This window comes from Rhinoraja longicauda, chromosome 42 (assembly GCF_053455715.1).
Source record: "Rhinoraja longicauda isolate Sanriku21f chromosome 42, sRhiLon1.1, whole genome shotgun sequence".
Classification (NCBI taxonomy): Eukaryota; Metazoa; Chordata; class Chondrichthyes; order Rajiformes; family Arhynchobatidae; genus Rhinoraja; species Rhinoraja longicauda.
In genome coordinates this window covers 5399636-5471724 of record NC_135994.1, presented here as the reverse complement: position 1 = coordinate 5471724, position 72089 = coordinate 5399636, and the positions used below count along the sequence as shown (strand labels likewise).

The 72089-nt window shown below is 51.1% G+C and overlaps 1 protein-coding gene across 1 annotated transcript; it reads right to left on the bottom strand.

The window, feature by feature from the left end:
* Positions 1-32763: 32763 nt before the first annotated feature.
* On the bottom strand, positions 32764-71136 carry LOC144611999 (general receptor for phosphoinositides 1-associated scaffold protein-like). The gene is made up of 8 exons (XM_078431411.1): positions 70454-71136; positions 48243-48292; positions 45182-45236; positions 43631-43733; positions 41111-41204; positions 38771-38837; positions 35863-35929; positions 32764-33352 (listed from the first exon to the last, which is right to left on the bottom strand). The coding sequence occupies exons 1-8, from the start codon at positions 71078-71080 to the stop codon at positions 32949-32951; spliced, it is 1467 nt and encodes a 488-aa protein (XP_078287537.1). The 5' UTR covers positions 71081-71136; the 3' UTR covers positions 32764-32948.
* Between the last annotated feature and the right edge of the window lie 953 nt (positions 71137-72089).

Genomic DNA, 72089 nt, shown 5'->3' with positions numbered 1-72089 from the left:
AAAGGCGGGCTATTTCTGTACACGCGCGCCTTTCCTCTGTCACGTCAGCGATGAAACCACCGTAACCGCTGACCGTTGCCATGGTTCCGGCAGCAAAGCTGGGTAACCACGGCTGCACCTGGTTAGCTGAAGCTGCTTAGTTTAGTTTTAGTTTAGATTTAGAGATACAGCTCGGAAACAGGCCCTTCGGCCCACCGGGGTCCGCGCCGACCAGCGATCCCCGCGCACTAACACTATCCTACACACACTAGGGACAATTTAACCTTATACCAAGCCGATTAACCGACAAGCCTGCACGTCTTCGAAGTGTGGGAGGAAACCGGAGCACCCGGAGAAAACCCACGCGGTCACGGGGAGAACGTACAAACTCCATACCAAAGATACTAGAGGAACAAGATGGACCACTCCGTTGAAATCGCCTATACTGAAGTGTAGTACGCAAAGGAACGTAACGTCCGCCATTTTAGTAGGCAAAACCTGCCTCTCGCAGTGTAATCAGTGTTTTGGGGGAACAGTATGTGTGACGATACCATAAAAATGCAGAATAGATCTCATCTATCAACTCACAGATTTTTGTTATTGTTTTTAAATGTTTCTGCATGTTTCTGCCTACTAAAATGGCGCCGTGACGGCCTACGGTCTTTAGGGTCGAGTGGTCTATTGTCTTTGCCTTGGTATGAACTTCATTTGTGGACTTTTGCCCTGGGCAAAATGGCTGCCAAGTATTGTTGCCACGGCAACCATCAAAGCGAAGGAGACCGAGGGTAGGTCTTTGGAAGTGGCACGAAAATGCGAGCGCAAGGTTTATCTGCATGCTCTCATGTTTCAGACAGCAAATGCGACAGAAATGTGTGCAATTATTTTTGTTTCCACGAAAAGAGGGCGCCTCTTTAATTATTCATTTCCTGACTCCACGCAGAACAGATTGTACTCATTGTGGAGATTTGGCTTCATTGTTCCATTCTGTGAGCTCTTCTGGGAGTGGAGAGGCCCCTGTTTAAAGGAAAACACACAATCCCGAGCAATGAGCATTCCAGCCACTTCCTGTTTTCTATCCTGTGGGATCTTGCGAGGTTCCGTGAAAGGCGTTCCCAACTAGTGGGAATTCCTAATCTGGTGCTAATTCACAGGTAATGGAATTCACCAACAGTGTGCCTTATCTCCTTGGGACTGCCAGCTTTGGCAACAGGAGACAACTGTACACCAAATTTGCCCTTCGAAGGTACCGCAAAAAGCTGGAGTAACTCAGCGGGTTGGGCAGCATCCCGGGAGAGAAGGAATACAGGTCCTTCTGCAGTTGTACAGGGCCCTAGTGAGACCGCACCTGGAGTACTGTGTGCAGTTTTGGTCTCCAAATTTGAGGAAGGATATTCTTGCTATTGAGGGCGTGCAGCGCAGGTTTACTAGGTTAATTCCCGGAATGGCAGGACTGTCATATGTTGAAAGACTGGAGCGACTAGGTTTGTATACACTGGAATTTAGAAGGATGAGAGGGGATCTTATCGAAACGTATAAGATTATTAAGGGGTTGGACACGTTAGAGGCAGGAAACATGTTCCCGATGTTGGGGGAGTCCAGAACAAGGGGCCACAGTTTAAGAATAAGGGGTAGGCCATTTAGAACAGAGATGAGGAAAAACTTTTTTAGTCAGAGAGTTGTGAATCTGTGGAATTCTCTGCCTCAGAGGGCAGTGGAGGCCAATTCTCTGAATACATTCAAGACAGAGCTAGATAGAGCTCTTAAGGATAGCGGAGTCAGGGGGTATGGGGAGAAAGCGGGAATGGGGTACTGATTGAGAATGATCAGCCATGATCACATTGAATGGCGGTGCTGGCTCAAAGGGCCGAATGGCCTCCTCCTGCACCTATTGTCTATTGGAATGGGCGACGCTTCGGGTCGAGACCCTTCTTCAGACTTATTTACCAAATTTACCCTTCAGTTTAGTTTATCTTAGTTTTGTTTAGTTTCGAGATACGGCGCGGAGACAGGCCCTTCGGCCCACCAGGTCCGCGCCGACCGCCGACTGCCGATCCCTGCACACTGACATGACCCCTACACACACACCAGGGACAATTTTCTTTTACATCTACCAAGCCAAAGAACCGACAAACCTGCACGTCTTTGGAGCGTGGGAGGAAACCGGAGCGCCCGGAGGAAGCCCACGCTGTCGCGGGGAGAACGTACAAACTCCGCACAGACGGCACCTGTGGTCAGGATCGAACCTGGGTCTCTGGCGCTGTGAGGCGGCAACACTACCGCTGTGCCACTGTGTAAGATCATGTGCGGGCAGAAGAGATTAACTTGGCATTATGGTTTGGCATTGACATTGTGGGCACTGTGCTCTGGTATATGTTCCATGTTCCAAAACCTCTACCCCATTGTGGAGATTTGTAGGTTAATTGACTCTGGTCAGAATTGTCCTCAAGTGTGTATTGATCGCTGGTCGGCGCGGGCTCGGTGGGCCGAAGGTAGGGTTGCCAACTGTCCTGTATTAGCCGGGACATCCCGTATATTGGGCTCATTTGGTTTGGCCCGTACGGGACCTCCCTTGTCCCGTATTGTCCCCAACCCCCCCCCCCCCCCCAATGGAGGTTGCATAGCAACCCACCTCCCGGCTCCGGGCGGCCGCCATTGGTGGAGCGGGAGCACGTGGCCGCTGGCTGGGTGAGGTCAGGTGGGGCGCTGGGCGGTGACGTCACCTTTTTGTCCCATATTTGGGAGTGAGAAAGTTGGCAACCCTAGCTGACGGGCCTATTTCCGTGCAGTATCTGTATTTCTAATGTTTAAAGTCCAAATTTCACCATCGACACCACAAAGGTATTTATTCACAAAATGCTGGAGTAACTCAGCAGGTCGGGCAGCATCTCAGGAGAGAAGGAATGGGTGACATTTCGGGTCGAGACCCTTCTTCGGACTGATGTCAGGGGGGTGGGACAAAGGAAGGATACAGGTGGAGACAGGAAGTTAGAGGGAGAACTGGGAAGGGGGAGGGGAAGAGAGGGACAGAGGAACTATCTAAAGTTGGAGAAGTCAATGTTCATACCACTGGGCTGCACGCTGCCCAAGCAAAATATGAGGTGCTGTTCCTCCAATTTCCGGTGGGCCTCACTATGGCACTGGAGGAGGCCCAGGAGAGAAAGGTCAGACTGGGAGTGGGAGGGGGAGTTGAAGTGCTCAGCCACCGGGAGATCAGGTTGGTTAAGGCGGACTGAGTGAAGGTGTTGAGCGAAACGATCACCTAGCCTGCGTTTGGTGAGTTACTCCAGCATTTTGTGAATAAATACGTTTGATTTGTACCAGCATCAGCAGTTATTTTCTTATTCTCTCCTGAGATGCTGCCTGACCTGCTGAGTTACTCCAGCATTTTGTGAATAAATACCTTCGATTTGTACCAGCATCTGCAGTTATTTTCTTACACCATCGACACCACAATGATTTTCCTAACTATATCCATCATGCCCCGAGACCACACACCAATTTCCCCCGTGAATCAGGCACTTACCCCTGTAATGATTTCTTTTGCTGAGTTACACACCACAGAGAACTTGTCTCAAAGCCGGCCTAACTGTTCCATATGTGAAAACTAACCTCCCCTCGTCAACTGCAGGATGAATTCAACACAAAGCACTCCTCCTTGCATACTGTCCTTCATGTTAGGAGGCAGGACCTCAGGTATGGTGTGCAGTTTTGGTCTCCTGATTTGGGGAAGGACATCCTTGCTATTGAGGCAGTGCAGCGTCGATTCACCAGGTTAATCCCCGGGATGGCGGGAAGATTGGAAGGGCTGGGCTTGTACTCACTGGAATTTGACAAGGATAAAATTATAAGCTAGATGCAGGAAAAATGTTCCCAATGTTGGGGGAGTCCAGAACCAGGGGCCACACACAGTCTAAAGATGGGCATGATGGGCCTGTTTCCGTGCTGCAAGGCACCATGAGTCTATAAACACCAGCTGACGAGCACTTTGTTTCTGATGAAAACAGGCGATTCCACATTCTTGGCTTTCAGCCATCTCCAGCATTAATTCGGACAGCTAAGGGGCCTGTCCCACTTCGGCGTTACTGCCGGCGACTGCAACAGTCGTAGCAGGTCGTCGATAAACCGGCGTCTGGACCCTCCCCCCCCATGACAATGTCTACGACAAGCGACAACAACCTACCGCCTAGTGGACGTCAAGCTACGGCAAGCCACCGACACCCGGCGACCCGATCGTCGCGAGTAGGACGTCCACCTACGACCGCACCTACGACAACCTACCACCACAGAGGCGGCAACCTACGACAACCGAAGTCAACCTACGTCCACCCGCGACAAGCGACGACCGTGTCGGCGACAACTGAAGACAATCCACGCCATCTTGGCCTCCGGTTTTGACGCCGGTACCTGTCGCCGGTTGACGCGGGTAGTCGCCAATGGGATTCACCGAAGTCAGGACCGGCGACAACCTACGTCACCTGGCGACGGCCTACGACAGCGCCCCCGTCAGGAGACGTCAAGCTACGACCATTGGCGTCAAACCCACAGTCGGCGAAAATGTTTAAACATTTCGAAACCCAGCGACGACCAGAAAAACGCTACGACTGTGTGGAGAAGACTCACAACCGTACAGGCAACACTGTAGTCGCCTAAAACATCACCCGAGTGGGACAGGGGTTTAATCAGTGCAGGAGAAATGTTGGAGCCAAACATACTTTGCACTGAAGTGTTTACGTTCTTAAACTTTGTTGCTGTCTTTGGCTGCAGTTTGACCGAAACTCATGCATTGAACTCCAACAGCTGGGTGGGAACCTCATATTTCTGCTTGCATCAGGACTTTACATGGGGCCTGTTGTGCTTGGATCGGGAACTTTGTGCGAGTGGGCGGCATTGGGAAATGAGGAATGGTACCGGAATGCCGTGCTTGGATCCGGCAGGTGTTTTGCTTTAAGTGGTGGCTGCGCACACAGAGATCGCGTTTGCACGGACCTCACCGACGGCCGACGGTGAAACCCGCCGCGAGGAGGAAGCAGCCCGGCCCGGTGGCGCAGCGGGTAGGGCCGCTGCCTCACAGCGCCGGAGACCCGGGTTCCATCCCGACCACGGGCGCTTGTCTGTACGGATTTCGTACCTTTTCCCCGTGACCTGCGTGGGCTTTCTCCGGCTGCTCCAGGTTCACAAGTTCTAGGGGTAGAATTAGGCCATTCGGCCCATCGAGTCTACTCCGCCATTCAATCATGGCCGATCTCTGCCTCCTAATCCCATTTGTCCTGCCCTCTCCCCATAACCCCTGACACCCGCACTAATCAATAATTTGTCTATCTCTGCCTTAAAAATACCCACTGACTTGTGGCCTCCACAGCCGTCTGTGGCAGTGAGTTCCACAGATTAACGACCCTCTGGTTAAAGAAGTTCCTGTAAAAGAGCGCCCTTTAATTCTGAGGCTGTGCCCTCTGGTCCTAGACTCTCCCACCAGTGGAAACATCCTCAGTAGCCAGCGAGCCCCTTCATCCGAAATGGTCACCCTAGTCCCCAGGGTAACAGATAGGGGTGCCAACTATCTCACTCCCAAATAAGGGACAAAGAGTGACGTCACCGCCCCGCGCCCCACGTGACCTCACCCAGCCAGTGGCCATGTGCTCCTACTCCACCAATGGCGGCCGCCCTGGCCGGGAGGCGGGTGGCCAGGCAACATCCGTCTGGCGTTGCCCGGGCCAACACTGTCTGGGACTACAGTGTTCGGACCAACACTCTCCGGGCCTACACTGTCCGGGCCTACACTGTCCGGGCCTACACTGTCCGGGCCTACACTGTCCGGGCATACACTGTCCGGGCCTACACTGTCCGGACCTACAGCGTCCGGGCCTACACTGTCCGGATCTACACTGTCCGGACCTACAGCATCCGGGCCTACACTGTCCGGGCCTACACTGTCCGGACCTACACTGTCCGGGCCTACACTGTCCGGACCTACAGCGTCCGGGCCTACACTGTCCGGATCTACACTGTCCGGACCTACAGCATCCGGGCCTACACTGTCCGGGCATACACTGTCCGGGCCTACACTGTCCGGACTTACACTGTCCGGACCTACAGCGTCCGGGCCTACACTGTCCGGATCTACACTGTCTGGACCTACAGCATCCGGGCCTACACTGTCCGGACCTACACTGTCCAGGCCTACACTGTCCGGACCTACAGAGTCCGGGCCTACACTGTCCGGATCTACACTGTCCGGACCTACAGGGTCCGGGCCTACACTGTCTGGGCCTACACTGTCCGGGCCTACACTGTCCTTGGGTGGTAAAAATCCACGGTCAACACCGGCAACAATGAACCTCTCGACCTCAGTGAGGAAGTGCTGGGAAATGTGACTGTCAATGGGTCAACGTTTGCGCAGTGCATGAGAGAGGCCTCAGAGACCAGTGAGTGTGACCGTGTTATTTTTAATCCACAATTATGCGTGTATGAGGTTATGACTGCAACATATGTCTACTCTCTCCCTGGCTCGATTGCGGAAAAGGTCGAGCCCCCCACCCATCGCATGACTTCCTGCTGGATGTACGAAGGGCCTTTGACCTCCGCCCTCCGACCTCCTCCCCCAGCTCTGTGACCGTCCAGAGGAAGTCAAGTGCTATGATTAGCATCCTTCTGCTTCCTCCCATTTGCAACCATGCAACCCAGTGGGTCATGAGGCGTCATTCACCTCACATACCACTGCTAACTTCCTGACAACAATTCACTGAGTACAGGCCACAGAGTGAGCGGAGGGGGGGAGGGAGGGAGGCGTGGGGGTGTGGGTAGGTGGGAGGAGCCCATTCGGCCCATCGCAGCCGGCCTACCATAGAAACATACAAACATAGCAAATAGGTGCAGGAGGAGGCCATTCGGCCCACCGAGCCATTCAATACGATCATGGCTGATCATCCACAATCAGTACCCCGTTCCTGCTTTCTCCTCATATCCCTTGATTCCGTTAGCCCCAAGAGCTATATCTAACTCTCTCTTGAAAACATCCAGTGAATTGGCCTCCACTGCCCTCTGTGGCAGAGAATTCCACAGATTCACAACTCTCTGGGTGAAAAAGTTTTTCCTCATCTCAGTCCTAAATGGCCGACCCCTTATTCTTAAACTGTGACCCCCTGGCTCTGGACTCCCCCCAACATAGGTAACATTTTTCCTGCATCTAGCCTGTCCAATCCCTTAATAATCTTATATGTTTCTCTAAGATCCCCTCTCATCCTTCTAAATTCCGGTGAATACACGCCCAGTCGACCCATTCTTTCATCATATGTCATCATATGGTGGGGGGGGGAGTTGGGGGAAACTTTATTAAAATCTCTTACCTCGACGGAGATGCGATTTTTTTCCGTATCGTATCTCCGTCCGCATTGCGGCCTAACATCGTGGAGCTGGCGGCCTCTGCCGGGGACCGACTTCGGGAGCTCAAACCGCGGGAGCCTGCAGGACTTAACGTCGCGGAGCTGACGGTCCCTGACGGGGATCGACCTCCGAGCACCAACAGCGGGAGCCTGCGGACTTTCAACATCGTGGAGCTGGCGGTCCCTGGTTAGGCACCGACTTCGGGAGCTCCAAGCCACGGGAGCTTCGACCGCCCCGACGCGGGGGTTTCGGCCGCCGGCTGCGGGGGCTTCTATCCGCCGACTGCGGATGGTTCGACTGCCCCGACCGCGGGAGAATAAAGAAGATGGAGATTAGACTTCATTGCCTGCCATCACAGTGAGGAATGTGGGGAATCCACTGCGGTGGATGTTTATGTTAACTTTTATGAAGTTGTGCGTCTTGTTGCTTCTTAGTATGGCTGAGTGGTGATTGGAATTTCACTGTACCGTACCTTAATTGGTACACCTGGCAATGAAGGACCTTGAAACCTTGAAACCTTGGCACCTCTCTACATCCAGCTCGAACCGCAGAAGACTCACTTTCCAGGGTAGTTTCCAGATGTGAAGACATCTGCAGTCCCACGACATCTGTGGAAATTATTGGACATGACCTTCCAAATACAGACACCATAACTCACCCACACAAACGCTTCTCCATTCATCCAGTTTTTTTTCTGAATGAGCAGGACAAATGTGAAGCTGACTTATTTACAGACAGCAAAGTAGCTCGATGAACCAAGCTGCCTAAAGTGAGCTGCCTGTCCCCCACCATCATGGACAGGAGAGTAATCTCCTCCTCTATCCATTCAATAGCCAGTTAACAAGTTCAGGGCAGGAAGGACTGCTGGATTAAACCGAAGATAGACACAAAAAGCTGGAGTAACTCTGCGGGTCAGGCAGCATCTCCGGAGAGAAGGAACGGACGACGTTTCGGGTCTGGACCCTGCTTCAGACAATAGACAATAGACAATAGGTGCAGGAGGAGGCCATTCGGCCCTTCGAGCCAGCACCGCCATTCAATGTGATCATGGCTGATCATTCTCAATCAGTACCCCGTTCCTGCCTTTTCCCCGTACCCCCTGACTCCGCTATCCTTAAGAGCTCTATCTAGCTCTCTCTTGAATGCATTCAGACAATTGGCCTCCACTGCCTTCTGAGGCAGAGAATTACACAGATTCACAACTCTCTGACTGAGAAAGTTTTTCCTCATCTCTGACCTGCTGCCTCACAGCGCCAGAGACCCGGGTTTCGATCCTGACCACGACCTCCGTCCGAGCGTCTGTGCGGAGTTTGCACGTTCTCCCCGTGACCCGCGTGGGTTTTCCCCGGGTGCTCCGGTTTCCTCCCATACTCCAAAGACGTGCGGGTGTGCAGGTTAATTGGCTTGGCAGAAATGTAAATTGTCCCCAGTGCATGCGTAGGATAACGTTAGCGTGCGGGGATCGCTGGTGGGCGCGGACTCGGTGCGGCGAACAGTGCTGTCTCCGCGCTGTATCTCTAAACGAAACAAAACAAAACCTATTCTGAATGTTCCCTGCTGCCTGTTCTCACTGGTCTCTCCGATAGTCAAATAGCCTGGGTTCTTGATTCTTGGCTCTTGGTCCTCCAAAATATTCCAAATGGAATTTAAACTGGAGGTGGCGGAGTATGGACTTAAGCAAGAAGGGCTTCTTGGAGGAGAGCTGCCTTAAATGTAGTTGTGTCTGGTTGAGTAACTACAGTAGGGTGAAGACTATCCCATGCTTTAATTGGGCGAGGGAAGAATTAATTGCTATACGCATCTGTCTTGATAGCTGGTATCTCAAATTGAATCGAATGCCCTCGTCTATTCCTGGTAGGTTTGGGTTTGGTGTAGATGTGGTCATCTATGTCGAGCTGACCATTTAACATTTTGTAAAACAAGGTCAAACGGTGGGCTTTACGTCTGTCTTGGAGAGTGTTCCACCCCAATGAATTTAGAGGTTCATTCGGTAACACTCGCTTCCTGCCTGCCTTTGGACACGTTCGATGGAAGAGATGTTTTTAATTGCGTATGGGTCCCATGCTGCAACAGTGGTCAGACCAAATGTGGTCTGACAAGGGTGAAGTATAACTTCTCCTTGACAGAAGTTGAACAATGACGCGGCACGGTGGCGCAGCGGTAGAGTTGCTGCCCCTTACAGCGAATGCAGCGCCGGAGACTCAGGTTCGATCCCGACTACGGGCGCCGTCTGTACGGAGTTTGTACGTTCTCCCCGTGACCTGCGTGGGTTTTCTCCGAGATCTTCGGTTTCCTCCCACACTCCAAAGACGTGCAGGTTTGTAGGTTAATTGGCTGGGTAAATGTAAAAATTGTCCCTAGTGTGTGTAGGATAGTGTTATTCACAAAATGCTGGAGTAACTCAGCAGGTCAGGCAGCATCTCGGGAGAGAAGGAATGGGTAACGTTTCGGGTCGAGACCCTTCTTCAGACTGATGTCAGGGGGGCGGGACAAAGGAAGGATATAGGTGGAGACAGGAAGATAGAGGGAGAACTGGGAAGGGGGAGGGGAAGGGAGGGACAGAGGAACTATCTAAAGTAGGATAGTGTTAGTGTGGGCGGGGATCGCTGGGCGGCACGGACACGGTGGGCCGAAGGGCCTGTTTCCGCGCTGTATCTCTAAATCTAAATCTAAATCTAAAAAATGATAAAAGTTGCGTCTCAGAAAATTTAAGACACCTGCATGATGAGTCTGACCATTCCAACGTAGATCGTTCTGTAATTTGCAAAGACCAACCCAGTCAATGGCTAAGCAGCAGTGTGTACTCGACGATTGCTTTTCCATGTTCAGCTACAGTGCTTCTCTTTACTGCAGTGAATGCAGTCTGTAACTAAGGTTGCCATCTGTCCCGTATTAGCCGGGACATCCCGTATTTTGGGCTAGGTTGGTTTGTCCCGTACGGGGCCGCCCTTGTCCCGTGTTAGTAGGGTTGCCAACTCCCTCGCTCCCAAATAAGGGACAAAGGGTGACGTCGCCGCCCCCGCGCCCCACGTGACCTCACCCAGCCAGCGGCCACGCGTTCCCGCCCCACCAATGGCGGGACTAGTGTAGCTGGGACATTGTTGGCCGGTTTGGGCAAGATGGGCTGAAGGGCCTGTTTCCATGCTGTATCACTCTATGACTGGGGTGGTGGGCATCCCTGATGGAAGATGCCGCCTTCTTGGGGCAGCGCCCGGTGTCGATGCTCTCGATGGCGGGGAGGGCATTGCCCGCGATGGACCGGGCTGGGTCCAACACTCTCTGCAGCCTCTCACCTTCCTGTACCTACCCCACTGAAACCCGCACTAATCAAGAATCTATCTATCTCTACCGTAAAAATATCCATTGACTTGGATATTATATTATACTAGACCAAGTGGACCCGTTGGGCCCAAACCTCTCCTGCATTGGTGCAGCACCCTCCCCTCCCCCTCCCCTCTCCCCCCCTCCCCCCTTTCCCCCCTCCCCCTCTCCCCTCTCCCCTCCCCATCCCCATCCCCCCTCCCCTCTTCCCCCTCCCCTTCCCCTTCCCCCCTTCCCCCCTTTCCCTCCTCCCCCTCTCCCCTCTCCCTTCTCCCCTCTCCCCTCTCCCCATCCCCCCTCCCCTTCCCCTTCCCCCTCCCCCCCCTCCCCCTCCCTCCTCCCTCCCCCCCCCCCCCTCCCTCCCTCCCTCCCTCTCCCTCCCACCCTAGGAGATAGATTTAAACTTTAAAATGTGAATAACTTAAAAAATATTACACCGATTTCAATGAAACTTCTTCCGTTAGCACCAAAGGGACGACGGTGAGTAAGGTGGGCCTAACATTGTCGCGCTATCGTGTACCGTTTTGGTTGAAGCTCAGGAACAAACAAACAAACAAACAAACAAACAAACAAACAAGAGTTTTAGTATACACTGGAATTTAGAAGGATGAGAGGAGATCTTATCGAAACGTATAAGATTATTAAGTGGTTGGACATGTTAGAGGCAGGAAACATGTTCCCAATGTTGGGGGAGTCCAGAACCAGGGGCCACAGTTTAAGAATAAGGGGTAGGCCATTTAGAACGGAGATGAGGAAAAACTTTTTCAGTCAGAGAGTTGTGAATTTGTGGAATTCTCTGCCTCAGAAGGCAGTGGAGGCCAATTCTCTGAATGCATTCAAGAGAGAGCTGGATAGAGCTCTTAAGGATAGCGGAGTCAGGGGGTACGGGGAGAAGGCAGGAACGGGGTACTGATTGAGAATGATCAACCGTGATCACATTGAATGGCGGTGCTGTCTCGAAGGGCCGAATGGCCTCCTCCTGCACCTATTGTCTATTGTCTATTGTCTACATTATATTATATTATATTATATTATATTATATTATATTATATTATATTATATTATATTATATTATATTATATTATATTATATTATATTATATTATATTATATTATATTATATTATATTATATTAATTATATTATATTATATTATATTATATTATATTATATTATATTATATTATATTATATTATATTATATTATATTATATTATATTATATTAATTTTATTATATTATATTATATTATATTATATTATATTATATTATATTATATTAATTATATTATATTATATTATATTATATTATATTATATTATATTATATTATATTATATTATATTATATTAATTATATTATATTATATTATATTATATTATATTATATTATATTATATTATATTATATTATATTATATTATATTATATTATATTATATTATATTATAGACTTGATAATATTCATTATCCACAGCCGTCTGTGGCAATGAATTCCACAGATTCACCACCCTCTGACTAAAGAAACTCCTCCTCATCTCATTTGGAAAGGAACGTCCTTTAATTCTGAGGCTGTTCCGCACGGTCCCAGACTCTCCCACTGGTGGAAACATCCTCCCCACATCCGCTCTATCCAGGCCTTTCATATAAGGAGCTTATCTTTGTGAGATTCAATGCGATGAACTGAGTCGCTCTCTGAATGGATTATGGGAAGGGGCAGGGCTGGTTAATGAAATAATCATTTCCTATTGCATGCGTTCTCAAATTAAAAATACAACCACCCAGCCTGACCTCAAGCACCACTTCTGCAATGATCTAAACAAAGCTGGGTTTGCTGGTGACTCACATCACATTCTCCCATGCATATGCAGTGCATTTTCTTACATCTATAAACTAAAACTCTTGTTTGTTTGTTTGTTTGTTTGTTCCTGAACTACAGCCAAAACGGTACACGACAGCGCGACAATTTTCGGCCCACCTTACTCACCGTCGTCCCTTTGGTGCTAATGGAAGAAGTTTTATTGAAATCGGTGTTATATTTTTTAAGTTATTCACGTTTTAAAGTTTAAATCTATCTCATATCATATCATATCATATATATATACAGCCGGAAACAGGCCTTTTCGGCCCTCCAAGTCCGTGCCGCCCAGCGATCCCCGTACATTAACACTATCCTACACCCACTAGGGATAATTTTTACATTTACCCAGCCAATTAACCTACATACCTGTACGTCTAGGGAGGGAGGGGGGAGGGAGGGGAGGAGAGAGGGTAAGGGGTGTTGAGGGGGATGGAGTGGTGGGGAAGGAGAAGGGGGAGGGGGAGGGGAGGGAGGGAGGGGGAGGGGGGGAGGAGGGAGGATAAGTGGGGTTGAGGGGGATGGAGTGGGGGGGAGAAGAAAGGGAGGGGGAGGGGGGGAGGGAGGGTTGGAGGAGGGAGAGGGGAGGGGGGGGAGGGGAGGGTGCTGCACCAATGCAGGAGAGGTTTGGGCCCAACGGGTCCACTAGGTCTAGTTCTCTATAACATCCCATTTTTTCTTCGGAATGGCCTCAACTCTTTTCCCACTTCCACATGCACCAACAGATGCGCATTTCACCGGGATGCATCACAGTGCGGTTTGGAAACAGCTCCATCCAAGGCCGCAAGAAATCGCACAGACGGCACTGGGCCTGTACTCGCTGGAGTTTAGAAGGATGAGGGGGGGGGGGGGCACAGGAGGAGGCCATTTGGCCCTTCGAGCCTGTACGCACCGCCATTCATTGTGATCATGGCTGATCATCCACAATCAGTACCCCGTGCCTGCCTTCTCCCCATACCCCTTGATTCCACTGGCCCCTAGAGTTCTATCTAACTCTCTCTTAAATTCATCCAGTGAATTGGCCTCCACTGCCCTCTGTGGCAGAGAATTCCACAAATTCACAACTCTCTGGGTGAAAAAGTTCCTTCTCACCTCAGTTTTAAATGGCCTCCCCTTTATTCTAAGACTGTGTGTGTGGCCCCTGGTTCTGGATTCCCCCAACATTGGGAACATTTTTCCTGCCTTTTATAATTTTATACATCTCTATAAGATCCCCTCTCATCCTTCTAAACTCCAGTGAATACAAGCCTAGTCTTTTCAATCTTTCCTCATATGACAGTCCCGCCATCCCCAGTGATCAATCTGGTGAACCTACGCTGCACTGCCTCAATTACAAGGATGTCCTTCCTCAAATTAGGAGACCAAAACTGTACACAATACTCCAGATGTGGTCTCACCAGGGCCCTATACAACTGCAGAAGAACCTCTTTACTCCTGCACTGAAATCCTCAAGTCACGATTTAGACAACAGACAATAGACAATAGGTGCAGGAGGAGGCCATTCGGCCCTTCGAGCCAGCACCGCCATTCAATGTGATCATGGCTGATCATTCTCAATCAGTACCCCGTTCCTGCCTTCTCCCCTTACCCCCTGACTCCGCTATCCTTAAGAGCTCTATCTAGCTCTCTCTTGAATGCATTCAGAGAATTGGCTTCCATTGCCTTCTGAGGCAGTGAATTCCACAGATTTACAACTCTCTGACTGAAAAAGTTTTTCCTCATCTCCGTTCTAAATGGCCTACCCCTTATTCTTAAACTGTGGCCCCTGGTTCTGGACTCCCCCAACAATGGGAACATGTTTCCTGCCTCTAACGTGTCCAACCCCTTAATAATCTTATATGTTTCGATAAGATCCCCTCTCATCCTTCTAAACTCCAGTGAATACAAGCCTAGTCTTTTCAATCTTTCCTCATATGACAGTCCCGCCATCCCAGGGATCAATCTCGTGAACCTATGCTGCACTGCCTCGATTACAAGGATGTCCTTCCTCAAATTAGGAGACCAAAACTGTACACAATACTCCAGATGTGGTCTTACCAGGGCCCTATACAACTGCAGAAGGACCTCTTTACTCTTGTACTGAAATCCTCTCGTCACGATTTATTCCGAGCAGCTCCGTCACAGAGGACTCTGTAATCTACGGACTGTTCCCAGGGGCAGCAGCATTCAGAGACGGACATCGAGTGCTGCTGGAAGGTCATCAACTCGGTGAAAGACGCTCGTTGGTCTGCCCGAGCTTTGTTGACCTCCCAGCGGAGCGAGCTGTCCGTCGGGGGAATGTTGCTGACTGGGCCCGCTGCAGACTGCAGGAGTATGTGCTGAGGGACGCACTGAAGCTTGGTGCAGCCAACGCCAAGGCTCTGTGGGGGAGGACCACAGTCTAAGGTCCTTCTGCTGCTGGACATGGGGGGGGATCAGGGTGTGGTGGAGAGAGACGCCCCTCCAAATAAGGGAAGGGATTCCACGCCAGTGGGCCACACGAGTGGCAAGGGTGGGGGGTAATGTTGTGTCATTGGTGTATTGAATATCTGCATTGAACGTATGTATAGCCTCCGAGAATGGCGGATGGAGTTTTGGAAGGAACATGTTTTGTATATATTTATTTCTTGAACGGTGGCGCAGCGGTAGAGTTGCCGCCTTACAGCGAATGCAGCGCCGGAGACTCAGGTTCCATCCCGACTACGGGCGCCGTCTGTACGGAGTTTGCACGTTCTCCCCGTGACCTGCGTGGGTTTTCTCCGAGATCTTCGGTTTCCTCCCGCACTCCAAAGACGTACAGGTATGTAGGTTAATTGGCTGGGCAAATGTAAAAATTGTCCCTAGTGGGTGTAGGATAGTGTTAGTGTGCGTGGATCGTTGGGCGGCACGGACCCGGTGGGCCGAAGGGCCTGTTTCTGCGCTGTATCTCTAACTCTAAAAAAAATCTAAAATCTAAAAGTATTTTTTGATAATTTTTTTTAAAAGTGTACGTTCTCCCCGTGACCTGCGTGGGTTTTCACCAAGTCAAGTCAAGTCAAGTCAAGTTTATTTGTCACATACATATACAAGATGTGCAGTGAAATGAAAGTGGCAATGCCTGCGGATTGTGCTAAACTACAAAACAGAATAGAAAAGAATTTTTAACACAAAAAATAAATTAATACAGTAAATTAAATTAATCCCTGGTGATATGAGAGTTAACAGTCCTGATGGCCTGTGGGAAGAAACTCCGTCTCATCCTCTCTGTTTTCACAGCGTGACAGCGGAGGCGTTTGCCTGACCGTAGCATCTGGAACAGTCCGTTACTGGGGTGGTAGGGGTCCCCCATAATGTTGCTGGCTCTGGATCTGCACCTCCTGATGTATAGGTCCTGCAGGGGGGCGAGTGTAGTTCCCATGGTGCGTTCAGCCGAACGCACTACTCTCTGCAGGGCCTTCCTGTCCTGGGCAGAGCTGTTCCCAAACCAGATTGAGATGCTCCCGGACGGGATGCTCTCTACAGCCCCAGAGTAGAAGCACTGAAGGATCCTCAGAGAGACTCTGAATTTCCTCAACTGTCTGAGGTGGTAAAGGCGCTGCCTTGCCTTACCCACCAGTGCGGCAATGTGCGTTGTCCATGTCAGATCCTCTGTGGTGTTCCTGTTTCCCCCCCACACCCCCAAAACATACAGGTTTGTGGGTTAATTGTCTTGGTATAATTGTAAATTGTCCCTAGTGTGTGTAGGATAGTGTTAGTGTGCGGGGATCGCTGGTCGGTGCGGACTTGGTGGGCCGAAGGGCCTGTTTCCGCGCTATATCTCTAAATTAAACTGAACTAAAGACAGAGGTTCTGGGCACTGAGGAACATGAAATCTTACTCCTGGACAAGTAAGAAATACTCCTAGCCATTGTGACTGTCAAAGGGATAATTACAATACAATACAATACAATATAATACAATACAATACAATATATCTTTATTGTCATTGTACAGGGGTACAACGAGATTGGGAATGCGCCTCCCATACGATGCAATAATTTAATTAGCTAATCAGTATAAATTTAGACAACCTGGAGAAACAAAATTAGAACAGTTTTAAAACAGAATAAAGTGCAAGTAGATCTGTGCCGGTTCACTGTGCGATGTGACCATCCGGCTCAGCAGGACCGGTTCATGGCAGCTATGGCCCTGGGGATGAAGCTGTTCCTGAGTCTGGAGGTGTGGGCGTAGAAGGCCTTGTATCGTCTGCCCGATGGTAGAAGTCCGAACAGACTGTTGCAGGGGTGTGAAGAGTCTTTGTGGATGCTGGTGGCTTTTCTGAGGCATCGTGTGTTGTAGATGCCCTCCAAGGCTGGTAGCTGTGTTCCGATGGTCCTCTGAGCTCTATGGACTACCCGCTGGAGAGCTTTCCTCTCTGCCTCCGTGCAGACACAAAATGCTGGAGTAACTCAGCGGGTCAGGCAGCATCTGTGGAGAACATGGATAGGTGACGTTTCACAGAGTGCTGGAGTAACTCAGCGGGTCAGGCAGCATCTGTGGAGAACATGGACAGGTGACGTTTCACAGAGTGCTGGAGTAACTCAGCGGGTCAGGCAGCATCTCTGGAGAGAAGGAATGGGTGATGTTTCGGGTCGAGACCGTTCAACATCAGTCTATTTACAATGTACATTAATTACTTGGATGAAGGGACTTGCTGATGACACAAAGCTGGGTGGCAGTGTGAACTGTGAGGAAGATGCTATGGGCTTGTATAGTCTGGAATTTAGAAGGATGAGAGGGGATCTTATTGAAACATATAAGATTATTAAGATTGGACACGCTAGAGGCAGGAAACATGTTCCCAATGTTGGGGGTGTCCAGAACCAGGGGCCACAGTTTAAGAATAAGGGGTAGGCCATTTAGAACGGAGATGAGGAAGAATGTTTTCACTCAGAGAGTTGTGAATCTGTGGAATTCTCTGCCTCTGAAGGCAGTGGAGGCCAATTCCCTGGATGTTTTCAAGAGAGTTAGATAGAGCTCTTAATGATAGCGGAGTCGGGGGGTATGGGGAGAAGGCAGGAACGAGGTACTGATTGAGAATGATCAGCCATGATCACATTGAATGGCGGTGCTGGCTCGAAGGGCCGAATGGCCTCCTCCTGCACCTATTGTCTATTGTCGATTGTCTATTGAAAGGTCTCGACCCCAAACGTCACCTATTCCTTTCCTCCAGAGATGCCGCCTGACCCGCTGAGTTACTCCAGCAAAGATGGAGACAAAGAGCTCAGCGGGACAGTCGGCATCTCTGGAGCGAAGGAATGGGTGACGTTGTGGGACGAGACCCTTCTTCGGACGTTCTGCGTCTATCACGGGCGTCATTAGTGTTGGGTCGTTAATGACTAATTTGCAACTTTTCCTTGCTCCGTCTCTGCTCTTCCTGCAGTTGGCATGCGAGGGACTGGCCTAGTTTTCAAAAAGAAACAATGGCGGTTCTCAAAAAACCATCGTCTATGCAGTTCAGAGCTTACGTGAGGTTGTGGTGTTTAACAGCCTGATGGCCGTGGGGAAGAAGCTGTTCCTGAACCTGGACGTTGCAGTTTTCAGGCTCCTGTACCTTCTCCCCGATGGCAGGGGTGAGATGAGTGCGTGGCCAGGGTGGTGTGGGTCTCTGATGATGCTGGCTGCCATTTTGAGGCAGCGCCTCCTGTAGATCCCTTCGATGGTGGGGAGATCAGAGCTGCTGATGGACCGGGCAGTGTTCAACACTTTTTGCAGTCTTCTTCGGCTCTTGGGCGTTCGAGTTTCCGAACCAGGCCGTGATGGAACCGGTCAATATGCTCTCTGCGGTAATGGTGTTAAACCGCTGTGTTACTGACACGGAGTCGGCCGTGGAGCGGGCAACTCCGACAGCCGCCGCCTTCGCCCCGCCACAGCCGCCACCCCTCATACAACGCGGGCAGGGCCAGGACCAGGGCCAGGACGACCCTGCCTCATGGGGGCAGCACGGCCGGGTTGGAGGCGGCTGGAGGCCGGGTCTCCCGGGCTGGGACAGAAGCCCCTCGCCAGCGCCCCGGGGAGACTGGAGCCGGCGGCCTGGGGCCCGTACCCGGGGCCTGAGACGCAGCAGCTGGCGGACGGCGCTCCCCTCCCCGCCCGTGGGGCTGCGGACCACCGCCCGGAGAGAACCGCCCCGGTCTCCACCGTCCCCCCAAGCCATGGGATCAGCCGCAGGACTACCCCCACGATGTCTCCACTGTCTTGTGTGCATGCCACAAGTACAGTCGGCAAGTCGTTGGTTCCAGCGGCTTAGGGTTTGTCTGCCTAGCACGTGAAGCCTGGGCTTGGGCCTTGTCTGCCTAGCACGTGAAGCCTGGGTTTGGGCCTTGTCTGCCTCGCACGTGAAGCCTGGGTTTGGGCCCTGTCTGCCTAGCATGTGAAGCTTGGGTTTGGGCCTTGTCTGCCTTGCACGTGAAGCCTGGGTTTGGGCCTTGTCTGTCTAGCACGTGAAGCCTGGGTTTGGGCCTTGTCTGCCTAGCACGTGAAGCCTGGGCTTGGGCCTTGTCTGCATAGCACTTGAAGCCTGGGTTCGGCGGATTGCGCGGAGGAAACCACCAGAAGGTTCAACGGGCAGAAAGACGATTCCAGCAAAGCGTCGTGGAGCTCAAACAGGGCAGAGTGAGATACGTAGGGCACTTCTGACCATCCACTCCATCCTGACCTGTCCCCAGCCGTCCCGACTATGTCTTGCTGCTGGAGCCCGATAGGCCGGGACGAGAGAGTGAGGCCGACGATCTGTGCAACTCCCCCTCACTTAAATCCAAGTCAAGCGCAAGTCTTGACTTCAACCTCGGCCAGCGTACCGCGGCTGGCGGCGATCCCAATCAGCGGCCGAAATAATAAGACTGAAAGTGAAGTCACGGTCATCTTCAAACCCGAAGGACCAACAACAACAACAGCTGACATAATACGCGAACCTTCCCGTCAAATTTCCCGTCGATGTTTGAAGAACTGGCAACAGCAGTGACGTGAATTGCAACCGACCATTAATCTGCTGTGACAGCAGCGATAAGCCTGTGGTCATCTCGGTGTCTTCCCATTCCTCTTCTCGATGCAAGAAAGATGTTCGACTATTTCCCTTTCTGCTGAGCAGTAACCCGAGCTCGGAACCACATCCGCTTCCCCATCATTCCTCCGGTCCCCCCCCCTGACAGGAACCAAGTGCATCATTCTGCTTTTGTGTGGCCTGACATCATCTAATTGAGATCTAGGGCAAGGGTTTAAGGCGGCACGGTGGCGCAGCGGTAGAGTTGCTGCCTCACAGCACCAGAGACCTGGGTCCCATCCTGACTGCGGGTGCTGTCTGTACGGAGTTTGCACGTTCTCCTCGTGACCTGCGTGGGTTTTCTCCGGGTGCTCCGGTTCCTTCCCACACTCCAAAGACGTGTAGGCCTGTAGGTTAATTGGCGTCTGTAAATTGTCCCCAGTGTGTGTAGGATAGTGTTAGTGTGTGGGGATCGCTGGTCAGTGCGGACCCGATGGGCCAAAGGGCCTGTTTCCACACTGTATCTCTAAACTAAACTAAACTAAACTGAGTTAGATAGAGCTCTGGGGGCTAGTGGAATCAAGGGATATGGGGAGAAGGCAGGCACGGGTTACTGATTGTGGATGATCAGCCATGATCACAATGAATGGCGGTGCTGGCTCGAAGGGCCAAATGGCCTCCTCCTGCACCATGTTTTCTATGTAAACTAAACTAAACTAAACTAATCTAAACTGAACTAATCTAAACTAAACTAGACTAGACTAGACTAGACTAGACTAGACTAGACTAGACTCGACTAGTTACCACCAGTGGGAGTGTACATCTTTCACGCCACAGACAACCAAGGTGAAAGTCATTATGAATCTGAAGGTAACAGTTTACAATGGGAGAAGTTGGCACAGAAGCCCGAGAAAAATGTGATGTCTGGAAGTGAGTTGAAACAGTAATCGTGCAGAAGCATAAGATTTTTGTTTATGAACTGAGAAATATAATCATTGTAGTTCACATCCGGTGACCAGGCAAAGTATTTCGTGGCCTCTCTCCAACTGACTCGCATGAAATTTTCATTCCAATAATGTTTCACTCAATGTGAAACCGATGTGACTTAGGGGATTTCAATTTACACGCAGACTGGAAACTTTAAATGGGATAAAGATGGCCCCCGAGGAGTTCATCGAGTTCACGGAACGACACACTGGCGCAGCGGGTAGAGCCGCTGCCTCACGGCGCCAGAGGCCCGGGTTCCATCCCGACCACGGGCGCTTTCTGTGTGGAGTTTGCACGTTCTCCCCGTGACCGCGTGGGTTTTCTCCAGGTGCTTCCTCCCACATCCCTAAGACGTGCAGGTTTGTAGGTTAATTGACCCTCGGAAGTTGCCCTCTTGTGTGTCAGGAGTGGATGAGAAGGTAGGATCACGTGGATCTAGTGTGAGCGGGCGATCGATGGTCGGACTGGACTCGGTGGGCCGAAGGGCCTGTGTCTGTGCTGTATCTCTGAACTAAACTGATGGAGCAATGTACATGGAGGGTGGGATTTTGGAGGGGGTTGGAGGGGGTGATGAGGGAGGTGAAGGGAGGGGTTGTTGAGGAGGATGAAGGGAGGGGTTATTGGGAGAAGGCTGGAGAATGGGATTGAGAGGGAGAGTTAGATCAGCCATGATTGAATGGCGGACTATATTCTCGTAAGCTGGTATGCTGGAACATTGAGCAAAACTATTGACTCCGCGCCGACCAGCGATCCCTGCACACTACCACTATCCTACGCACACTCGGGACGATTTACAATCTTTACTGAAGCCAATTAACCTACGGACCCGCACGTCTTTGGAGTGTGGGAGGAAACCGGAGCACCCGGAGAAAACTCACGCGGGTCACGGGCAGAGCGTGCAAACCCCGTACAGACGGCGCCCAAGGTCAGGATGGAACCCGGGTCTCTGGCGCTGTGAGGCAGCGGCTCTACCCGCCGCGCCACCGTGCAATGTTTAATTCTGCTGCAAAAGTGAAGCTCCAGGGAACATGTTAGTCTCTGAGGGCCACATTGCATTTGCGTGGTCACTTAGAGATTAACAGGTCGCAGCAAATCGTCAATTCAGTTTGAGGTAGGCTTGCCAACTGTCCCTTATTAGCTGGGACATCCTGTATATATTGGGTTAAATTGGTTTGTCCCGTACGGGACCGCCCTTGTCCCATATTAGGCCTGGGGGACGCTGTAGGCCCGGACGCTGTAGGCCCGGACACTGTAGGCCCGGAAAGTGTAGGCCCGGACAGTGTAGGCCCGGACAGTGTAGGCCCGGACAGTGTAGGCCCGGACACTGTAGGCCCGGACACTGTAGGCCCGGACACTGTAGGCCCGGTCACAGTAGGCCCGGGGGCCGTTGTAGACCCGGACAGTGTAGGTCCGGAGGTCCGGGCGCTGCCTAACGGAGGTTGCGTAGCAACCCACCTCTCGGCCGGGCGGCCGCCATTGTTGGAGCGTGAGCACGTGGCCGCTGGCTGGGTGAGGTCACGTGACGTCACCTTTTGTCCCTTATTTGGGAGTGAGAAAGTTGGCAACCCTAGTGTGTGGTCACCCTCACTGTCCGGGCCTACACTGTCCGGGCCTACACTGTCCTGGCCTACACTGTCCGGGTCTACACTGTCCTGGCCTACACTGTCTGGGCCTACAGTGTCCTTGTTGAATGGTGGGCCTGGCCTGTGGACCTGAATCCATGGCCTACACACACCTTCCGTGCATGGGGGAACCATCGTGAGAGATGGGGAAGGACTAAGGAGGACCCGGTGCAGGGACACTTTGCAACTTTGTCGGCGCCCTTTATGTGGCGACTATTTGCTTACCTTGGGTATGTAAAACAAAGAATATCACTAGGCCTACGCGATCTCCCGGTTGCCAAACACTTTAACTCCCCCTCCCATTCCCACACTGACCTTTCTGTCCTGGGCCTCCTCCACTGTCAGAGTGAGGCCCAGCACAAATTGGAGGAACAGCACCTCATATTTCGCTTGGGCAGCTCACACCCCAGCGGTATGAACATTGATTTCTCTAACTTCAAGTAACCCTTGCATCCCCTCTCTCTCCACCCCTCCCCCACCCTAGTCGTCCTGCTAGTTTCACTGTCGTCCTGCTGAGTTTCACTACCTGTATCCCCTCGTTATCACCCTCCCCGCAGCCAACAATGGACCATTGTGGGCTCCAACTATCCGTGATCACCGTTGCTGGCTTTGATTTGTCCTTTTGCAAACCTTTCGTTCATTTGTTCATACCTCTCATTTCCCTCTCCCCTGACTCTCAGTCTGAAGAAGGGGTCTTGACCCGAAACGTCGGCCGTTCAGAGATGCTGCCCGACCCGCTGAGTTACTCCAGCACTTTGTGTCTACCTTCGGTGTAAACCAGCATCTGCAGTTCCTCCCTGCACATTTTTGTCGGACTGAATGTTGGGCTCCTGTTTCTTATGTGTTAAGTAGGTCGGACAAAGTTGCGTTTGTTGCGATCTACACTAATAGATCTGATCTCTTCTCATTTCTGCTGATTACGTCTGAACCCTTTGAACTTGTTTCCTGTTCCCTGGGTCACTGTGACGAAAGTCCAAGGTTGAAGCGGCCCCCTTACTGCTGTGTTTAAAGAATTGCAGATGATTTGATAGTTGTGTTGTAGATTCCATCGCGAAAGACCCAGCGGATTTGCAAGCTCTGTCAACATGCAATACGACACAACAACGCTGTGTATAAAATCACGAGGGGAATTCTTAAGGTGAATGCACCGTCTTTTACCCAGGGTAGGTGAATCAAGAAGCAGGGGATACAGGTGGAACACAGCGCCAGAGACCTGGGTTCCATCCCGACTACGGGCGCTGTCTGTACGGAGTTTGTACGTTCTCCCCGTGACCTGCGTGGGTTTTCTCCGAGATCTTTGGTCTCCTCCCGCACTCCAAAGGCAAACAGGTTTGTCGGCTAATTGGCTTGGTGTAAATGTAAAAATGTTCCTGCTGTGTGCAGGGTAGTAGAAACATAGAAACATAGAAAATAGGTGCAGGAGTAGGCCAATTGGCCCTTCGAGCCTGCACCACCATTTAATATGATCATGGCTGATCATCCAACTCAGTATCCCGTACCTGCCTTCTCTCCATACCCCCTGATCCCTTTAGCCACAAGGGCCACATCTAACTCCCTCTTAAATATAGCCAATGAACTGGCCTCAACTACCTTCTGTGGCAGAGAATTCCACAGATTCACCACTCTCAGTGTGAAAAAAAACGTTCTCATCTCGGTCCTAAAAGACTTCCCCCTTATCCTTAAACTGTGACCCCTTGTTCTGGACCTCCCCAACATCGGGAACAATCTTCCTGCATCTAGCCTGTCCAACCCCTTAAGAATTTTGTAAGTTTCTATAAGATCCCCCCTCAATCTTCTAAATTCCAGTGAGTACAAGCCGAGTCTATCCAGTCTTTCTTCATATGAAAGTCCTGCCATCCCAGGAATCAATCTGGTGTTAGTGTGCGGGGATCGCTGGTCGGCGCGGACTCGGTGGGCCGAAGGGCCTGTTTCCACGCTGTATCTCTGAACTAAACTTAAGATATAGGTTTAAGGAGGGAGGTGAAAGACTTACCAGGAACACGAGATGCAACTTTTTCACTCAGATGGTGGTGGGTGTATGGAACGAGCTGCCGGAGGAGGTAGTTGAGGCAGGTACAAGAAACAACATTTAAAAGACATTCGGACAGGTACATGGATAGGACAGGTTTAGAGGGATATGGGCCAAATGCAGGCAGGTGGGACTAGTGTGGATGGTCGGCATGGATGAGTTGGGCCGAAGGGCCTGTTTCCATGCCGTGTGACTGAAGCGACTAGGCTTGTGTACATTGGAATTTAGAAGGATGAGAGGGGTTGAGAGACACGTTAGAGGCAGGAAACATGTTCCAAATGTTGGGGGAGTCCAGAACCAGGGGCCACAGTTTAAGAATAATGGGTAGGCCATTTAGAACGGAGATGAGGAAAAACTTTTCAGTCAGAGAGTTGTGAATCTGTGGAATTCTCTGCCTCAGAAGGCAGTGGAGGCCAATTCTCTGAATGCATTCAAGAGAGAGCTAGATAGAGCTCTTAAGGATAGCGGAGTCAGAGGGTATGGGGAGAAGGCAGGAACGGGGTACTGATTGAGAATGATCAGCCATGATCACATTGAATGGCGGTGCTGGCTCGAAGGGCCGAATGGCCTCCTCCTGCACCTATTGTCTATTGTCTATAATGGCATGACACGTGGAAGGGTCTGAAACTCTCATTCAAAAGAGCACTTCTTCAGTCTGAAGAAGGGTCTCGGCCCGAGACGTCACCCATTCCTTCTCTCCAGAGAAGCTGCCTGCCCCGCTGAGTGACTCCAGCTTTTTCTGTCTGTCCTCGATCTAAAGTCTCATTGCATCATTTATCACAACAGCTGCAAATGAACAAATGTTGAACTTACATTGTGAGGGAGACCCTGTTAAAAAATGAGATTCAATCCACCGTGTTTACACTGATATTCTGACTCCACACGATAAAGGAAAAACTCCCCCATTCTGTTTACACTGAGATGGTGGAGCAGAGGGATACAGCACGGAAACTGGCCCTTCGGCCCACCGAGTCCGCGCTTGACCAGCGAGCCCCGAACACGGACACTATCCTACACGTACTAGGGGACAATTTACAATTTTACCGAAGCCAAATATTTTACAAACCCGCACGTCTTTGGAGTGTGGGAGGAAACCAAAGATTTCGGAGAAAACCCACGTAGGTCACGGGGGGAATGTACAAACTCCGTACAGAGGCCCTGAATTATTTATTCGGTCGTTTAGCATCCTGCTTAGCAATTGTTGAGTCTGTCAAATCTTCATGCAGAAGTTGCTGGTATTTTGTACATTTGTTTCCTGTTACCCGAACGACAGAAAAAACCCCAGAAGCAGATTGCAGAATTAATTTTCCACGAATCTTCTCGGACAGGAAGTTGTGGTGGGCTCTCAGCCTGCGCTCCTCCACGCTTGTAACTGTTTAGTTTAGTTTAGAGACAGCGCGGAAACAGGCCCTTCGGCAAAACAGCGATCCCCGCACATACATCCATCTATCTATCTATCTATCTATCTATCTATCTATCTATCTATCTATCTATCTATCTATCTATCTATCTATCTATCTATCTATCTATCTATCTATCTCTATATTACTAAAACTCTTGGTTTGTTTGTGTGTATGTGTGTATGTGTGTATGTGTGTATGTGTGTTTGTGTGTATGTGTGTATGTGTGTATGTGTTTATGTGTGTATGTGTGTATGTGTGTATGTATGTGTGTATGTGTGTTTGTGTGTATGTGTGTATGTGTGTATGTGTGTATGTGTGTATGTGTGTGTGTATGTGTGTATGTGTGTATGTGTGTATGTGTGTATGTGTGTAGTGTGTATGTGTGTTTGTGTGTATGTGTGTATGTGTGTATGTGTGTATGTGTGTATGTGTGTGTGTGTGTGTGTATGTGTGTATGTGTGTATGTGTGTATGTGTGTATGTATGTGTGTATGTGTGTATGTGTGTATGTGTGTATGTGTGTATGTGTGTATGTGTGTATGTGTGTATGTGTGTATGTATGTGTGTATGTGTGTTTGTGTGTATGTGTGTATGTGTGTATGTGTGTATGTGTGTATGTGTGTATGTGTGTATGTGTGTATGTGTGTATGTGTGTTTGTGTGTATGTGTGTATGTGTGTATGTGTGTATGTGTGTATGTGTGTATGTGTGTATGTGTGTATGTGTGTATGTGTGTATGTGTGTATGTGTACACCATGCGCTTGTGCTCCTACACAGCCAAAACGGTACACGATAGCACCACAATTTTTGGCCCACCCTACTCACTATTCCCCTATAGCGTGAATAAACCCACTTTTGTTACTTTTTAAAAACAATTTACCTAATAAACTTTAATAAATTCGCTTCCCCCCCCCCCCCCCACCCCCAGGAGGACCAGCGGGAGGAGCCAGGGAAAACCCACGCAGGTCACGGGGAGAACGTGCAAACTCCGTACAGACAGCGCCCGTATTCAGGATCGAACCCGGTTCCCTGGCGCCGTGAGGCAGCAACTCTACCGCAATGGATATATATATTTTTTTTTACTTTATTTTTATTTTTATTTTTTTTACATACATACAAACACAAACTAAACAAACATAGGAGATGCATATTGAATGTAAATACCCTTACTTTAAGTTCCCAAAAACGGAAGAGACTCGAGTCCCGGCATTGCCTGTATTAATAATGACCATCTTTTATCAAACATGTCTGTTGTCAACTGTAACCTTGCTGTGATTTTTTCCATTATATACACATTTTTTACCCTATCTCTCCATTGCATTATGCTTGGAGGCTGTGGTTTCAACCACGAAGTTGTTATCGTCTTCTTTGCTATCAGCAGCAGGATTGTCAGTAAATGTTTCGAACTCTTATCTGTCATACTGTCAGGAATTATACCCAAAATGTAAAGTGCTGGTTCCAGAGGGAAGTTAATGCCCATAATCTGTTTAATTTCCTTTTGAATATTCTTCCAGAAATCCTGTATTTTTGGGCAATCCCAGAATATATGAGTGGAGTCCCCAACTTCTCCACACTCCCTCCAACATAAATCAGTTGTATTACTATATTTCGATGTAATGAATGGAGTATAAAAGTAACGCATTTTAACTTTCCAGTCAAATTCCCTCCATGTTGGGCTCTTAGTTAGTTTATGTCCCTCTTTAAATGATTCCTCCCACCCTGCAATGGATATTTTTAAGGCAGAGACAGACAGATTCTTGATCAGTGCGGGTGTCAGGGGTTGTGGGGAGAAGGCAGGAGAATGGGGTTGGGAGGGAGAGATGGATCAGCCGTGACTGAATGGCGGAGTAGGCTCGATGGGCCGAATGGCCTAATGCTGCTTATGAACCGGGCTCTCTGGCGCTGTGAGGCAGCAACCCGACCACTGTGCCACCGCGCCACCTTAGTCAGTTACACAACAATGATTGCTCAGACTAATTGGGACTCGGGTAAGGCCTAATTCAAGGCCAGATGGCGTGGTCTTGATAGTCGTAGGAAGTGGCGGCGAGCAGGCGAAATGACCAAATTGCTAAAGATTTTACTTTGCGTCATTCAACCTCCCACTGCTGACTCAAAGCATCGAAAGCAGACTCAGCAGATATTGCCCTGAGTGTTTGCCAGTCACTTCCCCTTAGTCCTTTAGAAGGATGAGAGGGGATCTTATCGAAACATACAAGATTACTAAGGGGTTGGACACGTTAGAGGCAGGAAACATGTTCCCAATGTTGGGGGAGTCCAGAACCAGGGGCCACAGTTTAAGAATAAGGGGTAGGCCATTTAGAACGGAGACGAGGAAAAACTTTTTCAGTCAGAGAGTTGTGAATCTGTGGAATTCTCTGCCTCTGCCAATTCTCTGAATGCATTCAAGAGAGAGCTGGATAGAGCTCTTAGGGACAGCGGAGTCAGGGGGTATGGGGAGAAGGCAGGAACGGGGTACTGATTGAGAATGATCAGCCATGATCACATTGAATGGTGGTGCTGGCTCGAAGGGCCGAATGGCCTCCTCCTGCACCTATTGTCTATTGTCTTCCTGTGGTTGAGGATGGGGAAAAAACACACACACACACACCAACGACCAACACTCCGAACTTTTCCAAACTTTTAATGCCAGACCTTGAATTTTTTTACATAAGAAGCACCACGATTCTGAATCCTTGTCAATGCTTTTAATAACAACATTTCTCGTGCAACTTAAACCTTAGCGAAATACAACAGGAAAATAAATATTAGTCGGTCATTCAACACACAAATGGGGAAAAAAATAGATATTTACAAAATATTACAGTTATTCGCCTGAAGGTGTAGATTTGAGTAAACTGGACTTTTATTTCTGCAATACAAAAGTTATTCATCACGACTTGGGAGATCATGTAATTATCGTAGAAACTCGACATACTTATGTTCAATTCTTCCCCTTGATGTTAAGATATGGGTGAGGTTTGTGTCTCATTCAGGAAGCAGGTAATGACCATCCCAGCGTTCCGACCCAGTCTGAATAAGGGTCTCGGCCCGAAACGTCACCCATTCCTTCTCTCCAGAGATGCTGCCTGCCCCGCTGAGTTACTCCGGCTTTTTTATGCCTTCTATTCCAACATGCAACATGTCCAAAGACATCTGCAAGCTTGGCAAGGAAGTGGGATCAGCAAACTCACTGGGAAGGCTGACTCTGTCCTGGGGGTGGAGTTGGATTCATGGGAGGTGATAGACTATAGACAATAGTTGCAGTTGTAGGCCATTCGATCCAGCACTGCCACTCAATGTGATCATGGCTGATCATTCACAATCAGTACCCTGTTCCTGCCCTCTCCCCATACCCCCTGACTCCGCTATCTTTAAGAGCTCTATCTAATTCTCTTGAAAGCATCCAGAGTATTGGCCTCCACTGACTTCTGAGGCAGAGAATTCCACAGATTTACAACAAAGTTTTTCCTCATCTCCGTTCTAAATGGCCTACCCCTTATTCTTAAACTGTGGCCCCTGGTTCTGGACTCCCCCAAGATTGGGAACGTGTTTCCTGCCTCTAGCGTGTCCAATCCCTTAATAATCTTATATGTTTCAATAAGATCCCCTCTCATCCTTCTAAATTCCAGCGTATACAAGCCCAGTCGCTCCAGTCTTTCAACGTACGACAGTCCCGCCATCCCGGGGATTAACCTGGTGAACCTACGCTGCACTCCCTCAATAGCAAGAATGTCCCTCCTCAAATTTGGAGACCAAAACTGCACACGGTACTCCAGGTGCGGTCTCACTAGGGCCCTGTACACCTGCAGGAGGTGGTCTTGGCGGGGAGGGGAGGATGTTCCTCAAACTGCGGAGCATGCTGGACAATAACAGCTTGCCCCCTCCGTGACACACCGGCCAACCTGAGGGGCACCTTCAGCAACAGACTGGTCCCACCAAGATGCAGCACAGAATGCCACAGGAGATCCATCTTCCCTGTGGTGATCAAACTGTACAACTCCCCCCCCCCTTCTGGTGTGGGGTAGACTGAGGCTGACCCCCCCTCCCCAATCTTTGCAAATCCCCCAATCCTTTCAGCTCATCACTTTAATTTCATGTTTCACGTATCTTTGCGTTTTTATGACTGTTGGCAGACCAATTTCCCTCATGGGATCAATAAAGTTCTATCGTATCGTATCGGTCCTGATCGTAGGTGGAGTGGAGAGATCAGAAGATCAAAGTAGATTTGACCTTGTCCCTTGTTTGAATCAATCAGGCAGCCTGTGGTGTCCTGGGTCTTTGCTGAAGGGAGCCATGGATGTACAGAGAAAATGGAGGACGGGGAGAGGGGTTGGAGGGGAAAATGGAAGCCAAGGGAATGTTAGTTGGACCTGACAGTCCTTTCTGCGAAGCTGGTAGAGTTGCGGCAAAAGGCAACGACCTGAAGGCGTGCTTACTGGCTTTGCTTTTGGACTTCAGCGATACAGCGCGGAAACCGGCCCACCGAGCCCGCGCTGACCAGCGCCTCACCCCGCACACTAACACTATCCCACGCACACCAGGGGCCATTTTACATTTAGACCAAGCCAATGAACCTACAGACCCGTGTATGTGTTTGGAGTGTGGTGGGGGGGGGGGGGGGGGGGGGGGGGGGAAACCGGAGCTCCCGGGGAAAACCCACGCAGGTCGCGGGGGGAAGGCGCAAACTCCGCACGGGCAGATGGAACCCGGGTCTCCGGCGCTGCGAGGCGGCAGTTCTACTACTCTACCGCTGGGCCACCTTCGTTGTGCAGTACGTTGCTGTGTTTTATCCTCTGGTCAGGCTGAACAGGGGATGGGGGAAGCGGGCCCGTCGGCCCACCGTGTCCGCGCCAACCAGCGATCGTCCCGCACATCGCCGCTGTCCTGCCAATCTACCGCTGCGCCGCCCCGTCTCATTTCAAGTGAGATGGCAAAGTGCAACTGAACAAACATGAAGGGGGCTCTACTTTAATTAGCCTTGGCACCAAACAAAGAGGGAAAGAGCCTCGGATGCGGTTATATTTCTGCCGCTGCGGTTCCCGGGAGGCAGGGGGCCATTCTCGCCCGGGTCCCGCGCGGGAAGGGAGATTGGATCTGCTGCAAACGCCGCCACACACAAACACTGGGGCTGGAATGTCCGTCCGCGACATTGTTTGCAAGCGAAGGCAAGCCGTGCATTCATTTAGCGCCTTTCCCAACCTCAGGGCATCACTCGTGCCTTCCGGCCACCCAAGTACTTTGCAACTGCCATCTTGGTCGGTATCAAGAAATGCAAATGGCTATTAATGCAGAGCAGGCTCGCACAGAGAGTAGCCCGGTTACCTGTTGTACTTATGTATATTGGCCGGGTAACCTGGGATAATGGCCCAGTCACTCTTGTAAAGAGTCCCACACTGTCTCATTGGAAAAGATAGGAAGGGTTTGGATGGATATGGGCCAAATGCAAGCAAATGGGAATGGCCCAATGTGCCTACTAGGGGTTGCCAACTATCTCACTCCCAAATAAGGGACAAAAGGTGACGTCACCGCCCCACATGACCTCACCCAGCCAGCGGCCACGTGCTCCCGCTCCACCAATGGCGGCCGCCCGGGCCGGGAGGCAGGTGGCTACGCAAGCTCCGTTAGTCGAACACACTCTGCCCCGCTCCCCGAACTAACTCCGTTTGCCTACACTGTCCCAGCCTACAGTGTCCGGGCCTACAGCGACCGGGCCTACACTGTCCGGGCCTACAGTGTCCGGGCCTACACTGTCCATGCCTACAGTGTCCGGGCCTACAGTGTCCGGGCCCACAGTGTCCGGGCCCACAGTGTCCGGGCCCACAGTGTCCGGGCCTACAGTGTCCGGGCCTACAGTGTCCGGGCCTACAGCGCCCCCCGGCCTAATACTGGACAAGGGCGGTCCCGTACAGGACAAACCAATTTAGCCCAAAATACGGGATGTCCCGGCTAATATGGGACAGTTGGCAACCCTAGTGCCAACGTGGTCGGCATGGACAAAGTGGGCAAAGGGCCCGTTTCTATACTTTATAGACTTTACAGATAGTGTGGAAATGGTGCACATCAGTTCAATAGACAAAGTCCAATGTTGGTAATGGCGTAGAGGTGAATAGGACAGTTCCCGAACATTAGTCTCTTAGACATTGGGAGATACAGCACGGAAACAGGCCCTTCGGCCCACCGAGTCCGTGCCGACCAGCGACCACCCCTGTGCATTAACACTGCCCTACACAGACTGGGGGCGACTCTATTAAAAAACAACTTACCGAAGCCAACTAACCTACAAACCCGCACGTCTTTGGAATGTGGGAGGAAACCGGAGCACCCGGAGAAAGCCCACGCAGGTCACGGGGAGAAGGTGCAAACTCCGTACAGACGGCACCCGCGGTCGGGATGGAACCCGGGTCTCCGGCGCCGTGAGGCGGCAACTCTACCCGCTGCCGCCATTAAAGGACCGGATTCATGGGATTATGGGGAGAGGGCAGGAACGGGGTACTGATTGCGGATGATCAGCCACGAGCATATTGGATGGCGGCGCTGGCTCGAAGGGCCGAATGGCCTCCTCCCGCACCTACTTTCTATGTTTCTGTGTTTACTATGCCGCTGTGAAAATGAATCATAGCCGGGTCTTCAGGTTAGCAGTGATGCACAGGCTGTACAAGATGCCAGGTATTGTTCGATGGGGCTGGTTTCCTCTCTGCTGAGAACTTGCTGTTTATATAGATTGTTACATCTAATGTTGGCCCTCGCCCTCCCCCTCCCCGACGCCCACAACATTTTGCTTCCCGTCTCAGCTGTGCTTCAAAGATCCTGCTACAAAACCTGACAGCTCCCAACCCGTGTGCTAACGACAATACTTTAACTTTAGACTTTAGAGATGCAGCGCGGAAACAGGCCCTTCGGCCCACCGAGTCCGTGCCGCCCAGCGATCACCCCGCACACTGACACCATCCTTCACACACACTAGGGGACAATTTAACATATACACCAAGCCAATTAGCCTACAAACCTGTACAGCACGTCTTTGGAGTGTGGGAGGAAACCGGAGCACCCGGAGAAAACCCACGCGGGTCACGGGGAGAGCGTGCAAACTCCATTCAGGCAGCACCCGCGGTCGGGATGGAACCCGGGTCTCTGGCGCTGTGAGGCAGCAACTCTACCGCTTCGCCACCCCTCCCCCCTCCCTCCCTCCCCCAGTCAGTTTCTCTGGCACACAGAGGAGCCAGTGGATCGCTGATACTGTTCTCCTCGGGTATTCCGTGCCGCCGAGCCGCCGCTCTGGGGTCCGCAGCGGTGAGATCAAAGCGCTGCGGCCATCTCCCGTCCGGCAGCGCCACGGCTGGTGGGCAACAACTAGCGTAGGGAGCAGGAGACGCAATAAATTAACCGGCGGCCATTTTGTGCCTACAAGTGACTCTCCTCCTCTTCCACCGGCCGGTTGAGCCCGGGGATGTACTTGAGCAGTCTCTTCCGCAGGCTTTTCCTCCTGGGCTTCCTCGGGAATGTCCCGAACGGGCTTTGCTTGCTGCCTTTCTCCCAGGGGTTGGCGGGGCTGCCCGGCTGCTGGCTCACCCGGGCGCTCACGCTCCTCGTCAGCGCCCTCTTGGTCAGGACCACCTCGTTGCCCGTGTCGTCGCTGTTCGTGTCCGAGGGGTCAAAGACGCAAGTCTGGTAAATGGGCTCGTCGCTGCCGCTGCCGCCGCCCGGCCTCTGGGACTCAGTCCAGGCCCCGCCTGGGTCTTGGCCCAAGAGGCCGGCTCTGACCGACTCGAAAGCGTCGTAAACGCTTGCATCTGTCGACACCACCCCTGGAAAGAGGGCACAAACAACCGGCCGGTCAGGGGGGGGGTACAGTCTCGAGAGGGCGCTCCCCCCTTCCCTTCCGCCCACGCCCGGCTCCCGTATCCCGGCGGCGCAAGCAAACGCCAAGGATGCCGGGGCATCTTTGAGTAAAGCGCAAAAGTGCTGGAGGAACTCGGCTTGGCGGGCCAGGCAACACTGCTCTGACGAAGGCCTGTCCCGTACGGGACAAACCAATTTAGCCCAAAATACGGGATGTCCCGGCTAATACGGGACGGTTGGCAACCACAGAGGTCATCCAGAGAGGAAGCCTTGTCGTTGCTCAATGGGCGTATGCTCAATGAGCCACCAAAGTCAGGTGGTTGAGAGTTCAAATCCTGCCTGAGGTGAATCGAATAGTCTGCCGAGTTATGTCAGTGGACCTGCGTGGTTGCAAGCTGGCCACGTTCAGTTGAGTTTGGTTTATTGCCACGTGTACTGAGGTACAGTGAAAAGCTTTTGTTGCGTGCTAAGCAGCCAGCGGAAAGACAATGCATGATTACAATCGAGCCGTCCACAGTGTACAGATAGATACATGATAAAGGGCAAGATAAAGCCAGTGGAGAGAATGGACAGAACTGAGAGGAGATTAAAAGATCATAGTTAGTTCAAGTAGGAAATGTTGCTGCAGGAATAGAGATTTGTAAAGGTGGAGCGATTTTAATGCGCCAATGGAGATCTGCTTCTGCGGCGAGCACGCAAATAGTCGCCCGTGTCGGACGCCATCTTGGAAGCAATCCCCGCGTGCTGTGCGCGCAAAACAAAATGGAAGGCAAAGGTTTCGGGGAGAGGGCTCTGGCGGCAAATGAAACGGCAGGGCTTGACGGGGCCGCGGTTTGGGGAGGAGATCTATCGGCAAACCGCACAGCCGGTGGAGCGCGAGGAACGCCGTTTCCCCTCCCCCCCCCCCGCCCCCCCCGCCGTACCGTCTGACCGTGAGTGGCCACCCTCGCCGGGCAGTTTGCCACCCCCGTCGAGTCGCACGTGAAGCGCGGCGACGTTTTTGCAGCCTGCTCCGAGCCGTTGGCGCCGCGTAGAATTGCCGCCGCGCCCATGGGCACTGCCCAGCTCACCGCCCAGTCTCTCCCGCCCTCCCTCCCTCCCTCTCGCTCGTTGATGGGGCTTTCTCAAGGCCGCGTAGCTGGGTGAAGATTCCCGCCGTGTTTCGGGGAAAGCGTTTTGCAGCCACACCGTGCGCGGTGGGCACATTGCGCTGCCCACAAGATGCCAACGACAGGGAGTGTGCCCACACCCTGTGACGTACTCCACAGTCACGGTGGCGCAGCGGTAGAGTTACTGCCTCACAGCGCCAGAGACCCGGGTTCCATCCCGACTACGGGCGCCGTCTGTACGGAGTTTGTACGTTCTACCCGTGACCTGCGTGGGTTTTCTCCGAGATCTTCGGTTTCCTCCCACACTCCAAAGGCGTGCAGGTGTGTAGGTTAATTGGCTTGGTAAATGTAACAAAAAAATTGTCCCTAGTGGTTGTGGGACAGTGTTAATGTGCGGGGATCGTTGGTCGGCGCGGACCCGGTGGGCCGAAGGGCCTGTTTCTGTGCTGTATCTCTAAACTAATCCCACAATTAACCCCAGCTACATTGGCGCCCGTACCAAAAACATGACTGCTTAAAATGACTTCACCTCACCACCATTAGTCAGAGCCAGGATTGTGGTTCCTGCTGCTGTAACTTTAGACTTTGCTTTAGACTTCAGAGATACAGCTCGGAAACATTCCCTTCAGCCAAACGAGTCCGCGCCGCCCGGCAATCACCTTTACACTAACACTATCCTGCACACTAGGGACTATTTACAATTTTACAGAAGCCAATTAACCTACAAACCTGTATGTCTTTGGAGTGTGGGAGGAAACCGGAGCGCCCAGAGAAAACCCACGCAGGTCACGGGGAGAACGTACAAACTCCGTACAGACGGCACCCGTGGTCAGGATGGAACCCGGGTCTCTGGCGCTGTGAGGCAGCAACTCTACCGTTGCGCCACATCCTGAACTTAGGCCTGTTGTCCGTGATGTTTGATGCTGCCTGGCCTAGTGAGCCACTCCAGCACTTTGTGTATTTTTGTTAAAAAGACATCCCTGGGAATCTTTTCAGCCCGATCACCCGGCACGCAAACACTATCCTACACACACTGGGGACAATTTACAATTTTACAGATGCCAATTAACCTACAAACCCGCACGTCTTTGGAGTGTGGGAGGAAACCGGAGCACCCGGAGAAAACCCACGCAGGTCACGGGGAGAACGAAGGTACAAACTCCGTACAGACGGCACCCGTGGTCGGGATGGAACCCGGGTCTCCGGCGCTGTGAGGCAGCAACTCTACCGCTGCGGCACTGGAAGGTAGAATCGTTATGAAGGCTGAGGTAAATCAGGAACGCTGGCTGTACGTGACACACACTGCAGTTGCCCAGTGTAGCCACGTGCCAATGCCTAGACTGGGACGAAATGAGAGGTTGACCTACCATGTACCAGCCTCTGCTCCTGGACCATCAGTGATCTGTACTCCTCCCACTTCTCCTGCACGGTTTGCTGGTGAAGAACAACAGCCGCAATGAAATCTCACACGCCATCACCGCCCAATACCTCTCGTTTCCCTCTCCCCTGACTCTCAGTCTGAACAAGGGTCTCGACCCCAAACGTCACCCGTTCCTTCTCTCCAGAGATGAGCTGCCCGTCCCGCTGAGTTACTCCGGCATTTTGTGTCGAAGGTAAGTTTAGTTTAAAGGAAGATCGACTGGGCTTGTACTCGCTGGAATTTAGAAGACTGAGGGGGGATCTTATAGAAACATATAAAATTCTTAAGGGGTTGGAGAGGCTAGATGCGGGAAGATTGTTCCCGATGTTGGGGGAGTCCAGAACCAGGGGTCACAGCTTAAGGATAAGGGGGAAGTCTTTTAGGACCGAGATGAGAAGGGTTTTTTTCACACAGAAAGTGGTGAATCTGTGGAATTCTCTGCCACAGAAGGTAGTTGAGGCCAGTTCATTGGCTATATTTAAGAGGGAGTTAGATGTGGCCCTTTTTGCTAAAGGGATCAGGGGGTATGGAGAGAAGGCAGGTACGGGTTACTGAGCTGGATGATCAGCCATGATCATATTGAATGGCGGTGCGTACAGGCTCGAAGGGCCGAATGGCCTACTCCTGCACCTATTTTCTATGTTTCTATGACACAAATTGTTGGACCCCTAACTCAGCGGGTCAGGCAGCATCTCTGGAGAGAAGGAACGGAGAGACGGAGTTTCTTCCCACAGGCCATCAGGAATGTTGACTTTTATAACTCCAGGGACTAAATTTTGTCTTCTCTATATTAACTTTATTTATATGCTTGTAACTGTAATTCTTTTTTGTGCACAATCCGCAGGCATTGCCACTTTCATTTCACTGCACATCGTGTATGTGTACGTGACAAATGAACTTGACTTGACTTGACTTGGGTAACGTTTCGGGTCGAGACCCCTAGTTTCGTTTGGAGATACAGCGCGCAAACAGGCCCTTCGGCCCACCAAGTCCACGCCGACCAGCGATCCCCGCACACTAGCACACACTTGGAACTAGTTACAATTATACCAAGCCAATTAGCCTACAAACCTGTATGTCTTTATCTAAATACATCTCCAACTTCTGGCTCTACAACATCAGTCTCACACATATCAATTCCGTTGAAATTGTTAATGCTAAAGAATTTGTCTTATCTAAGACATGGTCAGAATTTCTTTATGTCAAAGATTGGAAGGTGTAGTTTTAAAGTTGGATTTATCCATTAATAGACAATAGACATTGATAGACATTAGCAAATTTGCTAATGTTACTTTTAATCCCTTCATCTAAGTCATTCATGTATATTATAAATAGTTGCGGTCCCAGCACCGAGCCTCAATCCATCTATCTATATCCACCTGTGCATCCATTATAGATGAAGCTCTCACTAGGGTCTCTTCTACATCCCGCAGCTCCGCTCTTGCTCCCCCTCCCCCCATTCGTAAAACAAGGACAGAATCCCCTCGTTCTCACCTTCCACCCCACCAACCAGCGTGTCCAACAAATCATCCGCCAACATTTCCGTCACCTACAACGGGAACCCACCACTGGCCACATCTTCCCATCCCCTCCCCTCTCTGCGTTCCGCAGAGACCGTTCCCTCCGTAACTCCCTGGTCCACTCGTCCCTTCCTACCCAAATGGGCGGCACGGTAGCGCAGCGGTAGAGTTGCTGCTTTACAGCGAATGCAGCGCCGGAGACTCAGGTTCGATCCTGACTACGGGTGCTGCACTGTAAGGAGTTTGTACGTTCTCCCCGTGACCTGCGTGGGTTTTCTCCGAGATCTTCGGTTTCCTCCCACACTCCAAAGACGTACAGGTATGTAGGTTAATTGGCTGGGTAAATGTAAAAATTGTCCCTAGTGGGTGTAGGATAGTGTTAATGTGCGGGGATCACTGGGCGGCACGGACTTGGTGGGCCGAAAAGGCCTGTTTCCGGCTGTATATATATGATATGATGATGATGCAACACCTGTCCCTTTACCTCCCCCCTCAACTCCATCCAAGGACCCAAACAGTCTTTCCAGGTGAGACAGAGGTTCACCTGCACATCCTCCAACCTCATCTATTGCATCCGCTGCTCTAGATGTCAACTTCTTTACATCGGCGAAACCAAACGCAGGCTCGGCGATCGCCTCGCTCAACACCTTCGCTCAGTCCGCCTTAACCAACCTAATCTCCCGGTGGCTCAGCACTTCAACTCCCCCTCCCACTCCCAGTCTGACCTTTCTGTCATGGGCCTCCTCCAGTGCCATAGTGAGGCCCACCGGAAATTGGAGGAACAGCACCTCATATTTTGCAGCCCAGTGGTATGAACACTGACTTGTCCAACTTTAGATAGTTCCTCTGTCCCTCTCTTCCCCTCCCCCTTCCCAGTTCTCCCTCTATCTTCCTGTCTCCACCTATATCCTTCCTTTGTCCCGCCCCCCCCCCCCGGACATCAGTCTGAAGAAGGGTCTCAACCCGAAACGTCACCCATTCCTTCTCTCCTGAGATGCTGCCTGACCCGCTGAGTTACTCCAGCACTTTGTGAATAAATACCTTCGATGTGCATCTATCTCGATCGCTTTTAGTTTTTAACACAGAGAGTGGTGGAGGTCCAGAGACACACAGTCAGAGGCGGTGTTCCAAACGTGACCATGGAGACAGGCACAAGGAGGAACTCGGCAGGTCAGGCAGCATCCGCGGGGAGAGAAGGCTCCATTCCCGACGACGGACGCTGCCTGACCCGCTGAGCCCCTCCAGAAACGTCGACGCGTTGCATTTTGCGGCCCCTTATTCTGCGTTCATTCTGCGTGCTGAACACACAGCGATCCAAGGGAGGAAGCAGTTTACCTTTAGATATTGCAGTCTTGTTTCCAGCTCAGCTCGTCGGATGGATGTTCCGTACACAGTCTCCAGCCTGCAAAGGAACAAGCCACGTACTGATTCGCAAATTTGTAGACGACACAAAGCTGGGCGGCACTGTGAACTGTGAGGAGGATGCTACGAGGTTGCAGGGTGACTTGGACAGGTTGTGTGAGTGGGCGGATGCATGGCAGATGCAGTTTAATGTGGATAAGTGTGAGGTTATCCACTTTGGTGGCAAGAACAGGAAGGCAGATTATTATCTGAATGGTGTCAGGTTAGGAAAAGGGGACGTACAACGAGATCTGGGTGTCCTAGTGCGTCAGCATGCAGGTACAGCAGGCAGTGAAGAAAGCCAATGGAATGTTGGCCTTCATAACAAGAGGAGTTGAGTATAGGAGCAAAGAGGTCCTTCTGCAGTTGTACAGGGCCCTAGTGAGACCGCACCTGGAGTACTGTGTGCAGTTTTGGTCTCCAAATTTGAGGAAGGATATTCTTGCTATTGAGGGCGTGCAGCGTAGGTTTACTAGGTTAATTCCCGGAATGGCGGGACTGTCGTATGTTGAAAGACTGGAGTGACTAGGCTTGTATACACTGGAATTTAGAAGGATGAGAGGAGATCTTATCGAAACGTAGAAGATTATTAAGGGGTTGGACACGTTAGAGGCAGGAAACATGTTCCCAATGTTGGGGGAGTCCAGAACAAGGGGCCACAGTTTAAGAATAAGGGGTAGGCCATTTAGAACGGAGATGAGGAAAAACCTTTTCAGTCAGAGAGTTGTGAATCTGTGGAATTCTCTGCCTCAGAAGGCAGTGGAGGCCAATTCTCTGAATGCATTCAAGAGAGAGCTGGATAGAGCTCTTAAGGATAGCGGAGTCAGGGGGTATGGGGAGAAGGCAGGAACGGGGTACTGATTGAGAATGATCAGCCATGATCACATTGAATGGTGGTGCTGGCTCGAAGGGCCGAATGGCCTCCTCCTGCACCTATTGTCTGTTGAAGGGCATATTCTCCAAATATTACCCATCCTTCCTCACCCACACCGCCCTGGCCGCACACAAATAGGGCGGTCATGGTGGCACAGCGGTAGAGTTGCTGCCTTACAGCGAATGCAGCGCCGGAGACCCTGTTCCATCACGACTACGGGTGCTGTCCGTACGGAGTTTGCACGTTCTCCCCGTGACCTGCGTGGGTTTTCTCCGAGATCTTCGGTTTCCTCCCACACTCCAAAGGCGTGCGGGTTTGTAGGTTAATTGGCTCGGTAAATGTAAATTGTCCCTCGTGTGTGTGTAGGGTAGTGTTAGTGCGCGGGGATCGCTGGTCGGCACGGACTCAGTGGGCCGAAGGGCCTGTTTCCGTGCTGTATCTCTAAACTAAACTAACTAAACTCATTTCACCCCTGCCATCGGGAAGAAGGTACAGGAAAACTGTAACGCCCAGGTTCAGAAACAGCTTCATCCATACAGCCATCAGGCTATTAAACACTACAAACACCAAATAAGCTCTAATAACATTATTATTGTTATTATTGCACGCCTATTGTTTGTTTGTTATGTGTGTGTGTTGCGTGCTAACCAGTCAGCGGAAACACAATACATGATTACAATTGAGCCGTCCACAGTGTACAGACAGATACATGATAAGGGAATAACGTTCAGTGCAAGGTAAAGCCAGCAAAGTCCGATCAAGGGTATCTCTGTATCTCAAAAAAAATTAAACTAGAACAGCGTTTAATAGATGCTTGTATTTATTCACAAAATGCTGGAGAAACTCAGCAGGTCAGGCAGCATCTCAGGAGAGAAGGAATGGGTGACGTTTCGGGTCGAGACCCTTCTTCAGACCCGACCCGAAACGTCACCCATTCCTTCTCTCCCGAGATGCTGCCTGACCTGCTGAGTTACTCCAGCATTTTGTGAATAAATACCTTCGATTTGTACCAGCATCTGCAGTTATTTTCTTACACTATTAATAGATGCTTGGATGCGTACATGGATAGGAAGGGTTTACGGGGATATGGGCCAAACGCAGGCAGGTGGGACGAGCTTAAATGGAGCATCAGTGGTTAGCATGGATGAGTTGGGTTGAAGGGCCTCCATGCAGCGCGGAAACGGGCCCTTCGACTCACCGGGTCCGCACCGACCAGCGATCCCCACACACTAACACTATCCAACACACGCGAGGGGCAATTTTACATTTCATACCGAAGCCAATCCACCTACGGGCCCGCACGTCTTTGGAGTGTGGGAGGAAACCGGAGCACCCGGAGAAAACCCACGCGGGCCACGGGGAGAAGGTGCAAACTCCGTACAGACAGCGCCCGCAATTACCTCAGGCAATTCCCAGAAGACTTGATAAGCTCCACAATGTCACGATGCCGGAAGCCATCGACGGACGTGCTGTCGATGCTGATGATGGTGTCCCCTGCAAGGAAGGCACAGCGATTAAGTCTCAACATCGCCCCAACTTGCACCCGCCACCGTCCCTCAGGTGAAACGCCCTCCTACCTGTCGGCCTGCCCTGCGCCAGGAATCGAAAATGCATCGCTCGTGAACTCACCTCAGTAAACGGGCCTGTCCCAGTTACACGATTTTTTAGGCGACTGCCGGCGACTGTCAAAGTCGTAGCAGATCGCAGGAAAAATGTTCCCAGTGTTGGGCGAGTCCAGAACCAGGGGCCACACACAGTCTTAGAATAAAGGGGAGGCCATTTAAAACTGAGGTGAGAAGGAACTTTTTCACCCAGAGAGTTGTGAATTTGTGGAATTCTCTGCCGCAGTGCGCAGTGGAGGCCAAATCACTGGATGGATTTAAGAGAGAGTTAGATAGAGCTCTAGGGGTTAGTGGAATCAAGGGGTATGGGGAGAAGGCAGGCACGGGTTACTGATTGTGGATGATCAGCCATGATCACAATGAATGGCGGTGCTGGCTCGAAGGGCCAAATGGCCTCCTCCTGCACCTATTTTCTATGTTTCTATATCCCTCCAAACCTGTCCTATCCATGTACCTGTCTAACTGCTTCTTAAACGTTGGGATAGTCCCAGCCTCAACTACCTCCTCTGGCAGCTCCACTTATTGTTCAGCATGTTGTTGGGGGCATCTAAGCCATTTATTTACACACATTAGTACATTTGACATGGGACTCTCCTCACTAGAACTGGAAAACTTAGAGGATATTCTGCTTCGACTTACATTAACTGACTGCCTTCCAGTGAAATTTTTTTCAGTTTAGTTTTAGTTTAGAGATACAGTGTAGAAACAGGCCCTTTGGCCCATCGAGTCCGCGCCTGCCAGCGATCCCCACACACTAACACTACCCTGCACACACTAGGTACTATTTACATTTATATCAAGCCAATTAACCTACAAACCCGCACATCGTTGGAGTGTGAGATGAAACCGGAGCACCCGGAGAAAACCCACGCCGGTCACGGGGAGAACGTACAAACTCCGTACAGATAGCGCCCGTGGTTGGAATGGAACCCAGGTCTCCGGCGCTGCATTCGCAGTAAGGCAGCAACTCTACCGCTGCACCACGACAGATATTAATAAATGGCAAAAGGGGGGTCGACTCAATTGTCTACCCCTGCCTATTCGTTTTTAAAAAAAAACACAAAGTGCTGGAGGAACTCAGCTTTGTCAGGCAGCCACTGTGGAGGATAATGGACAGACAACGTTTCAGGTCAGAAATTTCCGTCTGTCCACTCTGTCATCTGCAGTCGGGCTGGAAAGGGTGCAAAAGGGCGGTCGCAGTGGCGCGGCGGTAGAGTTGCCGCCTTACAGCGAATGCAGCGCCGGAGACCCGGGTTCCACCCCGACTACGGGCGCTGCCTGTACGGAGTTTGCACGTTCTCCCCGTGACCTGCGTGGGTTTTCTCCGAGATCTTCAATTTCCTCCCGCACTCCAAAGACGTACAGGTATGCAGGTTAATTGGCTCGGTAAATGTATAAATTGTCCCGAGTGGGTGTAGGATAGTGTTAGTGTGCGGGGATCGCTGGTCGGCGCGGACCCGGTGGGCCGAAGGGCCTGTTTCCCTGCTGTATCTAAGATTTACGAGGATGTTGCCAGGACTCGAGGGCCTGAGCTACAGGGAGAGGTTGAGCAGGCTGGGTCTCTATTCCTTGGAGCGCAGGAGGATGAGGGGTGATCTTATGGAGGTGTACAAAATCATGAGGGGAATAGTTCTGGTGAATGCACAGAGTCTCTTGCCCGGAGTAGGGGAATCGAGGACCAGAGGACATAGGTTGAAGGTGAGATGAGAAAGATTTAATAGGAACCTGAGGGGCAACTGTTTTTTTTTCACAAAGGGTGATGGGTGTATGGAACGAGCTGCCGGAGGAGGTAGTTGAGGCTGGGACTATCCCAACTTTTAAGAAACATTTGGACAGGTACATGGATAGGACAGGTTTGGAGGGATATGGGCCAAACGCAGGCAGGTTGGACTAGTACAGATGGGAGGTAGAAACAAAATGCTGGAGTAACTCAGCGGGTCAGGCAGCATCTCGGGAGAGAAGGAATGGGTGACGTTTCGGGCCGAGACCCTACTTCAGACTTCAGTCTCGACCCGAAACGTCACCCATTCCTTCTCTCCCGAGATGCTGCCTGACCCGCTGAGTGACTCCAGCATTTTGTGTCCACCTTCGATTTAAATCTGCAGTTCTTTCCTACACAGAGTGGATGGGAGAGCATGGGCTGGTTGGGCCGAAGGGCCTTTTGTGGTGCTGTGTGGCTCTCCGTCGCCGCGGTTCGCTGCCTGAGCCGCCGCGTTGCTCCGGCAGTCTGTTTTTTTGGCGGGGAGACTCCCGCCTGCCGCAGTCCCCTCGCGTCCACCGTCCGACCCCGCGAGTTACCTTGTCTCAGTCCGCCGAGCTGGGCAGGGCTCTGATCACGGACCCGACACACAAAGGTGCACATCTCCAGCGTGTTCTCATACCGATGATGCAGGCCGTAGGTCTGGAAACAGAACCGAGAAATTAAGAAAAACATGCCTCTCAGCTAAACGCACAGAGGAGGAACAAAGGAGAGGGCCCAGAGGAGGTTTACGAGAATGACAATAGACAATAAACAATAGACAATAGATAATCATATCATCATATCATATCATATATATAGACAATAGACAATAGACAATAGGTGCAGGAGGAGGCCATTCGGCCCTTCGAGCCTGTACGCACCACCATTCAATGTGATCATGGCTGATCATTCTCAATCAGTACCCCGTTCCTGCCTTCTCCCCGTACCCCCTGACTCCGCTATCCTTAAGAGCTCTATCTAGCTCTCTCTTGAATGCATTCAGAGAATTGGCCTCCACTGCCTTCTGAGGCAGAGAATTCCACAGCTTCACAACTCTCTGACTGAAAAAGTTTTATCCTCATCTCCGTTCTAAATGGCCTACCCCTTATTCTTAAACTGTGGCCCCTGGTTCTGGACTCCCCCGACATTGAGAACATGTTTCCTGCCTCTAACGTGTCCAATCCCTTAATGATTTTATATGTTTCAATAAGATCCCCTCTCATCCTTCTAAATTCCAGTGTATACAAGCCTAGTCGCTCCAGTCTTTCAACATATGACAGTCCCGCCATTCTGGGAATTAACCTAGTGAACCTACGCTGCACGCCCTCAATAGCAAGAATATCCTTCCTCAAAGTTGGATGATGTGCAGGAAGAAACTTCAGGTGCTGGTTTAAATCTTGTATTCACTGGGCTTTAAGGCTTGTATTCACTGGGCTTTAAGGCTTGTATTCACTGGAGTTTAGAAGGATGAGAGGGGATCTTATAGAAACAGTCTGAGAATAAAAGGGAGGCCATTTAAAACTGAGGTGAGAAGGAAAAAATTATAAAAGGACTGGACAAGCTAGATGCAGGAAAAATGTTCCCAATGTTGGGCGAGTCCAGAACCAGGGGCCACACACACAGTCTAAGAATAAAGGGGAGGCCATTTAAAACTGAGGTGAGAAGAAACTTTTTCACCCAGAGAGTTGTGAATTTGTGGGATTCTCTGCCGCAGAGGGCAGTGGAGGCCAAATCACTGGATGAATTTAAGGGAGAGTTAGATAGAGCTCTAGGGGCTAGTGGAATCAAGGGATATGGGGAGAAGGCAGGCACGGGGTATTGATTGGGGACGATCAGCCATGATCACAATGAATGGCCGTGCTGGCTCGAAGGGCCGAATGGCCTCCTCCTGCACCGATTTTCTATGTTTCTATGTTTAAATCGAAGGCAGACACTGAGGAAGGGTCTCGACCCGAAACGTCACCCATTCCCTCTCTCCTGAGATGCTGCCTGACCTGCTGAGTTACTCCAGCATTTTGTGGCACTAAAATTCGCTCGCTGTGTGATGACACAAAATAAATTTTAAAGAAGGATGTTCTAGAGATGAAGGAAGGTAAAAGGAATCATACCTGGATTTCGAACCCAAAGGCTTCATCATCTTGCTTTTCCAAGGTAATAATCCTCCTTAAGACAGAAAAGCAAAATATTAATACCGAGCATTGTAAACACTGTAAGCTTGCATTTTTTTTTCTCACCTGCCAACCTTTTTCTTTCCCCACCAGCTCTACTGATCGGCAACAGATACCTCGCGATGCTTAGTGTGAATACACGACCCCTCGTCTGGAATACTGGATACATCGAACCCTGCGTGGGTTTCCTCCGGGTGCTCCGGTCTCCTCCCACACCCCAAAGACGGGCGGGTTTGTAGGTTAATTGGCCCTCTGTAAATTTCTCCAAGTGTGTTGGGAGTGGATGGGGAAAGTGGGATAGCATGGAACTGGTGTGAATGGTTGGCATGGACACCGCGGGCCGAAGGGTATTGACATGGATAGAGAACTGGCTGGCAGACAGGAAGCAAAGAGTAGGAATTAACGGGTCCCTTTCAGAATGGCAGGCAGTGACTAGTGGGGTACCGCAAGGCTCGGTGCTGGGACCCCAGTTGTTTACAATATATATTAACGATTTCGACGAGGGAATTAAATGTGACATCTTCAAGTTTGCGGATGACACAAAGCTGGGTGGCAGTGTGAGCTGCGAGGAGGATGCTATGAGGCTGCAGGGTGACTTGGATAGGTTGTGTGAGTGGGCGGATGCATGGCAGATGCAGTATAATGTGGATAAATGTGAGGTTATCCACTTTGGAGGCAAGAACAGGATGGCAGATTATTATCTGAATGGTAGACACAAAATGCTGGAGTAACTCAGCGGGTCAGGCAGCCTCTCTGGAGAGAAGGAATGGGTGACGTTTCAGGTCGAGACCCTTCTTCTGAATGGTGTCAGATTGGGAGAAGGGGAGGTGCAACGATACCTGGGTGTGCTTGTACATCAGTCACTGAAAGTAAGCATAGAAACATAGAAACATAGAAAATAGGTGCAGGAGTAGGCCATTCGGCCCTTCGAGCCTGCACCGCCATTCAATATGATCATGGCTGATCATCCAACTCAGTATCCTGTACCTGCCTTCTCTCCATACCCCCTGATCCCTTTAGCCACAAGGGCCACATCCAACTCCCTCTTAAATATAGCCAATGAACTGGCCTCAACTACCTTCTGTGGCAGAGAATTCCACAGATTCACCACTCTCTGTGCAGCAGGCAGTGAAGAAAGCTAATGGCATGTTGGCCTTCATTGCAAGAGGATTTGAGTTTAGGAGCAAGGAGGTCCTACTGCAGTTGTACAGGCCCCTGGTAAGACTGCACTTGGAGTACTGTGTGCAATTCTGGTCTCCTAATTTGAGGAAGGACATTATTGCTATTGAGGGAGTGTAGCGTAGGTTCACAAGGTTAATTTGAGGAAGGACATTATTGCTATTGAGGGAGTACAGTGTAGGTTCACGAGGTTAATTCCCGGGATGGCGGGTCTGACATATGATGAATGAATGGGTCGACTGGGCTTGTATTCACTAGAATTTAGACGGATGAGAGGGGATCTTCTAGAAACATATAAAATTCGTAAAGGATTGGACAGGCTAGATGCAAGAAACATGTTCCCGATGTTGGGGGAGTCCAGAATCAAGGGTCACAATTTAAGAATATGGGGTAGGCCATTTAGGACTGAGATGAGGAAAAACGTTCTCACCCAGAGAGTTGTGAATCTGTGGAATTCTCTCCCACAGAAGGCAGTGGAGGCTAATTCACTGGATGTTTTCAAGAGAGAGTTAGTCTTAGCTCTTAGGGCTGAGGGAATCGAGGGATATGGGGAGAAACCAGGAACGGGGTACTGATTGTGGATGATCAGCCATGATCATATTGAATGGCGGTGCTGGCTTGAAGGGCCGAATGGCCTACTCCTGCACCTATTTTTCTATGTTTCTATGTACTGGTTTGTGGGTTAATTGGCTTGGTATAAATGTAAATTGTCCCTAGCGCGTGTAGGATAGTGTGAGTGTGCGGGGATCGCTGGCAGGTGGGCCGAAGGGCCTGTTTCCGCGCTGTATCTCGAAAAAAACCCCCTATAAAACACTGAGTCCACGCCGCCCGTTCGTTCACACACTAGTTCCACGTTATCCCACTTTCCCATCCACTCCCTGCACACTCGGGGGAGTTTTACAGAGGGGCCGATTAACCTACAAACCCGCACGGGCACGTTCTTTGGGATGTGGGAGGAAACCAGAGCACCCGGAGGAAACCCACGAGGGTCACAGGGAGAACGGGCGAACTCCACACACAGACGCACGCGCACACACGCACACACACACACACACGCGCACACACACACACACGCACACACACACACACACGCACACACACACATGCACGCACGCACGCACACACACACACACACACACAGACAGTATAGGTCAGGATGGAACCCGGGGATCTGGAGTTGTGAGGCGGCAGCAGCTCGACCCGCAGGGTCGCAGGAGGGCGTGCAGCGTAGGTTCACTAGGTTAATTCCCGGAATGGCGGGACTGTCGTATGTTGAAAGGCTGGAGCGATTGGGCTTGTATACACTGGAATTTAGAAGGATGAGGGGGGATCTTATTGAAACATATAAGATAATTAGGGGATTGGACACATTAGAGGCAGGAAACATGTTCCCAATGTTGGGGGAGTCCAGAACAAGGGGCCACAGTTTAAGAATAAGGGGTCGGCCATTTAGAACGGAGATGAGGAAGAACTTTTTCAGTCAGAGAGTTGTGAAGGTGTGGAATTCTCTGCCTCAGAAGGCAGTGGAGGCCAGTTCGTTGGATGCTTTCAAGAGAGAGCTGGATAGAGCTCTTAAGGATAGCGGAGTGAGGGGGTATGGGGAGAAGGCAGGAACGGGGTACTGATTGAGAGTGATCAGCCATGATCGCATTGAATGGCGGTGCTGGCTCGAAGGGCTGAATGGCCTACTCCTGCACCTATTGTCTATTGTCTATTGTCTATTGCCCTGCGTTATTGATACGTTTACTCCTCTGATGTCAAGGTGCCGACTCCGGGATTTTCCCGAATCCAAACTCATCCCAAGACGAGCGATGCATCTTACCGTTCATGGTCAGGAGAGTCCGTCAGGGTTTTCCATCTCATCAACGACCTCTGCAAGAAAGGACAGCCGGTTAGATTTCAGAATAGAAAATTTGCTTCGGCAATTCTTCAACTGTTATCCCAATGGGAAACAAGGAGGACATTGTTCTGCCTGCCGCGATGACCGAGAGTGGACGGGATTGGCGGCCGCGGTGGCGCGGCAGTAGAGTTGCCGCCTGACAGCGAATGCAGCGCCGGAGACCCGGGTTCCACCCCGACCACGGGCGCCGTCTGCACGGAGTTCGTACGTTCTCCCCGTGACCTGCGTGGGTTTTCTCCGGGTGCTCCGGTTTCCTCCCGCACTCCAAAGTCGTGCAGGTTTGTAGGTTAATTGGCTTCGGTGTAAACGTAAAAATTGTGTCAGTGCGCGGGGATCGCTGGTCGGCGCGGACTCGGTGGGCCGAAGGGCCTGTTTCTGCGCTGTATCTCTAAACGAAACATGGATTTAACGCGTCACGACAGGTTTCCACAGCAAAACAGCCCCTTAGGGTCTCGACCCGAAACGTCAGCGATTCCTATTCTCCAGAGATGCTGCCCGTCCCGCTGAGTTACTCCAGCATTTGTCCATCTTCGGTGTAAACCACCATCTGCAGTTCCTTCCAGGAAACAAAACTGCTCGCATCTTTACACAGGAAATTCTTTAGCCTCTTTGCCAGCAGTGTGTTTCCTGAAAATGTCTCTGTTCTGGCCCCAAGTACTGGCTAAAGTGACATTGTACACAGTCTCTGGCTGATATTTATGTTGAGGAATGAAATCATTTTGCTAACAGACTTGACTTGGCCAGTAATGTGGCCACGTCATCGTACTGATGCGAGACTGCTTTCACCTTCATGAACACTGGTCTTTCAGTCCAATCGACAACTAAATGGGCGGCACGGTGGCGCAGCAGTAGAGTTGCCGCCTTACAGCGGATGCAACGCTGGAGACCCGGGTTCCGTCCCGACTCCGGGCGCTGTCTGTACGGAGTTTGTACGTTCTCCCCGTGACCTGCGTGGGTTTTCTCCGAGATCTTCAGTTTCCTCCCACACTCCAAAGACGTACTTCAACTGTTATCCCAAATGAGGAACAAGGAGGACATTGTTCTGCCTGCCGCGATGACCGAGAGCGGACGGGATTAGCGGTCGCGGTGGCGCGGCGGTACGAGTTGCCGCCTGACAGCGAATGCAGCGCCGGAGACCCGGGTTTCACCCCGACCGCCAATCCCGTCCGCTCTCGGTCATCGCGGCAGGCAGAACAATGTCCTCCTTGTTCCTCATTTGGGATAACAATTGGCTGGGCAAAATGTAAAAATTGTCCCTAGTGGGTGTAGGATAGTGTTAGTGTGCTGGGATCGCAGGTCGGCGCGGACCCGGTGGGCCGAAGGGCCTGTTTCCACGCTGTATCTCTAAACTAAACTGTGATAAACAGCTGATCGACGCAAAAAGCTGGAGTAACTCAGCGGGACAGGCAGCATCTGTGGAGAGAAGGAATGGGTGACGTTTCGGGTCGAGACCCTTCCGTACGTTCTGTATCCAATTGGTAACAACAGGAATCGGTTTCTGATAACTGAGCAAACAACTTGGACAAGGTTGGCACAGCGGTAGAGTTGCTGCCTCACAGCGCCAGAGACCTGGGTGCAATCCTGACTAAGGGTGCCGTCTGTACGGAGTTTGTACGATCTCCCCGTGACCCATGTCACGGTTTCTCCAAGATCTTCCGTTTCCTCCCGCACTCCAAAGACGTACAGGTTTGTAGTCATTGGCTTGGTTATAAATGTAGAAATGTAAAATTGTCCCCAGTGTGTGTGGGATTGTGTTAGTGTGCGGGGATCGCTGGTCGGGGCGGACTCGATGGGCCGAAGGGCCTGTTTCCGCGCTGTATCTCTAAACTAGACTAAACTAAACTAATGGGCAACCAAGGCAACGTCAGCATGTTCTTTGTTTAGTTTCATTTAGAGATACAGCGTGAAAACAGGCCCTTCGGCCCACCGAGTCTGCACTGACCAGCGATCCCCGCACACTAACACAATCCCACACACACTGGGGACAATTTACATTTATACCAAGTCAATTAACCTACAAACCCGCACGTCTTTGGAGTGTGGGAGGAAACCGGCGCACCCGGAGAAAACCCACGCAGGTCACGGGGGGGAACGTGCAAACTCCGCACAGACAGCGCCCGCGGTCAGGATCGAACCCGGGTCTCCGGCGCTGTGAGGCAGCAGCTCCACCCGCTGCACCACCGTGCCGCCAAATCGCAACAAGAGCCAGGTGCCAGGAAATCACAATCCAGAAGAGGAGTCGAGGCTGAATGGTGCTCCTTGGCCCAGGCCTCTGCCGCCCTGGCCAATTACCACACTCCCGACTGCGGCGCACTAACTCAGCTCCGCCTGGCTCTCGAGGGCACCGTACGGGACCCCCTTGTCCCGTATTAGGCCCGGGGGGGGGGGGGGCGCGCTGTAGGCCCGGACACTGTAGGCTTGGACACTGTAGGCCCGGGGGCCGCTGTAGGCCCAAACACTGTAGGCCCGGACACTGTAGGCCCCGATGCTGTAGGCCCAGACGCTTTAGGCCCAGACACTGCAGGCCCAGACACTGTAGGACCGGGGGCCGCTGTAGGCCCGGACAGTGTAGGCCCGGACACTGTAGGCCCGGACACTGTAGGCCCAGACACTGTAGGCCCAGACACTGTAGGCCCAGACACTGTAGGACCGGGGGCCACTGTAGGCCCGGACACTGTAGGCCCGGACACTGTAGGCCCGGACACTGTAGGCCCGGACACTGTAGGCCCAGACACTGTAGGCCCAGACACTGTAGGACCGGGGGCCGCTGTAGGCCCGGACAGTGCGATAGGAAATAAAATGCGGATGCTGGTTAAAATCTGTGCCGACCTTCCGGACAGTGTAGGTGCGGTGCGGACAGTGTAGGCTCGGAGGCCCCGGCGCCACCTAATGGTGGTTGCCTAGCAACCCGCCTCCCGGGTAGACACAAAAAGCTGGAGTAACCCAGCGGGTCGAAGACCTGAAACGTCACCCATTCCTTCTCGCCAGAGATGCTGCCCGACCCGCTGAGTTACTCCAGCTTTTTGTGTCCACCTTCGATTTAAACCGGCATCTGCAGTTTTCTTTCCTGCACAACCCGCCTCCCGGCACGGGCGGCCGCCGTTGGTGGAGCGGGAGCGCGTGGCCGCTGGCTGGGCGAGGTCACGTGGGGCGGTGGCGTCACCTTGTCCCGTATTTGGGAGTGAGATAGTTGGCAACCCCTACGCGCACACCACATGCAGCCCACATGCTGCAGGCTGCAACAACACATTACCAGCCAGCTTCAAAGCTAAAGGCCCAGGAATGGGGCTGCTGTTTATCCCAGTCACAGCATTCCTTCTTAAATGGCAAGCAGCTTCACGTTGAGCAGAGCAACAACTGCCAGTTTAGTTCAGCTTCGATATACAGCGCGGAAACAGGCCCTTCGGCCCACCGAGTCCGTGCCGGCCAGCGATCCCCGCACGCTAACACTCTCCGACACACACTGGGGACAAGTCGATTAACCGACACCAAGCCGATTAACCGACAAGCTGGACGTCTTTGGGATGTGGGAGGAAACCGGAGCACCCGGAGAAAACCCACGCAGGTACACGCAAGGGCCAATTTTACATTTATACCAGGTCAGTTAACCTACAAACCTTTTCATCTCATATTTCGCTTGGGCAGCTTACAGCCCGGTGGTATGAATATTGACTTCTCTAACTTCAAGTAACCCCGGCATCCTCTCTCTGTCTCTCTCTCTATCCCTCCCCCACCCAAGTCACAACAGCTTCTCGTTTCCACCCCACAAACAGCTCACAACGGCCTGCTTCCCTTTATCATCGTCACTTTTTTGCACGTCTTTCATTTATTGTTCGATATCTCGCCACGTCACCGACTGTATCTCTCGTTTCCCTCTCCCGTGACTTTCAGTCTGAAGAAGGGTCTCGACCTGAAACGTCACCCGTTCCTTCTCTCCAGAGATGCTGCCTGTCCCGCTGAGTTACTCCAGCTTTTTGTGTCTATCTTCGGTTTAAACCAGCATCTGCAGTTCCTTCTGACACACACACATTTTCATATACACATTCTTACATGTGTGTGTGTATGTATGCATACACACACACACACACACACACACACACATATATATATATATAAACATAGCACAAAAAGTAAGGAAATTTGTGTTTGGTAGATTATTTCTTTGTTGTAACAATGCTTCTTGGCAATAAATCTTATACCGTTGGAAAGCCTGTTTATTTCCCTTTTAAATGGTGCCACATTTGTAAGGAACATGCATTTGTGGGATGAGCAGCAGAGCTGAGTATATGGGTTGCGCCCATGAAAAATTTGCCAAATCTTCTCTGCCAATGCCAAACAGCTTATTCTGCTGTTGCTATTGACTCTTGTTTTGAGCTTCTGGTACCCCCAGGTGCTGACAAGAATGGGATGCCATCCCACAACAGTGTGTGACCAGGCTGGTGACCAGCATGAGGAGGAGGTGCCAGGCTGTTGTGGCTGTGTATGGTTCTTCCACGCGCTACTGTGGCTCCTGTTTATTAAATGAATAAATTGTTAAATTGCCAATATGTCTTGTTTCTTCAGACTTCAATCATCCAATCCACCAAACAACACCGAACAAGAGTCAATGGCAGAATAAGCTGTTTGGCATTGGCAGAGATTTGGCAGATTTTTCATGGGCGCAACCCATATACTCAGCTCTGCTGCTCATCCCACAAATGCATGTTCCTTACAAATGTGGCACCATTTAAAAGGGAAATAAACAGGCTTTCCAACGGTATAAGATTTATTGCCAAGAAGCATTGTTACAACAAAGAAATAATCTACCAAACACAAATTTCCTTACTTTTTGTGCTATGTTTTTTTATATGTGTGTGTGTGTGTGTGTGTGTGTGTATGTATGTGTGTGTACACACACACACCCAACTTACCCACAACATCCAACATGTCCCAGCTAGACTAGTCCCACCTGCCCGCATTTGGTCCACATCCCTCCAAACCTGTCCTATCCATGTACCTGTCTAACTGTTTATTAAACGTTGGGATAGTCCCAGCCTCGACTACCTCCTCTGGCAGCTCCTTGCACACACCCACCACCCTTTGTGTGGAAAAAGTTACCCCTCATATTCCTATTAAATCCTTTCCCCTTCACCTTAAACCCGTGTCCTCTGGTCCTCGATTCCCCTACTCTGGGCAAGAGACTCTGTGCGTCTACCCGATCTATTCCTCTCATGATCTTGCACACCTCTAAAAGATCACCCCTCATCCTCCTGCGCTCCAAGGAATAAAGTCCCAGCCTGCTCAACCTCTCCCTGTCGCTCAGGCCCTCGAGTCCTGGCAACATCCTGGTAAATCTTCATGTGGACCTCCATGCACGGATGCTGCCTGACACCCATGCACAGAGTTCTCCCGCCGCTGTTTATCTTCCTTCTTGGTCCGAGAGGCAGGAAAAATAACGGGATACATCAAAGCAAAGTCCTCTCCTGGGAATGCCCTCTTCTGGAGTTCTGACTGAAATGGGTGTGCGCTTCACTGATGTCTGTGTCATTAAAAAGATTTAACCAGAAGCGATGATTGTCTAGATTGGAATTACAGGAACTGCCAGCGGCCTGTTCTTCCTTAGGGGCCAAATATCACACAGATAACGCTCTGCCCCTGTGTAAGACTGGACCTGCCTCTCCACTGAAGCTACGGACCCAGACACATCCAACAGCCCGGTCGCCGCCAAGATGGCGCTAAAGCCAGGCGACTCTTTGCGTGTGCTGGTCACAGGCATGGGTCAGCAATCACGCAATCACCACCGCTCCACGCTCTTACACCTCCACTCCGACTGCAACACGTCTTACGTTGACTATCAGCTAAAACGGCAGATTGCTTTACAATTGAAAACAGGCGGCTGCAATGTCACGGCTCCAGGCTGTGTGTGTGTGTGAGTGTGTGTGTGTGTGTGAGTGTGCGAGCGCGTGTCTGTTTGTGTGCGTGTGTGCTCCTGCCTGTGAGAAAGTGAGTGTGAGTGAGTGCACACGTGCGCGTGCATGTCTGTGTCAGTCTGTGTGCGTGGGTGTGTGCGTGGGTGTGTGCGTGGGTGTGTGCGCGCCTGTGTCTGTGTGTGCATGTGTGAGAAGATGAGTGCATGAGGGAGTGTGCGTGCGTGTGTGTGTCTGTGCGTTCACGTGTGTGTGTGTGGGGCATGTGTGTATGTGTGTGTGTGCTGTATGTGTGTGTGCGTGTGCGTGTGCAGGGTATGTGTGTGTGTGTGTGTGTGTGTGCATGGGTGTGTGTGTGTGCATGTACAATGTGTGTGTGTGTGTGCATGGGTGTGTGTGTGTGCATGTACAATGTGTGTGTGTGTGTGTGTGCGTGCGTGTGTGTGCATGGGTATGTGTGTGCGCGTGCATGTACAGTGTGTGTGTGTGTGTGTGTGCATGGGTATGTGTGTGCGTGTGCATGTACAGTGTGTGTGTGTGCATGGGTATGTGTGTGTGTGTGCATGTACAGTGTGTGTGTGTGCATGGGTATGTGTGTGTGTGTGCATGTACAGTGTGTGTGTGTGCATGGGTATGTGTGTGTGTGTGCATGTACAGTGTGTGTGTGTGCGTGTGTGCATGGGTATGTGTGTGCGTGTGTGCATGGGTATGTGTGTGCGTGTGCATGTACAGTGTGTGTGTGTGTGTGTGCGCATGGGTATGTGTGTGTGTGCATGGGTATGTGTGTGTGTGTGCATGTACAGTGCGTGTGTGTGTGTATGGGTATGTGTGTGCGTGTGCATGTACAGTGTGTGTGTGTATGGGTATGTGTGTGCGTGTGCATCTACAGTGTGCGTGTGCATGTACAGTGTGTGTGTGTGTGCGTGTGTGCATGGGTACGCGTGTGCGTGTACAGTGTGTGTGTGTGTGTGTGTGTGTGTGTGCGCATGGGTATGTGTGTGTGGGTGCATGTACAGTGTGTGTGTGTGTGTGTGTGCGCGTGTGTGCATGGGTATGTGTGTGCGTGTGCATGTACAGTGTGTGTGTGCGTGTGTGTGTGTGTGTGTGTGTGGATTACAGGAATATCTCTCCACTTCCCTGCCGAATGCTGTTTGAGATTGGTTGGGGATGAGGAGTGGATGATTTATAATATCATAAATGTGGCTGGGTCCAGTTTCCGTTAGATTTTATTTTAACTGGCAGCAGATTGGAATCGGCACATCAAAGCCCCCCTCTCGCTTGCTTGTCGAGCCAAGGCAATTTCCTCGTTATTTGGTTCCTAGACAAAACTGTCCCCGACCCGACCCACCCCACCCCCCACCCCCCACACCCCACCCCCCACCACCCCCCACCCCACCCCCCACACCCCACACCCCACACACACAATATCCCACCCGACAATGCTGATCTTTGCCAGAATTAGATCTTGCTGCTCGGGAACGATTGCAACTGAGGAGTGAGCCTTTGCATGTGTGTCCTGGCAGCCCAGTCTCGCTGGCTGGAGACTCTACAGGGAGTGATTCCTATCGAGAAGATAGACACAAAAAGCTGGAGTAACTCAGCAGGGTCAGCCAGCATCTCTGGAGAGAAGGAATGGCTGACGTTTCGGGTCTGAGGGAGGGTCTCGACCCGAGACGTCGCCCGTTCCTTCTCTCCAGAGACGCTGCCTGTCCCGCTGAGTTACCCCAGCTTTTCGCGTCGATCTGCGGGTGTTAGTGCGCGGGGATCGCTGGTCGGCGCGGACTCGGTGGGCCGAAGGGTCTGCTTTCGCGCTGTGTCTCCGAGCTAGACCAAAACCAAATCTAACTTGTGCGCAGCCCCTCAGTCAGTAGGGTGCCTGACAAGTTTCACTACACTGGAGTGAGCTGGGCAAATGGTGCTCCTTCTCAGAGAGTCTGCACTGAGAACGAGCTCAGGTGGAACGACTAGCCCAAATCGGGCATTCGTATTGCCGATATTCGTATTGCCAAGTGTGTGTTGGGTTGAATTTGCTGCCCAATTTCAACCTATCACCCCGCCCCCTGACCGAGTTAAGGGCCTGTCCCACTTTAGGCATGACTTTGTTAGTCTGTAAGTAGGCTGACTGCTACTGTAAGTAGACTGTAAGTAGGTCTGTAAGTAGACTGACTGCTCATTTTCTTTTTCATCTCTATATGTGTCTTTGTAGAGTTAAAGTTCTGATTCGGGGCGTGGTATTAGACACAAACGTACTCAAGTAGAAACCTAGAAACATAGAAAATAGGTGCAGGAGGAGGCCATTCGGCCCTTCGAGCCAGCACCGCCATTCATTGCGATCACGGCTGATCATCCACAATCAGCAACCCGTTCCTACCTTCTCCCCATATCCCTCGATTCCGTTAGCCCCTAGAGCTCTATCTAAAGAGCCTGTCCCACCTGGGTGATCTTTTTGGCGACTGTCAAAGTCGTAGCAGATCGCCGAACCTTTCTTTTACCCGACGACAATGACCACGACAATGCCGAGTCAGGTCGAGATTACACCGTCTTCGGAAACATCGCGAAATTCTTCTCAATGCTTCTCCGGCGTCCTAATTTTCGCTGAAATCACTGACAAGTCGGTAAGTACTTGAGAGTTTTGAACTATAACACCTTGTATGGGTTACTAAAAAAACAAGCTTCACTGTAACAAGGCATAAACTGGATTGACTTCCAGTTTACTAATAACTGTATTAAAAAAAAAAAATTATAAAAGTGGTTCAGTGGATTTTTGTGGGCATTCTTTGAAAATGTACGGGAGATGCATATCTGGTTTCTGGGTTGCATATCTGGGTTGGGAGCCCACTTTAAATGTAATGGCTGATGGCCATAAACATCGCGAAAATCCCCACGCTTACCTGACCGCCAAACTGTCGCCTCCAATCTACCTGTCAAATGTCCTGACGGTAAATAAATTGGTTAAACACAAGTATTTTATGGTGTCTTCAAATGACTTTACTTAATTTAATATTACGTGCTTCTAAATGCATCTTAAGAGAACCTAGCAAACCTGGGGACAGCATGCGACAGCGCCCGCAATAAGCAACGGTACCTGGCGACAAGCCAGCTGTCGCCGAGAGATTTCACTCCGGATGATTTCTCAGCTACGATTCTTGGAAGACTCCTCACGATCATGCCCGCGACACCCCGGCGAACAGTCGGCGACAGCCTAGTCGCCGGCAGTCGCCTTAAAATCGCCTTCGTGGGACAAGGCCCTTAAAGGAACACAGTTGGCTCCAGTTAATAAGGAAGCTATCCGCCCTCGGTGGTGAAACTGTCAAGTGACACTTCCCGTAGTCCAGCCCACAACACCAAACGCAGATGGCCTTACCGACCAGGAATTGAAACTGTGCCGAGCAGCAAAGCAGTTGGCTGGAGGAACTTGACACGCCGACCAGCGTCTGTGGGGGAGGGAGGGAGGGGAGGGGATCCTTGGCTGCAGAAACCAGCCTGCTCTGTGCAGTGGTGCCATTCAAACAGCTGCTCTTTACGAGGGTGTTACCAGGACTCCAGAACCAGGGGCTACACAGTCTGAGAATCCAGAACCAGGGGCCACACAGTCTGAGAATCCAGAACCAGGGGCTACACAGTCTGAGAATAAAAGGGAGGCCATTTAAAACGGAGGTGAGAAGGAAAAAATTATAAAAGGACTGGACAAGCTAGATGCAGGACAAATGTTCCCAATGTTGGGGGAGTCCAGAACCAGGGGCCACACACACAGTCTCAGAATAAAGGGGAGGCCATTTAAAACTGAGGTGAGAAAAAACCTTTTCACCCAGAGAGTTGTGAATTTGTGGAATTCTCTGCCACAGAGGGCAGTGGAGGCCAATTCACTGGATGGATTTAAGAGAGAGTTAGATAGAGCTCTGGGGGCCAGTGGAATCAAGGGATATGGGGAGAAGGCAGGCACGGGTTACTGATTGTGGATGATCAGCCGTGATCACAATGAATGGCGGTGCGTACAGGCTCGAAGGGCCGAATGGCCTCCTCCTGCACCTATTTTCTATGTTTCTATGTTTCTATGACTCGAGGAGCTGAGGGAAAGGGAGGTGTTGAACGGGCTAGTCTATAATCTGTCCTTTGCCTTATCCCTAAGCAGTCGGGTCTCGACCCGAAACGTCACCCATTCCTCCCCTGCCTGTCCTGCTGAGTTACTCCAGCTTTTTGTGTCTCTCGAGGACTCTATTCCTTGGAGCGCAGGAGGACGAGGGCTAAGCTTCAGTTCAGTCTAGTTTATTGTCACGTGTACCGAGGTACAGTGAAAAGCTCATGAAGATGTATAACTTCATGAGGAATAGGAAGGGTGAATGCACATCATCTTTTACCCAGAGTAGGGGAATCAAGAACTAGAGGACACAGGTTTAAGGTGAGAGGGGAAAGATTTAACAGGAACCTCAGGGTAACATTTTTTCATTCAGAGGGTGGAGGCTATTTGGAACTAGCGGCCAGAGGGGTTAGTTAAGGCACGTACCTTTAGTTTGGCGATACAGTGTGGAAACAGGCCCTTCAGCCCACCGAGTCCGCGCCGACCAGCGATCCCCGCACACTAACACTATCCTACACGCACTGGGGACTATTTACAATCTTTACCGAAGCCAATTAACCTACAACCTTGTTCGTCTTTGGAGTGTGGGAGAAAACCGGGGCACCTGGAGAAAACCCCACGCGGGTCACGGGGAGAACGTGCAAACTCCGTACAGGCAGCGCCCGTGGTCGGGATCGAACCCGGGTCTCTGGCGCTGTGAGGCAGCAAGAGGTACACAGGTACATGGATAGGACAGGTTTAGAGGGATATTTAGAAGGATGAGAGGAGATCCTGGAATTTAGAAGGATGAGGGGGGATCTTATCGAAACGTATAAGATTATTAAGGGGTTGGACACGCTAGAGGCAGGAAACATGTTCCCAATGTTGGGGGAGTCCAGAACAAGGGGCCACAGTTTAAGAATAAGGGGTAGGCCATTTAGAACTGAGATGAGGAAAAACGTTTTCAGTCAGAGAGTTGTGAATCTGCGGAATTCTCTGCCTCAGAAGGCAGTGGAGGCCAATTCTCTGAATGCATTCAAGAGAGAGCTGGATAGAGCTCTTAAGGATAGCGGAGTCAGGGGTATGGGGAGAGGGCAGGAACGGGGTACTGATTGAGAATGATCAGCCATGATCACATTGAATGGCGGTGCTGGCTCGAAGGGCCGAATGGCCTCCTCCTGCACCTATTGTCTATATGGACCAAACGCGGGCAGGTGGGACTAGTGTAGCTGGGGCATGTTGGCCGGTGTGGGCAAGTTGGGCCGAAGGGCCTGTTTCCACGCTGTACCACTCACTCTATGACTCTCAGCTACTAATGCACCCTCACCCAGAAAAGTTAAATGTGGTTCAAAACCATTTTGATTGAGACCAACACAAAATGCTGGAGTAACTCAGCAGGTCAGGCAGCATCTCTGGAGAGAAAAAAATAAATTAGTGACGTTTCGGGTCGGGACCCTTCTTCAGACGAAGGATTTTCTCCCTTTCTCTCCAGAGATGCTGCCTGACCCACTGAGTTGCTCCAACACTCTGTGTCCATCTTTGGTATAAACCAGCATCTGAGGTTCCTCCCTGCACACTGGTCGAAATTGAATTGCAATTGACCGCAGAGTCTTGGTGCCTGGATCTGTGTTTAGGTTGCAGCGTTGAAATGGAAAGGGGAAGTTTTGCTACAATAACAAGTTTTCAGATGCTCTCTGCATCCAAATTTGCTCTGCTTCAGAACTCTTGCCCAGAGTAGGGGAATCGAGGACCAGAGGACATAGGTTTAAGGTGAGGTGGGGGGGAGAAGATTTAATAGGAACCTGAGGAGCAATTTTTTCACACAGAGGGTGGTGGGTGTATGGAACGGGCTGCCAGAGGAGGTAGTTGAGGCTGGGACTATCCCAACGTTTAATAAACAGTTAGACAGGTACATGGATAGGACAGGTTTGGAGGGATATGGATCAAGCACAGGCAGGTGGAACTAGTGTAGATGGGACATGTTGGCCAGTGTGGGCAAGTTGGGCAGAAGGGCCTGTTTCCACTGTAGGACTATCTAGAGAACTCTAATACTTCAGAGCAAATGCACACAGTAGAACCTCCTGCTTTATGTAAGAAAACACGTCCATAGTCCCGTGCGATTGAAGTTCCAGAATTATAGCTACTCTACGGTTGCCAACTTCCTCACTCTCAAATAAGGGACACACGTGACCTCACCCATCCAGCGGCAACGTGCTCCCGCTCCGCCAACGGCGGCAGCCCGGGCCGGGAGGCGGGTTGCTATACAACCTCCGTTAGGCAGCGCCCAGGCCCCCGGGCCTACAGTGGCCGGGCCTGCAGCGGCCCCCAGGCCTACAGTGTCCGGGCCAACAGTGTCCGGGTCTACACTGTCCGGGCCTACACTGTCCGGGCCTACACTGTCCGGGCCTACAGCACCCTCCCGGGCCTACATTGTCCGGGCCTACATTGTCCGGGCCTACATTGTCCGGGCCTACAGTGTCCGGGCCTACAGTGTCCGGGCCTACAGTGTCCGGGCCTACAGTGTCCGGGCCTACAGTGTCCGGGCCTACAGTGTCCGGGCCTACAGTGTCCGGGCCTACAGTGTCCGGGCCTACAGTGTCCGGGCCTACAGTGTCCGGGCCTACAGTGTCCGGGCCTACAGTGTCCGGGCCTACAGTGTCCGGGCCTACAGTGTCCGGGCCTACAGTACCCCCCCGGGCCTACATTGTCCAGGCCTACAATATCCGGGCCTACATTCCCCGGGCCTACAGTGTCCGGGCCTACACTGTCCGGGCCTACAACCCCCCCAGGCCTAATACGGGACAAGGGAGGTCCCGTACGGGACAAACCAATTTAGCCCAATATACGGGATGTCCCGGCTAATACGGGACAGTTGGCAACCCTAAGCTACTCCCTTCACAACCTGTGAAGAATGGGTTAACATATGATGAGCGTTTGTCGGCACTGGGCCTGTACTCGCTGGAGTTTAAAAGGATGAGGGGGGACCTCATTGAAATGTACAGAATAGTGAAAGGCCCGGATAGAGTGGATGTGGAGAGGATGTTCCCACTGGTGTCCATCCATGCACCCGTCTAAGCGTTTCTTAAACGTTGCGATAGTCCCTGCCTCAACTACCTCCTCCGGCAGACGAAATATGCAGAAACAAAGAACTACAGATGCTGGTTCATACCAAAGGTAGACACAGAGTGCTGGAGTAACTCAGCGGGTCAGGCAGCATCTCTGGAGAACATGGATGGGTGACGTTTCACAGAGTGCTGGAGTAACTCAGGTAAATCTTTCCAGCTTGACAACATCTTTCCTATAACAGGGTGCCCAAAACTGAACACAATGCTCTAAATGCGGCCTCACCAACATCTTATACAACTGCAACATGACCGCCCACCGTCTGTACTCAATATTGTGACTGATGAAGGCCAATGTGCCAAAGGCCTTTTTGACCGCCCCGTCTAGCTGTGACGCCACTTTCAAGGAACTATGTACCTGGTGAATGAGATTTAGCAATACCCTTGGTGTGCCATGGAGAGACCTAGATGTTCTGACACAATGGGCTGAATGGAGCGTCAACTGTTCTGTCCAAGTTCTGCTCAGCTGATCGACTCAGCACTGAGTCACTGGACGTGAATACATCGGCGAGACCAAGCGCAGACTGGGCGATCGTTTCACTGAGCACCTCCGCTCAGTCCGCCTTGGCCAACGCGATCTCCCGGTTGCCAAACACTTCAACTCCCCCTCCCATTCCCACACTGACCCTTCTGTCCTGGGCCTCCTCCACTGTCAGAGTGAGGCCCAGCGCAAATTGGAGGAACAGCACCTCATATTTCGCTTGGGCAGCTCACGCCCCAGCGGTATGAATATTGACTTCTCTAACTTCAAGTAACCCTTGCATTCCCTCTCTCTCCGCCCCTCCCCCACCCTAGTCGTCGTACTAGTTTCACTGTCATCCTGCTGAGTTTCACTGTCTGTATCCCCTCGTTATCACCCTCCCCACAGCCAACAATGGACCATTGTGGGCTCCACCTTTCCTTGATCATCGTTGCTGGCTTTGATTTGCCCTTTGGCATTCATTTGTTCCGTGTACCTCCTCGTGTCTCTCGTTTCCCTCTCCCCTGACTCTCAGTCTGAAGAAGGGTCTCGACCCGAAACGCCACCCATTCCTTCTCTCCAGAGATGCTGCCCGACCCGCTGCGGTGCTCCAGCTTTTTGTGTCTATCTTCGGTGTAAACCAGCATCTGCAGTTCCTTCCGACACATTTTACCAGAATGACGACTGGCTTGGAGACTCTTAGCGAGAGAAAGCCAATGGCATGTTGGTCTTCATGACAAGAGGAGTTGAGTATAGGAGCAAAGAGGTCCTTCTGCAGGTGTACAGGGCTTTAGTGAGACCGCACCTGGAGTACTGTGTGCAGTTTTGGTCTCCAAATTTGAGGAAGGACTAGGTTAATTCCCGGAATGGCGGGACTGTCATATGTTGAAAGACTGGAGCGACTGGGCTTGTCTACACTGGAATTTAGAAGGATGAGAGGGGATCTTATCGAAACGTATAAGATTATTAAGGGGTTGGACAGGCTAGATGCAGGAAACATGTTCCCAATGTTGGGGGTCCAGAACCAGGGGCCACAGTTTAAGAATAAGGGGTAGGCCATTTAGAACGGAGATGTGGAAAAACTTTTTCAGTCAGAGAGTTGTGAATCTGTGGAATTCTCTGCCTCAGAAGGCAGTGGAGGCCAATTCTCTGAATGCATTCAAGAGAGAGCTGGATAGAGCTCTTAAGGATAGCGGAGTCAGGGGGTATGGGGAGAGGGCAGGAACGGGGTACTGATTGAGAATGATCAGCCATGATCACATTGAATAGTGGTGCTGGCTCGAAGGGCCTAATGGCCTCCTCCTGCACCTATTGTCTATTGTCTATTGTCTATCACATTGAATGGTGGTGCTGGCTCGAAGGGCCGAATGGCCTCCTCCTGCACCTATTGTCTATTGTCTGCAAGAAGGGGCTGGACTGACCTCGCATAAGCCGAGTACGTATTCCGAATCTTCCAACCCACCGCCTTGCACTTCTTAATCTGCACTTTGGCGGCAGCTGTCACGTGATATTCTGCGCGCTTTTTCCACCCACTGTGACGCTCACGCGGGGCTTAATCGTAAAGGAATCAGGAAGTCGTGCAGCAGTTTTAGAGAGAAACAAAAAATTGGTTAGACCGCATTTGGAGTATTGCGTGCAGTTGTGGTCACCTCCCATTACAGGAAGGATGTGGAGGCTTTGGAGAGGGTGCTGAGGAGGTTTACCAGAACAATCTACCAGCTCAGGTAGATGCACAGGTAGTATAAGGAAATAACTGCAGATGCTGGTACAAATCAAAGGTATTTATTCACAAAATGCTGGAGTTACTCAGCAGGTCGGGCAGCATCTCAGGAGAGAAGGAACGGGCGACGTTTCGGGTCTGAAGAAGGGTCTCGACCCGAAACGTCGCCCATTCCTTCTCTCCTGAGATGCTATGCTGCCTGACCTGCTGAGTTACCCCAGCATTTTGTGAATAAATAAGTCTCTTGCCCAGCGTAGGGGAATCGAGGACCAGAGGACACAGGTTCAAGGTGAGGGGGGAAAAGATTTAATAGGAATCCGAGGGGTAACTTTTTCACACAGAGGGTGGTGGGTGTATGGAACAAACTGCCAGAGGAGGCAGTTGAGGCTGGGACTATCCCATTGTTTAAGAAACAGTTAGACAGGTAGAAACATAGAAAATAGGTGCAGGAGTAGGCCATTTGGCCCTTCGAGCCTGCACCGCCATTCAATATGATCATGGCTGATCATCCAACTCAGTATCCCATACCTGCCTTCTCTCCATACCCCCTGATCCCTTTAGCCACAAGGGCCACATCTAACTCCCTCTTAAATATAGCCAATGAACTGGCCTCAACTACCTTCTGTGGCAGAGAATTCCACAGACTCACCACTCTCTGTGTGAAAAAACATGGATCGGACAGGTTTGGAGGGATATGGCCAAACGCAGGCAGGTGGGACTGGGGCAGCTGGGATATGTTGGGCCAGTGTGGGCAGGTTGGGCCGAAGGGCCTGTTTCCACACTATGACGCCTGGGTTAGAGTGCATTTGCGGTAAGGAGGGGTTGGACAGACTTGGGGTTGTTTTCTCTGGAACGTCAGAGGTTGAAGGGAGACCTGGTAGAGGTTTATAACATTATGAGAGTCAGTCAGAATCTTTTTTCCCCCAAAGGTGGAATTGTCAAAGACTAGAGAGGATTGATTTAAGGTGAGAGGGGGGAAGTTTAGAGGAGATTTGCAACACAGAGATGGTAAAACACTGCCAGGAAAAGTGGTGGAAGCAGCCTCAGTAGCAATGATTAAGAGGCTTTTAGACAGGTACATGAGCAGGGAGAGGATTTATGGGGAATATAGACCACGTGCGGGCAGATTGGTTTAGTTCAGTTTGGAGACACAGCACGGAAACAGGCCCTTCGGCCCACCGAGTCCGCGCCGACCAGCGATCCCCGCACACTAACACCATCCTACACGCATTAGGGACAATTTTACCGAAGCCAATTAACCTACAAACCTGCACGTCTTTGGAGTGCGGGAGGAAACCGGAGCACCCGGAGAAAACCCACGCAGGTCACGGGGAGAACGTACAAACTCCGTACAGACAGCACCCGCGGTCAGGATGGAACCCGGGTCTCTGGCGCTGTGAGGCAGCAGCTCTACCCGCTGCGCCATCGTGCCACCCCAAATTCGACCGCTCACCTACGGAACTAGATAGCAGCTCCCAGCAGCAAATTCACCGACAAACCCGCACGTCTTTGGGATGTGGGAGGAAACCGGAGTACCCGGATGAAACCCACGCGGTTACAGGGAGAACGTGCAAACTTCACACACACACACACACACACACACACACACAGAGAGACACACACACACACACATATACACACACAGAGAGACACACACACACACAGACACACACACACAGACAGACACACAGACAGACACACACACACACAGACAGACACACACACACAGACAGACACACACACACAGACAGACAGACACACACGTACAGACAGACACACACGTACAGACAGACAGACAGACACACACGTACAGACAGACAGACACACACAGACAGACACACAGACACACACAGACAGACACACAGACACACAGCCACCCACACAGACAGAGACAGACAGACACACACATAGACAGACACACACATACAGACACACACAGACACACACATACAGACACACACATAGACACACACACAGACAGACAGATACACACACACACACACACACACACACACACACACACAGACAGACACAGACAGACACACAGACACACAGACACACACCCAGGCGAGGATGGACCCGGGTTGCACTGGCGCTGTGAGGCAGCGGTCTCTTGCCCGGAGGGAACGGTCACCGGTGTGGAGGCCATGCCATCCCCCACATAATCAGCTCCTGATTTCAACTCTTGACATTGTGGTTTCGCCGCTGAACAGACAGAATCAGCCCCACAGGTTGCTGTCAGGCAGCAGCCCCAGCGCTGCACCACCCGTGGGGAGAGGAGCAGCACTACCCTGCCCATTCTTGTCCACATGCATTGTGGCACAGCGTTTAGAGTGAAGCTCCTCAACAGTCCTTCAAACTGAGGGCAGGGGACGTCGGCAACTCTCTTCCCACAAACAGCTGCAGGGGGCAAGAGCAACAAATTTCCAAAGCAACAACGATGGGCTAATGTTTAAAGAGGAGGAAAGGACAGGAGTTAGCCCGACACGGGCCAAACACGAGACGGTGGCACAGCGGTAGAGTTGTTGCCTTCAGGGCCTGTGCCAGTTACGCGATTTTTAAGGCGACTGTCTTAAAGGTCGTAGCAGATCGCCAAAATTTCCTTTCACCCTTCGACAATGACCATGACAACGCCGAGTCAGGTCGATACAAGTCACCACTTTTGTGAAGCTAGCGCCTGGCTCAGAGATCACACCGTCTTCGGAAACATCGCCAAATCCCCACGCTTACCTGACCGTCAAACCATCGCCTCCAATCTACCCGTCAAATGTCCTGACGGTCAATAAATTGGTCAAACAAAACTATCTTCTGGTATCTTCAAATGCCCTTTTCTTAATTTAATATTACGTGCTCCTAAATGCACCTGCGTCAACCTGGCAAACCTGGGGACAGCGTGCGACAGACAGCGCCCGCAATAAGCAACGATACCTGGCCACAAGCCAAATTACTATCTGGAAATTTTGTTCTGCAACGCGCCGAGATCCGCTACGATTCATTGAAGACTCCTCACGATCACGCCCGCAAACGTTCGGCGACAGCCTAGTCGCCGGCAGTCGCCTTAAAACCGCCTACGTAAGACAGGCCATTTACAGCGGCAGACACACCCGGTTCCATCCAGACCACGGGTGCTGTCTGTACGGAGTTTGCCCGTTCTCCCTGTGCTGGGTTTTCTCCGGGTGCTCCGGTTTCCCCCCACACTCCAAAGACGTGCGGGTTGGTAGCTTCATTGGCTTCTGTAAACTGTCCCCAGTGTGTGAGGGATAGTGTTAGTGTGCGGGGATCGCCGGTCGGCGCGGGCTCGGTGGGCCGAAGGGCCTGTTTGGGTGCTGCATCTCTAAAGTCCAAAGTGATCCCATCAAAAACAACCTCGAAGGTTCATGGTTGAATCTATTGTTTCCAATCAGCTGTGAAAGGGGTTGTGGTGTTTTAAGTAAACAGCTTATATCTTCACTAACACTTCAGAGATAAGAAGATGAAAGGTGACAGCACTGATCTGAAACTCTGCTCGTCTTATCTTGATGTTATAACCTGTCAGGAAACCCAGGATGTTGTCTGCTGTACCATTTTTTGCTGCATTCATCATTCTGACCATCTATATACTAAAACTATCGTTTGTTTGTTTGTTTGTTTGTTTGTTCCTGAACTCCAGCCAAAACGGTACACTGTAGCGCGACAATTTTCGGCCCACATTACTCACCGTCGTCCCTTTGGTGCTAATGGAAGAAGTTTCATTGAAATCGGTGTTACATTTTTTTAAGTTATTCACATTTTAAAGTTTAAATCTATCTCCTCGGGAGGGAGGGGGGGAGGTAGGGGGAGGATAAGGGGGGGTTGAGGGGAAGGGGGTGGGGAGAGGGAGGGGGTGGAGGGAGGGGACGGGAGGAGGGAGGGGACGGGAGGAGGGAGGGGAGGGAGTGGAAGGGGGAGGAGGCGTGAGGGAGGGGGAGTTGGGGGAGAGAGAAGGGGGGAGGATAGGGTGCTGCACCAATGTAGGAGAGGTTTGGGCCCAACGGGTCCGTCCACTTGGTCCAGTTAATTTTTTTTATCATAACTCAAGAGCTAGTGTGGAATTCTTGAGGATGGGGAATGGGCTTGGTAGGAGATTCTGAGAGAGAATCAGGTCGGCTGATCAGAACAGTGCCATCCTCTTTGTAGCCTAAGTGAAGAGGCACAGAGTCATGCAGCACGGAAACAGGCCCTTCAGCCCAACTTGCCCATGCCAACCAAGATGCCCCATCTAGGCTAGCCCCACCTGCCCGCGTTTGGCCCATCTATATACTAAAACTCTCGTTTGTTTGTTTGTTTGTTCCTGAACTACAGCCAAAACGGTACACGGTAGCGCGACAATTTTAGGCCCACCTTACTCACCGTCGTCACTTTGGTGCTAACGGAAGAGGTTTAATTGAAATCGATGTTATACTTTTAAAGTTATACCTTGGGTGTGCAAGCAAATAATTTCACTGTGACTTGTCTCACAATAGACAATAGGTGCAGGAGGAGGCCATTCGGCCCTTCGAGCCAGCACCGCCATTCAATGTGATCATGGCTGATCATTCTCAATCAGTACCCCGTTCCTGCCCTCCCCCCATACCCCCTGACTCCGCTATCCTTAAGAGCTCTATCTAGCTCTCTCTTGAATGCATTCAGAGAATTGGCCTCCACTGCCTTCTGAGGCAGAGAATTCCACAGATTCACAACTCTCTGACTGAAAAAGTTTTCCCTCATCTCAGTTCTAAATGGCCTACCCCTTATTCTTAAACTGGTATTCTTAAACACGTCCCCCAACATTGGGAACATGTTTCCTGCCTCTAACGTGTCCAACCCCTTAATAATCTTATACGTTTCGATAAGATCCCCTCTCATCCTTCTAAATTCCAGTGTATACAAGCCTAGTCGCTCCAGTCTTTCAACATATGACAGTCCCGCCATTCCGGGAATTAACCGAGTAAACCTACGCTGCACGCCCTCAATAGCAAGAATATCCTTCCTCAAATTTGGAGACCAAAACTGCACACAGTACTCCAGGTGCGGTCTCACTAGGGCCCTGTACAACTGCAGAAGGACCTCTTTGCTCCTATACTCGACTCCTCTTGTTATGAAGGCCAACACGGGACAATAAAGTATTCCATTCAATAGAAGAGAACTAGGAGATGAGAGGGGAGGGTGAGAGATACAAGCAGGGAGGTGGAAAAAGCAGCAGAATAACTGGGCTGGTGGGAGACACGTGTGCCTTGGAATGGGTTTGGGGGGGTGGTCTGAAAACAAGGGTGACAACTGTACAGCAGGGGTGTGGTTGAGGCGATTTAGTACAGAGATGATGGGAGAATAGGTGCCGGTCTAGAAACATAGACAATAGGTGCAGGAGGAGGCCATTCGGCCCTTCGAGCCTGTACGCACCGCCATTCAATGTGATCATGGCTGATCATTCTCAATCAGTACCCCGTTCCTGCCTTCTCCCCATACCCCCTGACTCCGCTATCCTTAAGAGCTAAATCGAACTCTCTCTTGAAAACTCCCTCTACGCGGCGCCTTGCTTACAGCGCATTATTTGAAAATGGTATCACGGGTCCCGGGGCAATCCTTCCAAGAAATTCACACATCTTCTAATCAACCACACCAAACCAAGGCGTAAACGGCTTCAAAGGAAAAACGTGTCGGAAGGAACTGCAGATGCTGGTTTAAACCGAAGATGGACATTAAAATGCTGGAGTAACTCAGCGGGTCGGGCAGCATCTCTGGAGAGAAGGAACGGGTGACGTTTCAGGTCCAGACCCTTCAGACTCAATCGTTTAACTGCCTAAAGTCATGCAAATATAGGAATCGTAAACTTTAAAAAAAGGGGGAGCGCACCAACATAATCGCCTGGTTTTAATTCCAGCGAATTACGGTTTTAATTTCATTCCAATGAGGGTCTCGACCCGAAATATCTCCCATTCCTTTTTCTCCCCAGAGATGCTGCCTGACCCGCTGAGTTACTCCAGCACTCTGTGAAACGTCACCTATCCATGTTCCCCACAGATGCTGCCTGACCCGCTGAGTTACTCCAGCACTCTGTGAAACGTCACCTATCCATGTTCTCCACAGATGCTGCCTGACCCGCTGAGTTACTCCAGCACTCTGTGTCTATCCTCGGTGTAAACCAGCATCTGCAGTTCCAGCACATCTGAACTCGTCGACTCCCGCCGTTGAAGAGACATCACTGTTAACATTTGTTTAACGATGGGTTGCTAATCGTCACCCGCCCTTAAACTAGAAAACTCCACAGGGGGAAAAACACAAGCATTTTCGTCCAAAACTCCCAAATAAAACCGATAGACGCAAGCATTTAAAAATTAAGATTGTCCCACTAAACTGTTCTAATTTGTTTCATTGGGTTGTTTAAATTAATACTGACTAGCTAATTAATTTATTGCATCGTGTGGGAGGCGCATTCCCAATCTCGTTGTACCCCTGTACAATGACAATAAAGATATATTGTATTGTATTGTATTAACACTGACTATTAATTCCAGCTCTTGTGTGTGAATGTATAAACAGGAACGGTGGCTCCAGGAGCCCCCCCTGACAGCAGAGACCAGCATATTTTCTAAACACTGGGCACTCCTGCTAAAACCACCAAGAACTTAACAAAATATATAGGCATTTGCAAAAAGGGCAGTCGTCCTCGTCGCAAAGTTGTGTCGCCGGTTCAAACGGGAGCGCCTGGCAAATATCCCGCATCAGAACCAAATGAAACGCGGAATGCGTCAATTTGGATCAGTTGCGGGTTGATGCAGCTCGCCGTTACGGTGGTTCTGGAAGAGGGGTCGTGCCCATTTAATCTGCGTTTGATTGTGATTTTCAGTGTGTGTTTGCTTTGGTTTCGTACCTGCTTGTGGCTGCGCGACAGCGTGCCGCCCGAGTACGCGAGGCTCTTGTAACGATCGGACGCCTTGTAAGTTTCACCGGTCTTGTAAATTTCAGCGCCCGTCTTGTAAATTTCAGCGCCCGTCTTGTAAGTTTCACCGGTCTTGTAAGTTTCACCGGTCTTGTAAGTTTCACCGGTCTTGTAAGTTTCACCGGTCTTGTAAGTTTCACCGGTCTTGTAAGTTTCACCGGTCTTGTAAGTTTCACCGGTCTTGTAAGTTTCACCGGGCTTGTACGTTTCACCGGTCTTGTAAATTTCAACGTCCGTCTTGTAAGTTTCACTGGACTTGTAAGTTTCAGCGCTCTTGTAAGTTTCACCCGTCTTGTAAGTTTCACTGGACTTGTAAGTTTCACCGGTCTTGTAAATTTCAGCGCCGGGCTTGTAAATTTCAGCGCCCCTCTTGTAAGTTTCACCAGTCTTGTAAGTTTCAGCGCCCGTCTTGTAGGTTTCACCCGTCTTGTAAGTTTCACCGGTCTTGTAAGTTGCACCGGTCTTGTCAATGTCGTTCTCAGCGCCACTGGACGCCGCGCAATGGGCGCTGCCGTAATCCTCCTTGCGGCTTAACCTCTTCACTCTTCGGAAAGTCATCTTCCGACGATTCTCATTCTAATCGTCTTCTCGCCGAGTGGCAACAACTGCACGGCGAGTCTGCCTCCCAAGTACCAAAGTGCGGGCTGCTCCCTGACACGAGTTTATTGCGACGTCTAGACGGATGTAGCAACCCTCCCTCACCCCCCCTCCTGCACGTGGTCGAGGTGTGGCTAGAGTTTCATTTCCCCCCAAACCGATAAGGATCTGCAAATAACGAGAAGCTTCAGACTGCTCTTTTTTTGTTTGGACAATCTCACTACCGCCCCGAACAAACCCGCCCCCTAACCTGAGTGTGCAGCTCGCAATTTAGATGCGAGAGGTTGGTTTCCACTGACAATCGGTAATAGTGTAGAATAGTCAAAGGCCTGGATAGAGTGGATGTGGAGAGGATGTTTCCACTAGTGGGAGAGTCTAGGACCAGAGGGCACAGCCTCAGAGTTAAAGGACGTTCCTTTAGGAAGGAGATGAGGAGGAATTTTCTTCAGTCAGAGTGTGGTGAATCTGTGGGATTCTTTGCCACAGACGGCTGTGAAGGCCACAAGTCAGTGGGTGTTGTTAAGGCATAGATAGGTAGATTCTTGATTAGTGCGGTGTCAGGGGTTATGGTGAGAAGGCAGGAGAATGGGGTTGGGAGGGAGAGATAGATCAGCCATGATTGAATGGTGTTAGACTTGATGGGCTGAAGGGTCTAATTCTGCTCCTATCACTTATGGCCTTAATCCTGTTGTCGACATAGCTGCCCAATCTGTCAGGGCCTGTAAATCAACCACATTCCACACAGAGGGTGGTGGGTGCATGGAACGAGCCGCCAGAGGAGGTAGTCGAGGCAGGGACTATCACAACATTTAAAAGACACTTGGACAGGTACATGGTTAGGAAAAGTGTTAGAGGGATTTTGGGCAGGTTGGACTAGTGTAGATGGGGCATGTTGGCTGGCATTGACATGTCTACCTGATCTCCCGGTTGCCAAACACGTTAACCCCCCCTCCCATTCCCACCCTGACCT

Excerpts from the sequence above, each read along its gene's own strand:
- LOC144611999 (XM_078431411.1), bottom strand. The coding sequence starts at position 71,080 with ATGACTTTCCGAAGAGTGAAGAGGTTAAGCCGCAAGGAGGATTACGGC. Across the intron at positions 45,237-48,242 it reads GACTCTCCTGACCATGAACG|GAGGATTATTACCTTGGAAA; the intron begins GTAAGATGCATC and ends TTCTGTCTTAAG. Across the intron at positions 35,930-38,770 it reads CAAGACTGCAATATCTAAAG|CAAACCGTGCAGGAGAAGTG; the intron begins GTAAACTGCTTC and ends GTTCTTCACCAG.